The 72,089-nt window shown below is 40.8% G+C and overlaps 1 protein-coding gene across 1 annotated transcript; it reads right to left on the bottom strand.

The window, feature by feature from the left end:
• Window positions 1-13,034: 13,034 nt before the first annotated feature.
• Window positions 13,035-55,532, bottom strand: LOC140365351 (sodium- and chloride-dependent taurine transporter-like). The gene is made up of 15 exons (XM_072451735.1): window positions 55,436-55,532; window positions 47,200-47,429; window positions 46,432-46,566; window positions 37,900-37,988; window positions 33,851-34,002; window positions 32,082-32,214; window positions 29,173-29,307; window positions 28,001-28,104; window positions 27,757-27,881; window positions 25,428-25,540; window positions 19,367-19,504; window positions 15,977-16,079; window positions 14,692-14,792; window positions 14,410-14,580; window positions 13,035-13,316 (listed from the first exon to the last, which is right to left on the bottom strand). The coding sequence occupies exons 2-15, from the start codon at window positions 47,426-47,428 to the stop codon at window positions 13,158-13,160; spliced, it is 1,887 nt and encodes a 628-aa protein (XP_072307836.1). The 5' UTR covers window position 47,429; window positions 55,436-55,532; the 3' UTR covers window positions 13,035-13,157.
• Between the last annotated feature and the right edge of the window lie 16,557 nt (window positions 55,533-72,089).

Raw genomic sequence — 72,089 nt, 5'->3', positions numbered from 1 at the left:
TCATGCGTACAACAAAACATAACCACGTGTCATCATTGTTTTGTTTGCGGCCAAACAGGACACCGGGCCATAGGATGTCTTCAGCGAAAAGTGTCGGGAAACGCGACACGGTCACAGGGGAGGGGCAGCCAGTGACCGAGACAGCCCTAAAGCCCCAAATCTCTAACAGTCAAGATCCAAAATCCAAGTCAACTCGCTCATCACCACAGCCAAAGAAAAGACTTGCTCATCTCATTGGTAAACGATGTATGGTTTCATGTGCTCTCAATGGTGCTCCAATCCAAATGCTACTGGATTCAGGTGCTCAAGTGACCATGGTGGGAAAAACATGGATGCAAAAGACATTACCAGCTGTTTCCATTCAACCACTCACGTCCTTTTTTTCAGACCAACCTTTTGAAATTTCTGCTGCAAACGGCAGTGACGTTCCTTTTGAAGGCTGGGCTGATGTAGCACTTGAGCTCAAGAGCAATAACCATGGACATGTAACTATCCAAGTACCAGTGATCATCTCCCAAAACTGTCTAAGTCATCCCATTTTAGGCACTAATGTTATTGCAGAAGTGATTAAATCCCACAAAGAGACAGATACTAACATCACAGCTCTACTCAAAGAGGCACTAAGCGTAAATGACAGTACAGTTGAGGCTTTAGTGTCAGCACTTGAAGTTTTTACCCCAACTGATGACTGCATAGAATACACAGTAAAAACTGGTAAAAAAGGTGTAATATTGCCTGCCGGTCAAATATCTGAAATCAGGTGCAGGGTCAGAGAGTGGCCAGCCGGAGGCGCAATGTTATTTCAGCCCAGTTTTCAAGATGACTGTCCAGATGGTTTAGAGTTGTTCCCTGCATTAGTAGATGTCCCTAGTGGTTTAACAAAGACTGTAAAAATCCCTATTCAGAACATCACTAAACATGACATTTATCTTTCAAAGAGAACTGTTTTGGGAACATTAGAAGAAGTAACCGAAGTGAGACCTGTAAACTGTGTTTCAGACAACTCAGACCAACCAACCAATGTAAACACATGTTCTGTCAATCCCATTTCTACACAGAAAACCAGTAACCAATGCCAAATAACAAAGGATACTCATGTGAAAAGTGAAAAATGGCATCCACCTGTGGATTTGTCCCATTTGGACGAGAATGAACAAAAGATGGTAAAGGACATGCTGTTTGAGGAGTCTGATGTTTTTGGGAAAAGTGACTCAGACATTGGATGCATCCCGAGTCTACAACTCAAAATCAATCTCACAGACAATGTACCTGTCCAAACGTCCTACAACTCCATTCCAAAACCCTTGTACAAGGAAGTGAAAGACTATGTTCAAAAGCTGCTGGACCATGGCTGGATTAGGAAATCCACTTCTCCCTATTCCTCACCAGTGGTCTGTGTCAGAAAAAAGGACATGTCACTTCGCTTGTGTGTTGATTTTCGGGGGTTAAATCGCAAAACTATCCCCGATCGCCATCCACTCCCACGCATTCAAGACCTGCTGGATAACCTGGGGGGCTACTCATGGTTTTCAATATTAGACCAAGGTAGTGCTTACCACCAAGGCTTTGTGGAAGAGAACTCTAAACACCTGACCGCTTTTAGCACACCTTGGGGGTTATATGAGTGGAACCGCCTCCCATTTGGCCTCACCAACGCCCCAGCAGCCTTTCAAAGATGTATGGAAGGGGTCCTTGAAGGTTTGAGGGATGAGTGTTGTTCACCTTACTTAGATGACGTGTTATGTTATTCTAAGACTTTCACTGACCATGTAAATGACTTAAAACTTGTTCTACACAAACTCAGAGAATTTGGTATAAAGTTACGCCCTAACAAGTGTGAACTTTTTAAACGCCAAATCAGATATGTAGGTCGTCTTGTGACTAGTGAAGGAGTCCAGATAGATCCTAAAGATCTAGAAGCAGTTAACCAGCTTCGAGACAGAGAACCAAAGAATGTTGGAGAAGTTAGAGCTCTCCTTGGCTTCTTAGGTTACTACAGGACATTCGTTCAGGACTTTTCCAGGTTAGCAAGACCACTATTTAAACTTGTTGAGAGTCCCAGTGAGGTAGAGTACAAATCTACAAAAAGAAAATCTAACAAGTCCAAGAAAAGCAGTAATGGTCAGCTTCCGTCCAAAACCCCTGTTAACTGGACACATGAACACAGTGCAGTTGTGTCACATTTTGTAGACATGTTAACTAGTCCACCTATCTTGGCATACCCAAACTTTGACTTGCCTTTCGTCCTCCATACAGACGCTTCTAATGAAGGTCTGGGAGCTGTACTTTATCAACAACAGAACAACAAACTACGTGTCATTGCATATGGTTCTAGGACGCTCACACCTGCTGAAAAAAACTATCACCTTCACTCCGGCAAGCTTGAGTTCCTGGCGCTCAAGTGGGCAATCTGTGACAAATTCAGGGATTATCTTTATTATGCTCCTACTTTTACAGTATTCACGGACAATAATCCCCTCACATATGTTTTGAGTACAGCCAAATTAAACGCAGTTGGGCATCGCTGGGTGGGTGAGTTAGCAGATTTTCACTTTACAATCAAGTATCGTCCTGGCAAATCAAATGCGGATGCAGACACACTGTCCAGATATCCTGTACAACTGACAGATCACTTACCAGAGTACACAGAGACAATGCCACCTGAAGTAATTTCTGCCATTTGGCAGGGTGACAAAGCTATGAGAGACAGTGAAGTGCCATGGGTTGCCGCTTTACAGTTAAACTCAAATACCAGTGACACTAAAACTGAAGGTACTCCAGTAATCTCACCTGAAGATCTTCGAGCTGCTCAAAAAGAGGACAAGTCAATCTGTGAAGTGATACAGTTAAAGAAAAGAGGCTGGAATCCAAATGACAAAGATAAGAAACAAATGACTCGTGAAACAAGGAGATTAGTACATGAGTGGAACAGACTAAAATTAGAAAAAGGACTCATGTACAGATATACTGGGAAAAGAAAACAGTTAGTTCTACCAGACAAACTGAAAAAAACTGTTTTGAGACATTTGCATGATGATATGGGTCACGTAGGCGCAGATAAAGTAATTCATTTGGCTAGAGAACGTTTTTATTGGCCATTTATGCAACGCGATATTGAGGATTATGTCATTCGACAATGCACTTGTCTGAAACAAAAACGTCCGTGTGTTCCAGACAAAGCCCCAATGGGTTCAATCACAACTAGTGCTCCTTTTGAACTCATATCAGTTGACTACCTTCACCTCGAACCGAGTAAAGGCGGTTATGAGTACATATTAGTTCTGGTAGACCACTTCACGCGATTTGCGCAAGCTTATCCAACGAAAAATAAGTCTGGTAAAACCGCAGCAGAGAAAATATTCCATGACTTCATCCCACGGTTCGGATTTCCTGAAAAACTCCACCATGATCAGGGCCGGGAGTTCGAAAATAACCTATTCCAAAGACTCCAACAACTTGCAGGAATAGCTCACTCTCGAACGACCCCTTATCATCCGCAGGGTAATCCTGTTGAGCGTCTAAACAGAACACTACTACAAATGTTACGCACTCTACAAGAAGAAAGGAAAACACAGTGGAAAGACCATTTGCCTCACATTCTCCATGCTTACAATTGTACGAGACATGAAGCAACTGGATATTCACCTTTTTTTCTCCTGTATGGTAGAATGCCTAGACTACCCATAGATTTGCTTTTTGACATCAAACCTGAAAGTGACTGTAAAACAAAGCAAGAGTATGCTGAAAAATGGGCATGTCGTATGCAAGAAGCCTACAGAATTGCTTCAGAAAACAGCCAGAAAAGCTCTGCTAAAGGGAAAAAGTACTATGACAAACACACAAAAGGTATCCCTTTACAACCTGGAGATCGAGTACTAGTCAGGAATCTCTCTGAACGAGGAGGTCCTGGAAAACTAAGAGCTTACTGGGAAAGATGTATCCATAAAGTGATTGAAAAGATTGAAGATGGACCTGTGTATAAAGTTCAAAGTGAGACAGGAAACCGTAATCTGAGAATTCTACACCGAAATCTTCTATTATCAGTCAATGACTTGCCACTAGAACAAGAACAATGTCAAAAAGATAACCGCACAAGACAGAAACAATGTAAAGGAAAAGAACAAAGACAAATTCAGGAAGCTGCTGAGTCTGAACAATCAGATGAGGAAGAGGAATACACGTACAATTGGCATCGTGTGCCTATACGTCAAAGTGAACCTACACCTCAACGGCGTTCTGGACTCAGGGCCACAGCACCTGCATTTCAAACAGAAAGACAAAGTACTCAACCAGTTAGAGTACCACAACCAAGAGTTCCACCACAAGTTGAGGTACAAACTCCAAATATGGCAATCCCGGCTGTTGAACCTGATTCAGGGCCAAGGTCAGTACCTTTGGCTATTGCTCCAGCTGCGGACATACCAGAAATGGAAACTGTGGACAGTGATGAGTTGGAAACAGAAACAAACATGCATGAGGGAACAGTTCGCCGATCGTCCAGAACCATTAAGCCAAGAGAACTATTCACTTACAGTCGGTTTGGACAACCATCATACCAAGAATGGAGACCTGGAGCGAACATGATGTTTGCCTGTATTCCTCAACCATTGCCCTATTACCAACCTGACATGTACTATTACCCTACTCCTGTATGGACATGTTAGACGTTGAAAGACTGAAGTAACCATTCAAATTAACCAAGTAATATGACTCTTTAAGACTGTATGTGACCTAACTTGAAACACTTAGCATAAGATGCCGGAGTCATCTTTTAAAGCAGGGGAGAGTGTAGTAGGTTGAAAACGCTATATTCAAAAGTTTATATAGAAACAGACACCCCCTCTATTTTTTGTATTTTTGGCTACTGTGTCTTTAATCTTTGGGACATCCATCCAGCAGATGGTGCTCTAAGCGCTCCTGTGGGGATTAGAGCGAGACAATGCGCATGTACAGCAGAATTAAACACGCTGTGCATGGAATGACTCGTCTCCCTCATCTGTCCACAGCGATATTCTCCTGGCTACACAGTCTAACTCTTTAGCTGTGTACCATTTGCTACCGCCCAGCTTACCCCTAGGGCTGGCGCCGGTAACAGAAGCATGTATTCATTGTTGCAACTCAATCAGCAGCAAAGTCTTCTGTTTGTCCTTTACAGAATAGGATTTCAAACCCTTTTATAAGAATAACACTGTTTCTGACAACACTCGGCTCCTATTGGACACTCTTGGCACTATTAACTAAGATTTTTGGCAATGTTTTAGAGGGCAAAAAGCTCACATTCAAGTCCATTACTACCTCCAGATTTCGAACTTGATTTGTAGATTTTCTGGTGGCCTGACTTTTGGAAATGTTCCTTTAACTCTAATATTCCACAGTACGGCAGTAAGGTTCTGAAGTGTGGTTTTACCTTTCTATTTCCATGGAATCATACAAGTGACTCCCCACCTCCATAAAGTTATATATAGTACAGTGTAACAGTCTCTTACTTGAGTAAACGTGTTGGTTTCTCTTCACACTGTGCGTAAAAAGCTTTATGTCGACAATATGAAATGATTTGAACAGATATGATGTCGTTTTTCTCATCTTTGCGCCAGATTTTGTGCATTCTTGAAATTACCCGAACCATAAACCAGTTCTTACGTCCAGACAGTCGGAACCTGTATTTGTTTATGTTTTCTTTTCATTTCCCCCCCTCTAAACTTGGCATCTATACTCAGCAAAATCCCCCGTCTGAGAAAGTAATTACCGCATTAAACAGCAGGACTAATGCCCCTGTTGTGAAACCAAATGAGCGGATGTTTGGGTCAAAATCTTCCATAAACCGGGATTTAAGACTCGCTCGGACTTGGACCTGGTTCACAGAGAGAGAAAGGACATCCATTGTGGAGTATACAGATTAAAAGAGACAAGATAAAACCCCTCGTGTTTGTACTGTGTCCGATACTGTACTTAGGGGGATTAAAGTACTTCCTGATTTGTGTTTTGTGTTGGGCTGTTATGGTTAGGTAACAGGATTTGGACTGGCCGACTCATGATGCTGTTTTTTCGACAGTGGAACGGTAAAAATGGTCCATGCAAAAGGGAAACATCCGGATAAAGAATGTTTATTTTTTTCCCACTCGAACCCACGACTAATGACTTGAAGTGCACAAGACGGAGAAAACACCTCAGATAAAACAGATAACATATTTATATTTCAAATCTATTTCCTAGTTTTCCCAAGTTTGAATAAGTCTTAGTGATTTTGGAAAGCGGGACAGGCCCTGGTTAGTACTCGGACGGACCGTTGGAACACCAGGTGCCACAGTGGGGCGCTAGAGGGAATGCGTTTGTGTCCTTGGGCAAGACACTTCAGCCCCGTTGCCTAGTGAAGCGCGTTGAGTGCATTGAACGTGGAAAAGCCCTATATAAACACACTGTAATAATGTGCTGTTGTTTTTTATCAGAATTTTTGTTAGAATTCAGAATTAGTTTGGCCATCACACGTTTCGGAAGTCCTGAAACTAAGAAAGTGTTTTGTGGGAACAACTCTGTCAGCATGAACGCTAACAACAGCAGTTATCATCTTAAAAACGACAAAGTTGCAATGTTTAAAAGGGCATTTGTGGCGCTACAAGGACACAATCTCACTATCAAAAGGATGGATGTCTTTGTGGGGTTACCATAGCAACTTCAGAGCACGTCGGCTGTGCAAGCGGCTGCATTAGCACAACACATTCAGATCGATTAGGGATGTAAATGAAGGAGCGGTGAGGGTTGATGGGAGCTACATCTCCAATACGAGTTTGGTTATGTAATCGTTTCTGTCTCTCGTCATCATCTCTCCTTTATCCTCGTCCGTTTATCCTTGTTACAGTTTGAATGAAGCTGAAGCAATTGAATGTGTTTCGACCTTTAGACACGTGGAATAAACTGACTTTCGGACTTAAGTGCCTCTGACAGGTTGGACCACACATTGAACTAAAATGTAGTTAAGATAAATATATTTTGAATGTCACATTTTTGTACATTTTATTTGAGGAATACAAATCTATGAGAGCGACTTTATTTTGTTTAATTCATGTTTAGAGCGTGTACATTGTGCATAAACTTTCTGTGATGTCAGTTTCTGTCGTTTTTTTCTACAGATTTTTCAACGTTTTCTCCACAAATGTCTACTCGATTGGTGTGAAACTATAATCTATATGTACAACAGGTATAAATACACCAAATAAAGTCAAAATTAGACGTAAAAACCTGTCATACGGCCTTCAAACTTCTATGCGGCGTGATTTAAAAAAAAAAATCTCTTTTGTTGTTCCGTGTGTCCTTTGCTCTCTTTTTTTCTGTAAATTTTTTAAATTGTTGTAAGTAAAATAAAAAAAGAAACTCTCAGACAGCCCTACACGTTAGAATGTTAGTTTTCGCAAAAAGTATATTTGTAGTTGAATATTTAATATATCAGTATATAACATGAAAATCAGGATTTTCCCTTTATATGTGTCAATCATCATCTCCTATTAGATAAACAAATAATGTACAAATACAACAAATACAAGTGTCAATGTGTTAAAACCACACTCAGGCGTCTGAGGCCGACTTGTGATATTCTGAGGCTAATCCTAATTTCTCCTTTGAAATCACATCATGTTCAACTTCACTTTTACCTCCAGTTCTCTCTTTTCACTATTTAAAATGTGTTTGTTTGTCTGTTTTTTTTTTTTTTTAGATGATTTTGATTACAATATTCAAACAATATTTCAACAATGCATCAGGAATGTGCTAAAATGTACCTGTAACTGTCTTGGTTTAAGTTGAAGTATGGCACAAAACACGAATGAACCATAAAATGAACTCCAGGACAGAAATATGGATTTATAACCTCGTTTGGAAGATTAAAATTTCTATCTCTTTTTTAATAGTTTTAATTATAAACAGTGTACAAAATATTCAAATTTCTTCAAAACAAAAATGTTGTGACATTTTTCAATACATCTATTTTTGCAGTAGTATGTCACTGTTAGATTAAATTATCTATTTCATTAATGGTATTTTTGCAGGCTACATTACCATTTAGTAATATACTAAATTATTTACACACTTTTTATGCCTCAAGGATTCATGTACAAGCACTTTTTTTTTTAAATAATTGCTTATGTTAAATACAATGACAGACTTTCACAGGCTACTGTTTTCATCTAAAATGTAAATTCCCAACTAAACCTTTTCATTCAATAACGAGTTTGAACTATTCATAGGGACAATTTCCAAACGAGACAATCTGAAAGCTATAAAAAGTAATATTTTTAACTGTCTGTATGTTATTTTCAGTTTCTATAGACGTCATTTTGTATATTTCGTTTTTTGTGAATCTTTTTCAATCTAATGTACTTATTTCTATATTTATTATACTGTTTGCATTCGTTACCCTTGATGTGATAATTCTGTAATAATATTTTTTTTTTAAATGTCGGACAAAAAAAATAAAAAATACAATCCATAAATAAATGACCAAACATAAACTATTTTCATAAAGACAGTTTTATTATCAAATAAAAAAAGGTTTACGTCTTTGTAAAACCTGTTCAAACACACATTTTCTTTTTTGATTTTTTGTAGCTTACAAGTTGGCCATTAAAATAACATAAAAAAACAAACAGCTTTCAATAAAAAATGTTTTCAACAAGAATTAAAAACATTTTCCCATTTTACATTCTCCAAAAGGGTTGACCGGTAAACAGCTTTTACAAGGAAGGACTTACCATACAAATAACAGCAGGACTCAATTTCCCACAATCCCTAGCAAGGAGAATCTGTAACTATGGTTGTAACTATGGTTCTTTGAGTAACTGATGTTGTTAAATTGATGAAAGATCTATAGAAACGCTTGTACGAATATAATGTTGCTTACACAGTAAAAATGGAAAACATATTAAATATTGTATTACAAGTTTGAAAAAAAATGATCTGCAGTTTATTTTTACTGAAACTCAAGTCTGTGTTGTTTTGATAAAGCTCTAAGGCAGCGGTGTCGTGAATATGAACACATGCAAAGGGAAAAATAATCAAATAAAATCAAAGTGACATAGTTGTATGGCAATGATAATGATATTTTACGAGACATTTTGACCCGATTTAAAATGCCGTAGTTAGCCATTAGGACTTAACTCTGCAAGCAACGGCATATCCATGACGACGAGCAGGAGGTGGACCCATAAGCAGAAATGTTACATCGTGAGTGGTCGTTGTGAAATGTCGACGGCGATTAGATTGATTGCGTAATGGATTTGTAGCGTCATGGTATAAGTGTGTTGATTCTATGCAGCCGTACAGACAGTGGGCTTAGTGGCAGTGTTTTTGCATTTCAAAATAAAAGCCTCGCACTCGTTCGTTTCAATTCAGTTTGAGGCGTTCTAAATGTTTTGCTTTTGTTTCTTTCAGTGCATTTCGAACCGCGATATCTTTGATGCTGCAGTGGTTCGGTTTTGGTTTCTTCGTCACAATTTGTTGCCTACTTCAGCTGGACCCTGATTGTTCAAATTCTTCACAAGCTTATTTATAAAGTACCACTTTGGAATAACCAGTGTAAAAATTAAAGTTTTCTACAAAGTGTTGCACATACACATTGCAGTTTTTTTGTTTTTTTGATTGACAGACCGATGAAAGAGGTACAAATATTTGGAATACAAAAAGGCAAATGCGAAAAAGACACACGGTTATAAATGGCAACACAAAATTACCCGAGTAAAATAATCGACAAATAAAAATAAAACTACCGGTATGCTTTTACCAGGTTAAAAAATATTCAGAAAACCCTTACACCCAGAGGTGACTTTCACATTTCAACATTCATGTGCATGTTTGCTAATGCTTTAAATAAAACATAAATGCTAGGCTAACGGACGGGGAGTGTAGGAAGGCAAAGGTTTATGAAAGACATGTATAAGAACTATAAATGTATTACTTTGACTGCATATGTTACAATATGTGGCTTGTGTTTCATAGTGAGAGATCTTAGCACAAGCTTTCAACCCAATTTCGTTCTTAGTGTTGAGTAACTTATGTTCTCAAGAGTACGCTAGCTAGCAGAATGAGCCAAAGTAGCTAGCTTAGGTATATCACTTAATATTCTATAAAGTATATAAAAAGAGACATGTAAACCATAGCATGAAGTTACTACATTGAAACAAAATGAAATATTATTATATGCTCGCTCCTTTAGCATACCTGAATACGTGCTAACAATGCTAAATGATAATGTAAAATGGTCTTGCTATTGTTAAAAGTTGATGTGTTGTGCAAAGATCTTTTAAGAGAAACGTACAGCCATACTAATAAAAAAATAAACATTTTATGGAATAAGGAAGAATGCAATGGCGTCTGGCTACAACACACACTACCAATCATGGGGTAATTGTAAAAAATATATGTTTGGATTTATATATGATATGAAAAAGCTTCTATGAATTGGTCTCAATAATTTTGTGTGCTCATCAATTGCATTTTTAAAACTTTACATGCGAAGGACCCTGATTTTTAGAAGATGGCAGTGTTATCTGGCCTCTGATATGGATCCCAATTGTACAAATAAGGTGCAGCGATAAAATCAACTCTCCGTACTTATACTTCAAAATGTAGGGCAGTACTTTTTTTCATCCTGGTACAGTAGATACAAAAGCACGAGAGAGGAACTCCTGAGAGATGGGCTGGTGATGCTTAGGCGAATGGAAAAAGCGTTGATTTCAAAGAGATATAAAAAAACGAATGTACATCAAATAGTAGTAATAGGAAGTTATAATGGTAATAATGGTCAGAGTATGAGGGCTCAAGTGCATCTTTTAGCCTATGGGATTTTGGGTTCAACTTATGTTATGACACAGTTTGGACAGCTCCATTCAAATGTCGGCCATGTTGGATTTTTGTTTTTTTGTTAAGCGCGATATAACTTGTCATATGCAACAGATTTCAACATTCAGTGCGTGTTCAGGGCTTTGGACACGAATATATAGCTTACTGTAAGTGCAAGTTTCTGTAAGTGCATCTTTTTTTTTTATTTACTGAAAAAGTTATTTCTGTTCTAAGTGCAGTTACTATTTTCGATCGTCATGACTATCTGCGTCTATATAATATTCTTCATTTAAAACCGTTTAATTGTCTATCAAAGTCTCTAACAACCGTGTCGTCCGACCTGAATCGTCCAAACCGTGTCAAATAAATTGGCAGTTATACTTCGAGCATGTAAATAAGTGTCCTTCAAATGAAAACAGTGAGCATTGGTATATACAGAAAACAAAAGCGTTTAAACCTTTACATTTATAGCCACGGCCGCTGGCACATTTTCAACATCAGTTTGCCGGACTTTTACTTTGAAAAGCTGCCAGTGGTCCGCCGCTAGAAACGCACACGCCGAGAAAATAAAAGACCTTCTTTAAATGCAAAAGTACAGCAATATCATCAATAGTGAATACCAATAACATTATAGTCTTAATACAAAAAAATTAAACATTGAAAGAGGACAAAAGTAGTTGTCATAGTAATAAATGTCCAAAGTTGTAAGCCGCAAAGGAAAAAAGCCTATATTGTAAACTGGTCTAGGGCAGAGAAAGATATAGAGAAAATAGATATATCGACCGATAAGCTACTACGATACAGTACGTCACAAATAGCCTATACTCAAGGGTTGGACCGCCACACTTCAAATCCTTTCAGATAACCATTCCAATTCAGTTTTAGTCATGCCGAAAACCGTAGATGAAGTACAGTGCTATAAGGCTATGGCAGATTTGTGCTAAGGTGCAATCAAGAACCAGCTTCAGCGGCTTCCGATCGGAGGAACTGTGTCTCGGCTAGTAGGGTTTTCATTTCTGAGGAGGAAAGTGAACAGCAGCCTTTATGTGGAACCTCAAAATGTGTTAGCGTCTCAACTATTAGCATTGCACTGGTAGCAATCATGCATTTTGGCGCTTTCCAGGCAAGTTGGAACGCTGTTACTGGTCTGAACCTGCTACCTGTTCATCTTCTGTATCTCAACTAGAGGTCTTTTTAATATATTTTAATTTGACATAATGCAAGTGGCCTATAACAATGTATAGTTATGGGCTTTTCAGTAGGCCTAGTGCCATAAAGGAGATTAACATATATTATTTCGGAGAGTTAGGATGTTTCCAAGGTTTAATGGAGCTACAGCTACGATTTCATTAACGCTATACAATAACATCCTCACTCTCCAAAGAATATTCAACTAAAAACCCTTGTAGTTCAGACACAGACTTCCGTTTAGCCTTTTTGTGGTCCCAAAAGAATGGAATTTTCATGGCTTCATATATCTATGATTATGTGCTCATACATTCGATTCCTACGGCTGCATTTCTTTAGTCTACGCCAGAAGAAAAAACATAGATTTTCCTTCTTTTCTTTAACATACAGCTGTAGCTAAATGTCCAAAGGCAAATTAAACTTTAGTTTGCTGTCTTTGAATGTTTAGTTCAAGAAAAAGACGTTTTTATAATGGATTTGTACGCTTAATTTAGTTGTAAACTCAAAATAAATTAAATGGGAGACGTTATGGTGCAAGTTTGTCAGTCAAGATGTTTTTAAAAATCCATTGACTTTTTCAGCTGGTTTAAATTTGACTCTCAGTTCCTAAAACACAAGTGCTCGATGTAGTCACAAGAAAGTTCAAAAAGAGGGACAACTTCAGTTAGAAATAGATTTGAAATGTGATTGGTACCCTTCATCATCAAGAAAGCCCCAGCCTGACCAGTCATCCAGATTCATTTCCCATGGAATTTGAAACGGATTTTTACAGAATGTAAGATGAACCGTAACCCGTGAGGAGCTGAAAATTGACCAAAGATATCTTTATTGTTTTGATATTGGCATTTGGGCTTGAAATTTGATTCGAAGGTTGTCGCTTTTGGAATTGTTAAGACATGGTTTGGACATTGGTGAGTTCGTCTACAATAAACCACACAAACAGTAGGTCTGACTGGCCAGGCTTCACAGAAACAACTACTTTCCCAACAGTTTCCTAAACAACTTGATCTTTTTTCCCCCCCTAAACCCTTTTGAGTCCACCAGACGAACAGACAGACAGAAAGACAAAGCTAGCTCCGAAAGCGAGGACAGAGGAGGGCTTTTCTCACGGAGAGCGCCCTCTAGCAGTTAGGTTGGTGGGTCTACATCATGGTCTCGACGATGGTGTGGCTGGGGGCCTTGAGCAGCAACTCCTTGTTCATGTTGGGGTCCAGGGGGTAACTGAGCTCCTTCAGGCCGCGGTGACCTGCGGGGCGAGAACTGGCCCCTCCGCGCACCGGGGCCGCCACCGCCTTGATCCTCTGCAAGGAGACAGAGGACAAAGCAGAAGATTGGAAAAAAAGTTGCGGGACATATGCTTGCTTTTTTAATTACAATCCATGACGCAAATGATGATATATTGTATTAATTTAAAATTCTAATAGTGAAAACCAGAATTACTTTAATAGGTTGTGTTTACGTTCTAGAATTCAATACTGTCGAGATTCACAGTGGTTATTTTATTTTAATTTTTTCTTTCTATTCCTTATTAAGAATATGAGGTATTGTATTTAAGAGTTTTGTTTATAAGAGTTTTTCTATTAAGAGTGTTTTTTTAAAGCTTCCTATAAGTTATCTGTTCTCCTACTTCTGTATCTACTTGCGTTGCAACACCGAAATTTCCCCATTGTGTGGACAAATAAAGGCATATCTTATTAAACTGACAATAAAAAAACACAAATTTGTCATATTAATCTTGCGTCTTGAAGCCCTTTCAACAGACAAAAATCCCGTCGTTGGAGTTGCACCACTTCCTGAAGCTATTCTCTTCTCAGTTCATTTACGCTGACTGAGAAGACGCTGAACTTTGTGCTAGTGTTTGTTTCATGAGGACGGGTCCAGTAATTACAGAGAGATGAACCATAAACCGGGTCAACGATCTGCAATCTGACAGTTCAAGCAAATTCTACTTGAGAAGGCAGACCTGTCTCCAGCTCAGTTTGAAATGTACGCAACTTATAGACAGTGGTTTCCATTGAGGTTTGGTTCAAAATGGCAGATGGCTGCGTGCCCCTTTTAGAATTAAAATAATGTCCACGTACAGAAAACACATTACTTTCTAAACTAAAAGCTAAACATTAAGCAATCATTCGGATTTATGGACTTTGACGTCACAATCCAGGGAAAATTGAAACGGAGTGAAGTAAAACCACCTCGTAAACAGAAATAAAGAAACAAGAGCGAATGAAGCTAAATAAAACTCCAGCTATGTTTTTTTAATTTAAGAAAGCCACTCAATTTCTTAGATGATAAAAAAAACATCCCAACGTTTCTGTTAATCCTAGTGGCGAAATCTGATAACAAATAAGTAAATATAAGTTTTATTTATAGCGAGTTACAAAGGTCGATAAAAACCTCGATGAGCGGCCCGTCAGAGCGGATGATCTTGATGACCACCACCATGGGGATGCAGATCATGGAGGACAGAGCCAGAGTCCAGCCCAGACCAACGGCCCAGTCCGGGTACTTGTAGACCTTGTTGTACGTCAATGGCTTGTATTTGACCAAGGAGAAAATGAAGCAGCCCTGCACACAGCATGGCAACGCATGATTATTGTATGAAGGAAGTAGCAGTCAATAAAGAAGAAGTAATCGTGTGGCTGGAGTAAATCTGACCCCAATATTAACGGCACGTACCGCACACAGTAGAGGAGTGAAGACGCTCCAGCTCCATTTCATCCAAGCGTTTGGTCTGTAGCCAATCATGTCCTCAACGGCATCATAGAAATTATCCACGCCTGAAATAAACAACACTTGGTCAAACTACTGAAAAATGTCAACTTAAATAGCACAACTAGAAATAAGAAGAAATGTAAGATATTCTTTGATTTAATATTAGAGTTGCTCCATTCACTGTTGACTTTGGGTCAAAACGTTTTTTAAAATAGAGATTTGGTCGAACTTCATATTATAGAAGGCTTTTGAGTTCATAGGATTACCAGAGCTATCACTTAACCACGTGGGTTGAATACTTATGCAGTTCATGTCATGCTGTGGTGCACATCTGGCACAGCCAAACGGAGTGGATACAAGAGCAGGCTTTCATGCTCTGCAGTTTGGACAGTGGACAGAGCAGCGAGGACGACTACAGTGTTTGTGAGGTGCTACTTTCAAATGCCACTTTGACAAAACCATGATGTGCTTTGCATTTTCAGTTTCCATAAGCAGCCATTTAGTAACAGTACAGCTTCAAAGAGCACATTTTCTCTGCAAAATAAGACAAAACAGCTTTCAAAGGCCCATTGTACTTTTTACATTTAAGGCACGTATGAAATGATCTCTTTTTACAGAGTAAATCACCAGTGCGTGCGTACGAGTAAACGAGGGACACCTGCATTCTGTGGATACAATGGGAAACCATATGGCTCAGTCTGAGCACGTCATACGGCTGATACCTCTATTATGTTTTTAACTAGAAGACTAGCGGGTGACCTCGTAGTTCTGTGCGTGTTTAGACATCAGAGTGCGTTTTAACCAGGAGGAGTTGAAATTACACTACTGCAATAACTTATAGATCAATCTTAACCAAAGCAAGGCATATGTGAGAGCCTTGTAAAGTGTGATCAGTGCGTTGGCTCGGCCCATTTTGCCATCACAGCAAAAATTGCGTGATCGCCCTGATAATATCACTCATTTCTCCATAAAGCGCTCTCTATAACTACTGCATAATGGCTGTTTGTTTCTAAACTGGAGATAGTCTGTTATGTCAATTATAAATGACCTCGTACTCTGATAAGTAGATTATAAATGGACTCAGCTGTCTGTGCAATGCGTTTAATTCTAAACATAGGCAGAGCAATGCATTAGAGTCTACTAGCTTAAGCAGGAAGTTCTCATGATGACAATACAATCTCCTATTCACCTACAGTGTCTCATCTTATATAAATAAAATCAATGCAAATAAAAATGCCTTAAAACTTACCATAAACCCAGGCAACAGCAACGCATTCAAAGAATGCCACCCACAGAAGGCACACACCGCTGGCTGCATAGTAGTCGAACAGCTGGAACACGTACATGCCACCCTAACGGAACAAGAGACGCACACACACATTAGCGTTCTGTACTTTGAACATTTTAGAGCTATACGGCTCGAGGCGGAATGTAGAAGGGCCCAAACTAATGAGGAACGTCTTATGATATGTTCTGGAAGCAGGCACACAGTATCAAATTATATAATATACGCATCAGAGGAAGGATGGGAGGTTGGTTTAAAACGTTTGAACAGACAGGTACAGAAGCTATTTCGGGACTGGTGGTGGAAAAGGTCGTATCAGTCCAGTTCTTTTTTTTCTCTAATGAATAATAATGTGTTAACAGAGTAGAGGAATCTTTTGGAGTTGACCTACTGTATGCAAACAAGGGTGTTGTTTGGAAGAGGGGGCGAAATGTAGACTATATTGCAAAGAAAATCCAAGAAGCCATGCTTAAAACTGACCATAGTCTCTAAGTTCAAGCAAGGTATCACTATTATACGTTGTTGGAGGGGTAAAGAGTGGGGGGGGGGGGGGATATAGAGGTGCCTTGAAGTCTGTATAGCCCTGATAAGGTCCGTTTTGGACTATCGTTTGGTGTATCAGTCTGCGTCAGAAAACAATCTGAAAAACCTTGATGTAATCCGATACCAAGCCGTTAAAATTGCGTTGTGGAGCGACAAAGTCAACCCCGGAGTCTGTTTCGACTGATGGGGAAACGGGTGGCTCTAACCCACTGGGCAAACCTGAAGGGTAATTGAAGTAGTCATTGAAGTAGTGAAAGGAGTGAGTAGTGTGAAGTAGTGCTGCACCCATGTCAAGAGAGAGAGGGAGAAGTATGAGAGTTTTTTAATGGGTCCATAGTAGATCCGTGTCAGAACGGAGAATTGTCTTTAAGTCCCACAATAACACCCTGGGTCACGGGACAAGTACGAGTTGATACTTATTTGCTAGAAGGACGCAGCTGAATAGTGTTACAAGGTACATAGATGATCAAATTCAAGGGTCCTCTAGAATGGGGAATAAGGTCGGGGGAGCTTAGTTACGTTGTCCCAGTCTGATCAACCTCAAGAAGGTTGTACTTGTTCTCCAGTAGCGCTGTTACCGGTTCAAAGTTAAAGGACAATCAAAGTCAAGACGACATGATTGAAATTCTACAGACGCCGTTCGGAATTAAACGGGCAGGAATGAAAGTCAGACTAATTTGGGTCTCAGCTCGCGGTGGTATTGAGGGTAATGAAGTGGCTGACAGATATGCAGAGTGAGCGTGCCTGTGCCGTACGGTCGAGGTTAAAGCTTTGGTCATACGGGTTTAAACGGTCCGTTACATAGAGTAGGCGAGAATCCGACAGGGATTTGTGAGTGTAGCCGAGCGGAAGGGTCGGATCATGTTTTAATCAGTTGCCGTAGATACGAGTCGGAAAGAACGGTACAGTTTGAAACTCAAGAATTTCTTCGGGTTTGTTTGCAAAACTGGATTATTTCAACGAATTTGAGTAGGTAGGACCATCTGGTTCACACTTTTCAGAAGGAGGTGGTAATGCACGGCTTTAACTTCAACCACAGCCTATAAACCCACAAGAAGGAGAGGAACAGTTCAGAGACATGACCTTTGTACTAATGAAACTTCACTATCCATCTTGTATCAACCTTTTTCAGTCGTGACCCCCGAACACAAAAAAAACAGGCTTCAGTTGGATTGAAATATGTCTTAAGTTTGATTTGATGAATATGGCTTAGTTAATTCATTTGGATGGCCAAAAATAACAATCTACTTTTACTCTTGCGTTTGAAGGGTATAAAATACAAAAATTCCGCATCATCATCTGGGGACCCCCTGAAATCATTCTGCGACCCCCAGGTCTACTACTGTTGTATGTTGCACTGAATCATCAAAGCAAGTTCCAGAAGGTTGTTCACTGAAAATGGCAATAGCCCTTTTCTGATTTAGGTTTATTGGATAATTATAGTTCTTATAGTGTCATCAGAAATGTTACAAAATGTTTCGTAACATTATAGTTTCTGACTACACAGTATTTAGTTGTATTCAAATCATTTTTGTTAGGCTTGGATTTGTTTTAAAACACACATATCAGCCCCCAAATTGAATAACCTCGGGCTTACAAGATTGCTAATCTGGCCCTGATTCTGTATCTGTTTTGGAGCAAATTAATTTGACTTTATTACATGAAGTCCCTTTAATGAGATTTTTTTCAAAAGAACTGCATTTTATTTATATATTTTATTTAAGGTTTAATTTTTTCAGACATGGCTTCTGGATTTAGTCTTTTTAGGGTCCTGATGATACTTGTAAAGTTTTGTTGTCTACAAGTTGATTTGTAAAAATGTGGAGGAGTTTTCAGTGACTTCTGTGTCTTGTCAAATAGAAACAACAGGTTAGTTCAATCTGAGAATGTTTCTGCTTTTAGACCAAACATGTCAAACTCTGGGCCTGGATGATGAGAAAAGCCAAAGGCCCTGCTGACTTAATACAGCCGAGGGAAGTTCTCACGACAGCTCCAAAATAGTCCTGTCCCCATGGAGACCAAACAGCCTAAAGATGGTTGTTTTTCCCAAATGTTGAACTCAAGACCACTAGTTCTGCATATTCTTTTAAATAAAGCCTAAAATTAACCCTTAGTCTAAATGCAGCTCGATTTAGAGCTTGCACTTGCACACAGTATGTTACACTTAAAGGCGTAATGGAAGATTTTTTGGCCCAAATCTGAGTCTTATTCCGTCGTGGTGTGGACTGCCGATTAGTCCTGCCACGTATCAATCATAAAACGTACCTACTGCTCACCTGCAGCCGCGTGCGGGCTCGTCCCCAGGAGAGCAGCATGTTTCCATGTCTAAGCGCATTGATCTATCATAATATAGTTCCCTCAGTGTACAGGACAAAATTAAGACAGAAAAAGACAGTTCGAGCTGACTCAGAAGAGACGGAAATCTACGGGAGACGAGAGATGCGATGCGATCCGTCGCGCTAATAAACAAACGCACGTGTGGCTGTTGTGTGCTTCTGCACGGGGGAGTGCGCATGCGCACTTCTGCTTGAGTTCTCAAATCTGCGAAAAATCGTCCATTACGCCTTTAATATGTTTGCACTGGTCATCTCAGCTCCTTACTTAAATCGTTTTACAATAAAACACTGTATAATAGAAAAAGTAATGATAAAATGTCATAATAATTCTACAGTTATGAAGAAAACAATCTTCTGTGTCTTTAGAGATAACGTAGGTGTGGAATATTTGGCATGTGTTCAACTATGAGAATACATGAGTCACTGGGGTTGCCACGGTGATGCTGTTACTATGAAGCAGTTGCTGCGTAGTTACCTTGGTGACCATGGTGAGTCCGAGCAGGTAACTCATGCAGCAGAGTATAGCGATGAAGACCTCTCTGCGATAACCCTTCCTTAGGAAGGACGGATACAGATCGACCAGTGAAGTGATCTGCCCTTCCACCTCCACAAACTGGAACAAAACAAGTTATAGCGTACTTTAATACTTGAAATATAGATTAACTTCAAGATAAATACTTTTCCACCTCTGAAAAAACAATATACACATCACTGTGAAAATGATTGTTAATTTGAAACACATTCTTAACATGATATTTTCCTTTACTTAATGACAACGTGTAACTTTCTGGAAGTGCATGATTCCATGGAAATTGAAAAGTAAAACCACATTTCGGAACAGTCTTTTTGGAGCTGGATAGGTTTTATGCCATACTGTGGAATATTATACACAAAGGACCAACGTCTCCAAAGATACGAGCAGGAGGAGAGTCAGGTTTGTAGAGATGCAAGCCCACTGGGAAAGGTCTTTATAGATGATATACTTATATATTTTAACCATGAAAAACCAGGGCTGTTTTTTTGACACTGAACCACAACAGTTTGACCATTTAATTTGAGTTTTATTTCATCATGCTCCACATTTCCTGCATATACTGGTGAACTAATGAGTATTAGTACAAAAGTTCCTATGTTTGTGAGTTTTCTTCATTGGCAATGGTAATAAACCTTTTCTGAATCTTTGAATTCTCTGATCAATTACAATGCAATTTAATGTTGTATTTTATGATATAGAACACTGTCACATTTTAGAGCCTCTTTGTTTAGCGCGTTGTAAGCTAGCACCATAACTGGTAGTCTATGTCGATGTGACATGTTATAGCCATAGATACAGACAGAAATACTTCAGTATCCAGGCCAAGTAACAGCTGTGAACCCCTTCAGGATCACTTATGTAACAGCTGCTACGTGTTGTTGGCCATTTGTAGAAACTGTATTCGAGGAAGTGCTTTAGAACGGCATTATCAATGTTTAGCCGGCCCAGGCCTAAAAGGTGTATAAGTATTTGCACCCTCCTTTGAGCGTGTAAAATGATGTCTTTGCACCCCTTTGAAACTCGGATGCATGTCAGTTTGGTCTGGACCCGTGCCTGATGTTTAGTCTGAAATGCGATGTCCTTCTGTCGGCTTTCCAGGGATCAAATATTCACAGGTCTAAGGTTATGACTGCTTTTCTAGTACTTTAACTACACTACAGAGTTTGGCAACATCTGCTAAAGGACATGCATCCTTACTGCGCGCCGTGGCTTGCCTCTCCACAGACCTAACTTGGTGGTGTTTTGTATCCATGGAGAAGCTTTGACCGGCAGGTGTCAAATTCTCAGTTTGTGAATGTTGTTCTCCTTTTCTGATTCTTCTTCTTCTTTGGGGTTTTATGGTGGTTGGTATCCAAGTGTTACAGTCATGGATCTATTATATTATCTGGATAGGGTACGCCCCCTCTGCCTCTGGCTCCAAATTGAGAAGTGGCCACTTCGCAGAATGCAGCCTTCTGGTCGGACCATTTCAGGAGTTCGGCCTCTAAAATTACCAAACATGCTAAATTGTTTTTAGTCTAAAAATAAAATAGAAAGAATTTCACTCTTCAACTGTTTCTAAAATACTTTAAAAATACATTTTTAACCTCCCGGTGAACGGTGTACGCGCACCGAGCGCGCACGTAACCCTCATGAACGAGCCTCAGAAGAACATGTGACGGAAACTAAACACAAACAGAAGAAAGAGACGAGACCACAATACACGTAAGTTGTGTTTGTATGTCATTCCTCACGTTTCACACATCGTTCCATGTGAAGTGTAAATCAACGATTACACAGTTAACACAAGTTAACACGAGCTAACACGAGTTAACACGAGCTAACGTAAGCTAAAGTTTAGCTACACAAAGATGCAACAACACGTCATGATGGCTCGTGCTTCTGCAATTAAATAACTAATTATTTCTCTTACTAAATGTTTTAAGAGACAAAAGGTTAAGCACAGATCAAGGAAAACTAGAGAAAGAAGGGAAATAAAGTGATGTTTGTATTATGTGCTATAAAAAACAACCAATAATTCAAATATAACCTGCTGAAATGGGTCATATCTTACATATCAATGTAAACGTATGTAAAAGTGACAGTGTTGTACTCACAGGGCTGAGACGACATTTGAGGTTTTATCACCCATTTAATAATGACGTGTGCTGTGTTTAAACAAAGCACACGCTTGTTTTCTATAGGAATGTCATGGATTTACTTCCATGGAATATGTAGAGATTTAGCAAACATGTCAGTTATGTTCTCACTTCTAAGGTTTAAACTTATGCATAAGGAAATGACTTTTGGTTCTAGCTTTAAAAATTAATGTGAAAAGAGGAACTTTTGTGTTACAGAGCGAAATGTAAATCTGTCAATAACATATTCCAGCTTTTCTCTGTTAAATGTGCATAATATATCAATGTTCTAATGAGTATCTTTCTCATCTTCAGTGCTGACCAGTGAGTTTAGTCTGTCTGTGCTGTCCAGAGCTCTACAGGTCACTGCAGGTCACTACAGGTCACTACAGGTCACTACAGGTCACTACAGGTCACTGCAGACACAGAGTGATCTCAAGTAAACTCCTGACGACTCCAAAGCAAAAGGTATTTTAATAATAACTTGTGCCTCGACTTAAATTAAACAGTGTAGAATCAGTACTTTGAATTTATAAAATGTCTGTTTTGTTATGACCAAAAAAACTAAAAGAGACAATGTGACACTCCTGTGTCACATGTGTCTGTAAAGCAGCTTCAGGACAAACATGTGAAGTGTGTGTTCTATGACTTGTATAATCTAAAGCTGTGACATGTTCTGTTTGTCCCTCAGTCAAACGATGGAGCTGAACGGAGGAGTTTACTGAAGTCCTTTTCACCAGAAGACTGCGTAGCCATGGAAACAAAGTCTTGTTAAATACTGAGATATTCAGTATTTAACGCAATAATGTCACATTCATGTGCATATAACTGATGTAAAAAGAGTGTTTATTTTACCATTATTATTAGTATTATTTTGTCTTACGCTGTTTTTATTTTATCTTTATTTTCCCCCTCCATTCCTTATTAAGGTATGAGAGGTTCTGTCTATAGGAGTTTTTGTTTATAAGAGTTCTTCTATTAAGATCAATCTATTAAGAGTGTTTTTTAAACTTCCTATAAGTTATCTGTCCTTTTCCTCTGTATCTACTGTGTTGCAACAACGAAATTTCCTCATGTGTGGACAATAAAGGGATATCTTATCTTATTCAGTATGTTCTATTTGACTTATACAGGTTGTTTTATCATTGTTAATTTTTTTTATGTTGCACTGAATCACCAAAGCAAGTTCCACTGTTTGTGAATTCTGTTCTTTGACAATGGCAATACATTTTCTGATTCTATTAATGATGATAATAATAATGAACAGTACACAGACTCAAACTCCTTAATAAGGGACTCCCACATTGTAGCTTTAAAACTCATTGTAGCTTTAAACTCAACTAAAACTGGCTAAAATCAATTTATCATTTGTAGTTATAATCAGATTTGCATTTATTGAACAAGTTCATTCATGTTCATTATTCTTATTAAATACATTAATAAACAAATGTGTTTTGTATTTATTAAAGATTGACATGATACAAAAACGACACAAAAGGAAACTGAATATAATTAAATACTGCTTAACTCAATTATGTAACAGAATCGATGATTATATTTTATATTTCTTCTCATCTGATTAAAGAAATGCATATTGGCCAAATTATATTATGTACATTAATAACTGAAAAGTTAATAACAAAATAAATACCCAAACCAAAAACTACAGAAAATGATGAGGACGTTATTAAACCTCTAAATGTAATTTATTGTCATTAAACCAGACTTTTTATCTTAACACTTCTTTATAATTCTCTTAAATATCAGAGCTTTACAACATGATACATGTATATTTATAGATGGATATAACAATTCATCATTATACGTTACGTAAACAGACTATTTCAAGCCGAATTATTCCAAAAGTCCGTGTTGACTGTTCTGAGTCTGTCGCGCTAAGGCTCTAATCTCTAGGCTTCATTCTTAAGGCTCTAATCTCTAGGCTTCATTTTTAAGGCTCTAATCTCTAGGCTTCATTCTTAAGGCTCTAATCTCTAGGCTTCATTCTTACGGCTCTAATCTCTAGGCTTCATTCTTTAGGCTCTAATCTCTAGGCTTCATTCTTACGGCTCTAATCTCTAGGCTTCATTCTTTAGGCTCTAATCTCTAGGCTTCATTCTTAAGGCTCTAATCTCTAGGCTTCATTCTTAAGGCTCTAATCTCTAGGCTTCATTCTTAAGGCTCTAATCTCTAGGCTTCATTATTTAGGCTCTAATCTCTAGGCATCATTCTTTAGGCTTTTTTCTTTCTTCCATCCTTCCTTCTTCTTCTTCCTCTTCCTCCTCTTCTTCTTCTCTTATAGATGCAAAAACATCGGGTAAATGACCTATGTGTCATGGATGGGATGATAAACTCCATGAACTGAATGAACGGCTCTGATGTCAGTGCCAGACGCACAGCCAAATGTGCAAAGTTACATAGTGTTTCATTTTGTTTTAATGTAATAAAGTATGATCAAAACTAATGGGAATATTCCATCTAGGAATCACCCGCACAATCTAAACATGTGTACAAATGACTCCTCTTTGTAAATCTGATATAAAAGAATACACACTGCCACTCTCTGCACCCCTCTTACTCACACAGGCCGCTCGCTCAGCTAAAAACAGCAGGATTCTGGTCAAAGAGTCGTCTTTTATGTTATTTGGGAAATTAAAAAAGTATTTTTAACTCAAATGTAGTGAACACAATTATATTTCAGAATTTACTAAATATTTTTAATGTTTATAATTGTACTTTCAGGTTGGACATGAGCAGCAAATAATTCCACAATTCTTACCTAGCAACCAGACTGTACACGAGCCAAACAACAGCTATAATTTGATAAATGATGATACCATATAATACTTTTATTTCTTTGAATGATTGTTCAAACTGTCAGAAGGATGTGTCAGTTTAAGTGTTATTTGTCTCTGTGTTTTCATTGGCACGTTGCCCTTTGATGACAAGTCTAAACGTGCGTTCACACTGCAGCATCCAGTTCGCGCCCGAGGCAGGAGAGAGGGCATATTATTAAGGCAGACGTTTTGGACGTGCGAAGCATCCTGCGCACATGCGCAGTGGAGGGGATGTTGTGTTTCCCTCTGCAGCTGTGCGATGGCAGAACAAGTGGAGAAAGTGGCTTTGGTTTATTAACTTTACAAAGTCCAAGCGGAGGCGATGGGCTCCGGGGCCCGTCTGGGACCTGCAGATACTCAATATCATTATTTGCATCTTGAGGATTTTTTTTTATTGTTGCAGGGTTTGTTTTGGGTCTTCTTCGGGTCGTGTGTAGCACGTCACTGGTCATCTCTGATTGGCTGCTGCGGCGTGTCTGCCGCAGAAAAGTTTAGGTTTGTTCAACTTTTCTGCGTCGGACGTTTCGGACGCTCATGATGCGCATCCAAAGCGTCCAACGCTTAAAATGCAGGATTTGCGCCACAAAAACACCAAGACGCGCATTCACATAGACTTTGAATGTAAACTGGACGCTTTGAGGCGGCGGTGTGAACAGGGCTTAAGACGTACGACTACAGTAGGTGGCAGTAATGTAACACTTGGATACCAACCGCCATAAAACACCAAAGAAGAAGAAGAAGAATTTTAAAGTTTTATTTTTTCGAAAATTTCTTCAGAAATTTCAATTTAACAGAAGTAAAACTGTGATAAATATTTACTACAAGTTCTATTCTACCAAACTAAGTCATAATCAGAGCCTGTCATACAGACTTTAACCTGGTCTGGAGCAGGTGCTGAGTTCAGGGCCTGTTCTGCCCCAATAGAAAGTGACTTAGCTTCAAAATAACCGCCCCAAACAGGGAGGGATAACCCCGAAGTGAGCTCGCTAACCCTCTAATCCAGCTTCGTAGTAGCTTTAACACACAATCAAGCGTCGCCGTCCTCACCTGACTGTCGAGGCCAAGCAGCAGCAGCATTATAAAAAAAAGGACGGCCCACACAGTTGGGAAAGGCATCATGGTGACTGCCTTGGGGTACGCTATGAACGCCAGCCCGGGACCTGCGGCGGGGGACGGGGGAGAGGGAGGGGACAGACAAAAACAAACAGAGACCACGTTAGCGTCACGTGAAGGCCTCATCTGGTCTGCAGCCACCGCCGGAGCCGCCAAACCCGACCGGCAGACAGGCAGACCAGACCGGAGCAAGTCACTCAACTCACTGACAACGCGCTAACTGTTTAGGCTACAGGGTTAGGGTAGAGCGTGTCCAATTATACTTACCCATTTTGCCCGATAATAATGCCATATATTAACAAGTTACATGTTAAAATATCTTTATAGTATTCTAACGGTATCTCTAAAGTTGGCTACTCAATGTTTTCAGAGAATGTTTAGCTGTGGAAGTAAGTACAAGTAAGTACAATGCACATTGCGGTACATGGTTAAATAAGGTACTTCAGCAATAAACAAATAAACAATATAACAGCCCAATACAGTAATTTGGCAATAGTTCAGAGATTAAGATTATAATATAAAAGAGCTAAAACTTCAAACGCAGAATAGCTATGGATAAACAATTTTCCCAATTGCAACTCCACTAATATTATGTTATAAAAAAGGTCTGTCTCGCTCTCTTTTTTCTTTTTTGAAATGACAGTCTTAACAGCATTATGATGCGCGTGATTCATGTTTCCCATTGTTTGGAAAAAGTAAATCAAGTTAATCACATTTCAAAGTCAAAGTAAGTCACCACCTAAAGACTTCACTCCTACATTTTGCATCGTCCCAGTGTGGTGTAGGAGGAATGCAAAATGCTGTTGGTAAAACAGCAGCCGGAACAACTTGGGTCAAATGACATACGCCTTATTCATATTTTTATTTGATTTTGTACGTTTTCAGTCAGAGGCGTAGTTTAACGTAGAAGTGAACCAAAGACGTGATGGAACAAGAAGCTGAAACAGCAGACAGTAGTGTTGTAGTTCACTTTTAGAGGCATCCATCCAACCAAACACCGCTGACTCACAGCACACTCTGACAGGGCTGTGCAAGCAACACCAGCGCTCTTTACACTTGACATGGTTTATGGTTATTCACATACAAAGCCAATCCGTCATTATTTCATACTAAATTAACTGACTTAATAATACCTAAATTACTTTAAGGCCCAATCTATTTTACATATCTAAATACTATGATTGGCTTGACTAATGGGGACAGCTTTTGTGATCAATGCTATGACTACAATGTATGCTGTTCATTGTTGTCTTTGTACCTGAAAAAGTAATACAAACTTTACAGCATTACAGTTTACAAGCTTCAAAGAGAAGAGTACAGTCTGAGGAACGATGTGCTGTTGATATGTAATATCTGATCTTCTGATATCTGACAGCTATTGTGACTGCGGCCCTGAAATAAAACTAAATACTGCATCATTAAATGTATCATGAACTAAGGTTTTGTACTTCACTCATAGACCTACAGTAAGTTACTAGCCTTTATGCTGAATAGCCTTCATTTTAATCCTAAACTAGTATATGGACACTAGTCTGACTTAACATACTTTGTCCTTTGGGTAAAATCTACACATGAACTGCTTTTGCAGAGGATGTGAATTACTGGATTAATATCCCACTATGGCTGATACATGATGTAACGTATCTATAACTATATGTAGTCTTGTTCAGTAATCTTCACCTAAACTGTATAAACATTTCCAAAGGGCTACAAATGTAAGGTGCAGTGGTATTATAGTACAAAAAACAATTACAATTGTCATTTTATAATCACAAAGCAAAGCATGGATTGTACTTTTAATCGAGGAACCACAGCAATGGTAACACCAGTCCAAACCAAGCTTTAGGAGGCATCTGGCACAAGATGCACTTCACCTACTCCACTCAAGATTAGCCTACATGCTATGCTAACGCCAACAAACAGCTTGCTTCTTCTAAATCACTGTCAGTGGGCAAACGGCTATGCACCAGAAAGAAAAACATTCTCTCTCTGGGAAACTTGCTTTTCCAACTTGTAGTCTCTTGCTGCTGAATTATCGTAGCTAACATGCGCTCTTAAACTCAAGGAGGTGTTTGATTGCGGAAAACTTCCATATTCCGATGCCGTCGTTTTTAAATAGAATCCATTCTTTTCCAATGACCAAATGGTTTGTGTTTTGTCTTTTCGTTGCTGTTTTCTTTAACGTGGTATTCACTTGTTATTTCATTAGTTGAACCAGGAAGCAGCGCCCACCATCACTGCCGCCTTTTACAGACCCGCGTACCTGACTCTGCCACATCAGCAATGTCCACCCCTTGCTCTTGTGCCATGAAGCCCAGGACGGAAAATATTGCGAATCCAGACACAAAACTGGTACCACTGTTGAGGGCTCCCAGCAGCAAACAGTCCCTAAGTCACACATATGTCATGGAGGAGGATTTGTTAATGAACACAACAGTCACCCCCCTCACGCTAATGCTAAAAGCTAACAGCCCGCTAAAAAAGCCCCCGCCCGAGCGCCGCCTCACCTGTAGCAGTTGTATTTGTACTTGTTGTAGCTCCCCAGAGAGGTCATGGCACCCAAGCAAATGGCGTAGGAGAAGAAAATCTGGGTGCCTGCGTCAATCCATACCTGTTCGGGGTAAGGGGAGAGAACGGGAACAAAAAGGCTGAGGCCTGCTGGTGTTGGGACCAAAGAAACCAGTGCAAAATACAAAAGCAACAACAGGCTACTAGACTATTAAACTAGCAACCAATGCTTTAGAAGCGTGTATCTATTACAATATCTGGATAGGGTATTACTATCTTAAACCTGGTGTGAGCCGGACTAGTGGCCAGTCTATTGGTACTGCAGCGAAAAACAGGGATCTACAGCTTCACACGGCTCTTTTTTCAGGTCATGAACTTTTTCCTTCAGTTTTTTAATACAGATTTTTTATATTTAGCTCTGGCTCGCTCTCCTCCGCACTAGCAGCTCTTGCTCTCCTGCGCAAGGCCAGGGCTTGTCTAGAACTGTTGGAAGCTCTTCAGGAAATTCAACATCCATAGAAAATCATCCTACAGCTTGGCCAGATAGCTCAATGAGAATGTATCCTGGTCATGATTGTTTTTTTTTTAAGGTGCTGTAACTTTTTGCAGCAATCCAAAGTTATTGCTCATTTACCCAATATATTCTGAGCATCCTAATTAATCACTGCAATGAGTGTAGAGCACTTTTCACTACTTTCAGAGCCCAAAATGGAGTTTACGTCAACACATCAGCATGCTAACAGCACATTTACGGCTTAGGTAAGAATAAAATGCTTTATAATTAGATGCAGACAGCACACAGCAGTCACATTTTCACCCCAAGCTGCTTTTACGGTCTGTACTGGGGCAAAAACAGATATAACTTTATTTCATGAAAAATAAAAACGTGCACAGCCCCCTCTACTACCTTTAATATACAGAGTCCCTCAACTGTTGTTGAGGGACTCTGTATATTTCCACTGTTCATAACAACTTTTGATGAAGCTGCGGCTGCATTTAAAGTCTAAAGTGCTTATTTAAATACATGTGGCGCACTCGCTCTCCGTGCTTGGAGTGCATAATTAGTAAGTCTGCATGGTGGCGTGTAGAATGAAAATAAATTCATGGCACCAGTCTTAACCTAGCGATCACTTTAGCTTGTTAGCATGGCAGACAGCAGAAGGAGTCTTACCTCTGGATCCATGAGGCGGTTGAGGTCCGGGTACAGGTAAAACTTGATTCCGGCGGAAGCTCCGGGCAGAGTCACTCCACGGATCAACAGCACGATTAGCATCACGAAGGGGAATGTGGCAGTGATGTAGACCACCTGAGCGCAAAGGTCCAATCGTTATTATTACAACTATCATTAAAGACAATCAGAAATTACAGTTTAAATGGTCGCATTAGCAAATCACAAAAGTGGAATTTTTTGTTCAGCTAATGTCATGTTACTTTGTCCAAGCCAATTCTACTCGGAATACTTTTACATTATAGGGTAAATACACAACATCATATTAATACTGCTGTCTTTTTGTGTTTGTTATACATTTATTTATAAGATCACTCCCACACTCAGTATAAGAGTAATGTTTTTTCTCTTTTTCCTCAATAAATCAGTGCAGTTCGAGGCCTAAATTTCATGATCAAAAACCACAATGATTTCGAGGTTATGGAGAGGCAAGGAATTATTTTACTTTATCACGTTGCAAACATTGCTCGTATTTCTTTAGCACTGAATAAAGTTTTTTCTCAAATTCCGACAGTGTTCCTGGATCCACGCTGTGAACTGGATCTTGGCTAGTTTAGTTTTTGGTTTATTTTATTTGCCATTCATAGTTTGGAAACCACATTGGACATGATGTGCCAAAAGCTCAAAGTGCACATTAAAATATTTTTTAAAAAAACACTTAAACAAACAAATGGACAAAGGTTACAACAAGAAATATGGGCTAATAATTCTGAAAAAAATAGTTAATTCTAAGCCAGCCATAGACAAAACTTGTACATCTTTCCATTTCTAAACTGTGTTATATGCTAAATATAGTAAATCAGAATTATTTTTTTATTTTATTTATTTTGTTTATTTTATTTATTTATTTTATTTATTTTATTTATTTTATTTATTTTATTTATTTTATTTATTTTATTTATTTTATTTATTTTATTTATTTTATTTATTTTTTAAAGATGCATTGATTATTTATGGATGCGTTCACATCTTGTCCTTGTTCGGTCCTGGTTTGAGCCCTGACGTCGACTTGGTTTGGTCCAGTTCTAGTTCAGGTTAAGTTCAGGTGTTTAGTCTCAGTTTAGAACTCATTTCGATGTGTGAACCCTGGCGTTTATCAGCCACAAACCACTGCATCCCCCCAAAGACCTCCCTCTCTCCAAACCCATCCCAGTATCGATCAGTGTGGCTGGATGGTTTTACCGCCGCGCAGCAGTAAAGTGTGGTCATTGCTCTGCCAACAAAGGAAGCGGACACTGACGGCCCGCGGTTTGTTTCAATCATGTTGGACTTAAGGGAAGGTGCACTTAATCGTGTCTGCAGGGAAATGTGACACTGTAGCTGGAGGATTTCACCCATTGTGCATGTTTTTGGGGTTGATTGGGGGCAAAACTCCACACAGAAACACACTGAGAGTCGAACTTAGAACCTTCTTCCTGTAGGTGCGACAAAACTGGAAAGGACTTCAAACTTAAAGGCGCAATGGACGATTTTTCGGCGATTTGAGAACGCAGGCGGAAGTGCGCATGCCACTCCCCCTTGCGGACAGATACAACACACACGTGCGTTTGTTTATTAGCGCGACGGATTGCATCGCATCTCTCTTGTCTCCCATAGATTTCCGTCCACTTCTGAGTCAGCTCGAACTGTCTTTCTCTGTCTTCATTTTTCCCCGTACACTGAGGGAACTATATTATGATAGATCCATGCGCTCAGGCACGCGGAAACGTGGGGACGAGCCACACACGGCTGCAGGTGAGCGATAGTTGCGTTTTATGATTGATACATGGCAGGACTAATCGGCAGTCCACGCCACGAGGAAATAAGATTTAGATTTGTGCCAAAAAAATCGTCCATTCAACCTTTAACCTAATTTATCTTTTAGAATATTCATCATCATGAAAACAGAATTTGATAGCGCAGTGATCTTCTTTTTTTAGGGGCAGAAATAACTTTAAAATGTCTGCCCCTAATTAACTTTTTTTACTTTTAAAGTGCCTGGTTTTTACTATCTTAAAACATGTGAAAAATAGAGATTGTTCATTTTAATCTCTTTGCAACAGTGCACATGTATCACTCACTTACACAATGCATTTCCAGCATGAGTTTAAAAGTGCTTTTCACAACTGAGCTAATAAATATACAGCCCCTTTAACACTCTTAATTTGTATTCTTACAATAACCTTCAAAAGCTTTATGTTTCCTTTTATATTCATTAACCATATGCTAACAAAGGAACAATGTGCTCCATTTTAAATGTATGGAAAGTGTTGTACAAAGGATGTTTGTTTGATTGATTGTTTGAAAAATTAATCACTTCTAATTTAAATCATGACTATTTACAATAATTACTTCAAATGTCAAAATCAACATGTAGCAAAATCAAAGTGTAGACATTCATATTTTGAGACACTTTTAAAGTCCATGTGGATTAGAAAAGAGGCTTTGAGGAGCAGAACACGATTGGTGTTGAGTGCTGCAATATTGATATTATTGCAAAAAATTAATATACTTTTTGATACAGTCATTTTTGTTACATTGAAAACAAAAATGTACACACCTAAATGTATTTCACAGACCAAACTAAGATTAAATCAAGACTAATTTGAGGAAAATAATAAATACAACGTGCCATTTTCATTTAAAAATGCAATTTCATTATAAAGTAACTTTCAATCAGATTGAGAACCTGGGTGTTATTGCAATGTTTGTTTTAGTTGTTTTTTTTACAATATCGATGATTTTGTGAGTCAGTTTTTGTGACATCAATACTTTTGCGATACATTGCAAAGTCACTCCCATTCTAGAATTTTCCCAGTTAATTGAATACTTGAAATCACAACAGCCGTACGTGAGTGTGTCAGAGTGGGTACCTTTCCGGTGGACTTGACCCCTTTCCAGATGCAGAAGAAGCAGATGACCCAGACCAGCAGCAGGCACAGGGCCAGGTCCCATTTGATCTCACCAATATCCTCAATCCCATTGGTGATTCCCAGTACATTGTGTCTGCAAAGTCACAAGGTTTTTGGTAAGAATGGTGTCGAGACGCAGCCAAACGGTCATTATCTTGGATTCCCTGATAGGCTTTATCACCTTTTTGAACCTTTTTGTAGTTACATTTGAGCTGTAGATGGTTGACAAATTTACATATTTGACTCATAGATAGTGATTGACCAGTGTTGGGAATTAATTACACACTGCAGGGAATCATCTAAAAATAAAAAAAACACACACACAACAACGATATGATCTTGAGAACAACAATTCTACTAGATTTTAGGGCTGTAGATGACTAAAAATACTGATTAGTCAACTAAAAAGTGGGCGTGGCCAAAGCTCTGAAAACAATACTGTATCTCAAAGTACAGTATCTGACTCAGACTGCACTGAAAACACTACTGCACTGGAGCTTACGTCAAAAATGTAATTATGATGTAAGCTCGTGAATTAAGAGTTAAACTGCCTTTTTAAATATAAAGTAATACCAAATGTTGAGCTAACTCACGCCATAGCTTCTTCTTTCTGCTGCTGTCTCATTTTAAGCCTTATAATCGAAATAAAAGGATTTGTCGACTAATACGCAGCCCTATCAAATATGTAAAAAAATAAATGGGAAAAGAAAGAAATAGTCTTATAACTGATGAAGAATGGGAACATGAATATACAGCTCAGTACAAGTACAAAATCACATTGGACATTCATATTTATATATATTTTTTTGTGAATTTGAAAATGAACCTTGGGGCAAATGGGACTTTATACACACTACTCTTGTTCTGTTTGTTTTTATGTATTTACGTTTAAAACAATGATTATTTATTATTTGGTGATGTTCGGAATACATTTTCTTTCCTAAAATCAAAAGAATACATTGCAGCATTTGGTTACAGCTTATACAGAAGTCTTTAGGCCTCAAACAGCACGAGTTAGTGACAAAAATAAAAAAAACACATGAAAACGGACATGAAACCGTTTTAATCTGATATTACATTCCTACGTTATAAAACAATTTAACCCTGCGTGATTGTAGTGTACGACGGAGTATCAGGTCCAACCAAAATAAAAAAAATTTGAGGCACTAAAGTCATAACATTTCATTTTATGAGGTTAAAGTCGAAGCCAGAAAAAAGTTCACAAAAAGCTCATATGAACGTGACTTTGTACGAAGTTAAGAAGGGTGAAGAGACAGAAGTCGAGGGAGCAGATTATTGGTGAAAATGAGCCACGCGCAGGTCCTTACCCAGAAGGACATGTGGGAACTGCACGTAACTGCATTAGTCTTTGTGATGTTTAAAAGGCATTATAAAGTTTGACATCTATTGTGGGCTTTTGTGTTAACTTTAAACTCATCCAACCCAAGCGCCATCTGCGTCCTGGCCGAGGTGCTGAAAGTGAAACGCTTTCTGTATCACTTAACATTTTGACTTTATTCTCATAATATTACGATTTTATTCTAGCAAAATTATGACTTTAATTCTTGAGTTTCTTCTCGTGTTGCCTGCAATTTTTTTAAATCGGGCACAACATCCAAATGACTCGTTGTGACTTTTCTCAGTTACTAATAGTTAATAGTAGAAACAGGTCTCAGGAGCTAAATTCTGCCTGATCTTCAATGGTTCTTGGAAAGTAAAGGTAAACTCACTCCCAGAACTCTGTGACGGGGGAGGTGAAGTTGGAAAGACTAATGTTGGCAGCAATCCACAGGCTTTTGTTCTTTCGATACGTGTCCTCGATGCAGCGCTCCGTGTTCCAGGGGTGATGACAGCGAGCCCAGGGCAACTCCGGCTGGAAACACTGCGAGATACACCACATACGGATCAGCCATTTTGAACAAAGAACAACGACACTGTGAGAAGAACCATCAAATCTGAAATAAAACCACAGCCACGTTTGGACTGGTTCACTTTGGAGCGGATTGGGACGGTCTGAAAGTCTCAATACTCGTAAGTGAACTGCACCGTTCGAGTTAAGGGATTCAAAGTAGACCAGGAAGAAGTACTAGCTAGGCTCAGGTTTGGTGTGAGATGATTTGACAAGAGAGAACACAGACTCAGACAAAAACAAAACAGATGACTTGATCACCAAACACTGACTTGATCTTGAGATAAACTCCACATTTCCAGCCCACACGCTTAGCCAAATAAAGCTAGCGCACGTTAGCATCAGCTGTTTACTGTTTATCGACGCACGGCACTAGCATCAAGAAGTATTGTTTATCCAGTCTATAATGCATCTAACATTATCCAAACACAGCACATTTAATAAAGAGACATTAGACCGCCTTGTCTGCTAGTGCCCCAAAAAATAAAGGGAGTGTCTACAGAGCCGCGGCGCGCGGCCAAAACTGCCATGTTATTTTGTGCCGCGGCTCCTGAAACTGCTGCGCTATTTGACCGCGCCGTTTTAGACCGTCCCGGGTTAAGGTTAGGGTTAGGGTTAGGGTTAAGGTTAAGGTTAAGGTTAAGGTTAAGGTTAGGGTCAGGGTCAGGGTCAGGGTCAGGGTTAAGGTTAAGGTTAGGGTTAGGGTTAGGGTTAGCCATGAGGCTATATGGCAGTGCCACGGTTCCTGAAACTGCTGGGCTATTTGACCGCGCCGCGGCTCTGCAGCCACAGCCAAAAATAAACTGGAATTATTGAACATTTTTGTAAAGTATGCAGCAGACCCTGCGAGCGAGGACCTGAGCTTGGAGACACGTTCTGTCATAAACAGAACGCTCTAAAGTGAACCTGTCTGAGAGCCTGGGCCAGTACAAACATGGCTTCCTTCATCACAAATATCTGTCAATTTGTTCACATCAATCACGTTTGGAGTGTCAACACAATGCCCCAGGGTCTTGATTATTGAAAAAGTACTCTTGTTTAGGAATTTGTCTTTCTTTTGAAGGCTTAGAATATATCTGATGCCCTCTGTTGGCAAGTGTCAGCAGTGGGAAGTGACGAATGGACTAATTAGCCACATTTATTTTGTTCAATTTTGAAGGTCTAATAAAACATGTATGATTGCAATAGAGATGGGATATGTACCAAAAATCTAAATATTGAGTATATTATAATTAAAACTATTTAAGAAGTCTAAAAAAAAAGAAAGAAACGACTGGTGTGATCTTCCAAACAAGACCATGAAGTGATATTTCTGACAATTTGGTCCATTCACATTTTGTGCAATATTTGAACCTCAACAACTACATTTTACAGGCACTCTTAAAAGACATAAAATATATAATCAAAAAAATACATGTATAATAATAATAATAATAATATATATTTTTTTTCTTACAGTGCAAATGTAAATTTTCATACACCTTGAAATGTACATCCTTGTGTGAACTAGCTCTTTGTACCCTGATCGTACTGAAAGTGCTTGTGTATATAAAGCACTTTAATCAAAGCCTGGCTCTTGTAAATAATATGTTTTAAATCCTTTTATTCTGAGCTTACGGGCGGATCACAGCCGCCTTTGTGCTCCGTGAGTCTTCAGAGCGGCTCATCACATTTCATTTGGATTAGTGAATCTCCATCAAAGACAAGACGGGGACATAATGTAAACCAGCAGATACTTTCCACATGAAAGACACGCTTAATTAAACAAATAAGAGACTGGCTACAGTTTATAGCACTTTACAAAATGCTTACGTATTAGTAGCATCATATTAGCATATTATGTGTATATTTTCAACATACACTTAATTCTTTTACAAGTCATAAAATGATTTATGTTGTATATTGAGTCTTTTTAAATACATTTTCAACAAAATAAATTGGATGTCTAGTCCAGATAACCATTCCGATAATCAAAGCTGAAAAAACATTTTGATGAATTCATTTACTTAAAACAAAACTTTTAAAAGGCTGAATTTAGGAAAATAAAACAAAATAAACTGAAAAACCTTATCATTTCCTGTGACACCATGACGATAGTGAGTTAAACACTACAGACAGTATTTGGAACAAACAGTCATGCAGCCAGGGGGAAGACGGACAGTATTTGGAACAAACAATGCCTTGAGATTGGAAATGTATTCGATGGCATGGGCTGTTTTTTATTGCGCGTAATGAAACGATAATGATAAGCACGGACAATCGACATCTAATCTTATGAAATAGGGCCACTGCGGTTAGAAATGATACTTTTGCATAATGTGTTGTTGTTAGTGTGTAAGTGTAAGTGTTGTAAGTGATGTTTCCACACCGTCTGGAGACACCTGGAGCTCATGGATCCTCTGGGACGTGTGCTACATTTAGCTTCACTATTAGCGCGGCTACACCGGTGCCTTACGGTCGCCGCAATATCAACGAGTTGAAACATTTACAGATAATGAATTACAAAAATAATAGATAAAAAGATAAAACATTTAGCGTTGGTCATTTTTTTTATCTTTAAATGTTACTGTACCGTATTTTTCCGGACTATAAGTCGCACAGGAGTATAAGTCGCGCCAGCCAAAAAATGCATAATAGAGAAGAAAAAATAACATATATAAGTCACACTGGAGTATGAAATGCGGTTGAAAGTGTGAAAATAACAAATAATATCACATATAAGTCGCTCCGGAGTATAATTATATACGTTTAAATATAAGTATAAGTTGCACCCCGGCCAAAATGACTTATAGTCCGGAAAATACGGTATATTGAACTAACATGGTAGTTGTATGTATCTGTACTAGGACTATATAAAATGTATCTATTATGACCGGTTAACAGATTGTTAACAGATTGGCGGTGGAAACAAATTGTGTATTTTGTTTTGCTCCAAAATACACGAACACAATATTGATACTGGCCATGGACGGAGAAGTTGGTAAATATTTTAATAATTAATTCCTGATATCCAATTGGGAGGAAGTGACATATGACCGGAGACATCTATAAGACGCAACTTTAATTTATTCTTCTACTGACCCCTTGTGGTTGGACTTTGTACAAATGACTATCTCGCAATGGATTTCCACCGATAACCACCGCCTTTTCTACACGGTGCGTTTCCTTCTGTGTAGCTAACATTAGGCTACATAAACATGGGCAAAAGAAGGTCAAACTCAAACTACTACAACCTGTACTAATTGTCACGTTCGGACTTGGACCCCGTGTTATCTTATCGCCACGAATAACTTCCGAATGAGGAACGTGTTTTTATTGACTCACTTTGAAGGACACTTTTGTACTGCATGACCTACATTGTTAAGGTTTTCAGTTTGTTTTAAGGAAAAAAAGAAAAACATGCTATTTTATTATATTTTTTTTGTTTAGTGTTTTTTGTTTTTTAGTAAAATCCTGTACTGATATATTGTAAAAGCAGCTGTTACGGTGAAAGTCTAATCATAAAGTGTTGTAATGTTGAAGAAGCAGTTAGTGTGCTGTTAGCATGCTAGTCAGCTCTGGCCCCTGAAAGTAGTGAAACACGCTCATAAACTAATCTTTAGAACTCAATTAGAATAGAAGCAAGACATGTGGACTAAAAGAGTTTATAATGTACTAGTTCTGTTTTTCACGTTTCGAAGTCTTTAATAATCAAGTAGCCGACAGCAACAGCACCTTTATCTAAATCAGTAATTAGTCATCAGTAGTCAGTGTCGTTGCTTGAGTACTACTGTCATAAATACTGTGAAAATGAAGTGCTGCGATGTGTGTTCCGTGTGTTTTGGCTAGTTTTTGAGACACTGTTGACTGGAAACCCTGGTAAAGACTTACCTGGAACAGATAGTAGACGCCCCAGGCCAAGATGACAATGTAGTAGATGTTGAGCAGAGACACGATCACAATGGAGGCATAACCGATTCCTGTTGACACAGAAAGTTACCGTTAGCTTAGCATTGACATATAAGGATTATTTAAAACTAAATGAAGGATTTTGGTTTCTCGAAAGAGTTCAAGGTCCAAAATAATCTACCACTATCCTTTTGTGAAGAGTATTACTAACTTACGCTTTCGGTCTGCAATGTGAAAATACATTTATACTAATGCTATTTTTGAGCCAGTCTTAATGTTTCTAGCGCAAAGTTGGTCCTTTTATTTTTTTTAATAAATAATGCTGCGTTCAAGTGGTCCTCGGGATAAATGCACACGAACGCTCGCACAAATCAGGAAAACAAGTCGGGAACTTGGGTCAAAAAGCTACTGCGCGACTTCAGCAATAGCTTAAATTTAGCCATCTTAAACATTAAGCTCTTTGACTAAGCGTTACTACATTTATGGGTTCACGGTCAGTTGTCCATAGCTAAGAGCAATATACTTGTGCAAAAATACCCGACACCACTGTTTACTTAAAGATTGGCATAAATGTTTAGCTTTGGGAAACGCTAGCAACAAAACTTAATGATTAGCTCTATTAAATGATGTTAAAGAATAGACTTATTATTGATCACAACAAAATCCTGACTTTCCGAGATACCGAGCACATGAAAGCAGAATAAACAAATTGGGCAATAGGACTAACAGGAACCGTACCAATATTCCCTGGTACCTATGTTTCCCCTTTTTCTTTGAACAGGGGAACTACGGTACATCATATTTTAAAAGGTTCCCGGTGCATCCATTCAGTGCCTGTTGTCTTAATGTTCTTCAAATTATAGAATAGGCTACAGCTTCAACCACATATACAGTTCCACATCCCCAATAGTTGTGCTCAAATGTATGTTTTTAACAGCATAACATATAGCAGCATATCCAGCCACGGTGTACGTCCAAGGGAATATAAGTACCAGGGAACATAGGGCTGACCCTGGATTAACCATAAGATTACATTTTTGTATAACTAGCCTAAATCAATGTCACATCTTCTATGATTGTCAGCAAAAGGCCTGTTGTTATTATTGAAAACTTCCAACTACTAACAATGATCATCTATTAAAAAGAAATGAAGTGAAGTACATATATTTAGTAGAAAAAATATTCTGTTCTCTGTACACTGTTTTATCTACAGCTGAATCTTTTTTTCTGCAATGGAAACTCCAGGAACAATAAGGGATTACACCGACATATTTTCTGCACTGTCAGATCATTTTGTCTTTGTCACATGTTTTAACGTTGTTCTGAAAACTTCCTGTTTCAAAACAGCTTTTTTTTTATACATCCTGTTTTTAAAAAAAAACATCTTTTTGACTATGACTTATGTGATAACGGACTTCAAAACAAGAAAAAACACTTCTTTCATTGACTAGATAAACATTAGGAGTTTTTGACGCACAGCCAGAAGATGTATTTGTCATGTTTTAGAATGATTACAGAGGGCAGATTGACTTTTAAATAAGTTTAAATAAGGCTATAACAATATATACTGGTTATTAGTTAAATATTCTTCATAATTAAGGCAATTTGACCTCTGTGAATGCGTCTATACTTACAGAAAAACAAGAGCGAGTTAGTATTCACGTGATAGAGCGATCAGCTTTAGCCATTTGTGTACTTCGAAGTTCGTTGCACAGTGTTTTCCTATATTCTCGAGAGACTGGCTGTTAAAAACGTTGAAAAACAACATAGTGGTTTTGGCCTTGACATGAAGATAAGAACAAGGCTGGAGCTGTTGTGGTTCAAACCGACATGAGAACTGATAACTCAAAGGGAATACATACAGTATCAAAAGAGATAAATGACTTGACGGGATCACTATGTAAAAACACATTTTGATTATATATTTTACTTTTCTGTACATTATTATACCTATTTTATGTTCAATTAATGTCCAACAAGACACATTTTAGTGGCAGAGTAAATAGGTAAGACAGGGTTTAAATATAATGCGAGTCGGGTGTGCGAAATGCGCTGTGAGCATGCTAATGTTTGTTAGCTTTACCGCGATGCTAAACTCTGCTCTGGCTATGAAAGTTGGAGGAATGCATTGTGACTGCTGCACACTCTTAAGAATGAACAGTTTTTCAGGTTTTTAAGACAACTTTTGATGTAAAAGAACATACATTCTTCTTCATCAAGTGTATTGTAAAAGCAGAATCTGTATTATCCCGCAACAACAACAAAATGTCTGTTTTCCCCTAGCCCCTATCCATGTCCCTGTTCTAATATTCTAATTTCCGTTAATACTTTTATTTTTTTGACTCCAGTTCAGGAATGCTCTGTAGCCTTTTTCAACAATAAAACCAAGTAAATGAAAATATGCAGTGAAATGGCGATTTGAAACGACGAGGCTTAGCAATTCTGCATTTTTGAACAGGAAGTCAAAGTTATATTTCTCTTACTAAGCCATTTTAGATCAGTTCTGCACTTCACAAAGAACAAAATGTTAAACAATTGTCCACATATGGTTTAATTGTAAGTACTCGAAAAGAAACCTAATATGTCTCCTTTAAATTTGGACATCGCGCTACATTCCTGTTACATTGCTCTTTTTGAAGTACAGTAGGTACATTGTTAAGCATGAAAAAAGGTATGTTCTTTATTGATACTTACAAAAATGATTTAATTTTATGTGTGCAAAAATGTGGGACTATGTTCCACCCCACAAGTAACAGTTTTGCTCCTTGATTTTTCCTATTTGCAGTAGTTCTACTGAGCGTTTCAGTGCCCTGTGTAGCTCTTTTCATATCTGCTGTAGGTGTGTGTGTGAGTGTGTGTGCGCGCGTGCGCGTGTGTGTGTGTGTGTGTTTGGGTGTGTGTGTGTTTGGGTGTGTGTGTGTGTTTGGGTGGGTCATGTGACTGCAGCGAGTGGAATGATTGGAGCTAGTCAAACAAACAGAGCAATGTCCTCCATGATGTCACTGCGCTGACCCCAGATGACCCCCACACTATTTACATCTCACTATAATACTGGACTATAATCAACTGTCCTGCCCACTTCAAAATTCCCCGTGGGTCTTGAAGTAAAGTTCTCATTCATTTTTGCCATTCTTGTTTAGAAAGGGGATTCTGTGGGGATTCATAAACATACCTGGAGTTGTGTTTTATTTCATTCCCGCATGTTTTAATAAATCAAGATTTGACCAACCTTGATTTTCCATATGATTTTTCTTCCAGCATGTTGAAAACATTGAGAATCAGTATCTCTGTTGGACTGTGTTTACGTTCACTATATTAGGCTTAACTGCATACGTTTTACCTTTGTAACAATTATTTTCTGGTCAGACAGGAGTGTGTGTTTACTTCACCAAACAAACATGTTTCCACCATTGGCAGAAACACAGATAATGTCTGTTCACTAATTACAACTCAAGATTTCAAAATAGTCTCCTCTGTTAGATTGTAATGCTAAGAATCACAAGAAGAGACAAAGAGTAGAAGAGTGTGGTGCTATCCTTATCGTCAAGGGCAACCGACGTTTTGATCGCTCTCAATCAATCTTTGCATTCACGGCAATCCTGACTAAAGGCATGTCTACAAGCTAATGTCTCATTTGAACTGCTTCATGCCAGTCAATGCACCCTCTGCTGACAACAAACAGGAGTAAAGGCTCATGCACATTTTTGAGTGCTTCATTTTAACAATAAAATGTATTATTATTAATAGGCCCGAGCACCACAATCTGGCAAGAGGCCTATTAGTTCCATGAGGCCATGCAAAGCGCTCGCCTGCGAAGCATCAGCCCGCGAAGCATCAGCCCGCGAAGCATCAGCCTGCGAAGCATCAGCCCGCTTCCAAACACTCACAAATGCACTTGTCCACTCATGCATGTCCCGTGCATACTATTTAGTGGGGGTGAAATTAAACATTATTGATGTAAACGGGCAAAGCCTGTGCGAAACGAGCGGTTTACATGGGGATCTTATTGGTCATTTGATTATTTGAACTAATTCCAGCAGCTCTGTGGAAACTGTTCTTTGTTTATAAAAGGTTTCTGTGTAAATAAAGGAAGTAGACTGTTGCACATTTTTGCAGTATGTTTTTATTTCCCCTATTTCATCATCTCAGTCAATTTCTCAATTAGTTCTGCATTTCGTTTTGTTGGTTTGTTTTTTCTCTTCCCATTTCCATCGCAGCTGCACTCTTAGCACTGTCCTCCCATTATAAGGCTCGGTTATTCCTTATAAGGCCGTGTTCTCTGACAGGAAAACTTCATTTTGACTGTTGCTAGGCGACCAAATCAACCTTCTCCTCCTGCCTCAGCAACAAAGACACAAAAAAAAGGCACGGAAACGCACTCTAAAAAGGTCATAGGAGTTAGCAGTCCTTATTGGATTTTCTCATTACATTCAAACCAAGCTCGCTGTTTAACTATGCAGGCCTCTTCTATTCCCTGTCCTTACAACGCCTTCATTTACAATCTGATTTTGCTAGCTTGTTCTCCACCGTGTGTGAGGTGTTGCTCTGCTGTTGCCAATGGCGACGGTGATCTGGTCGGGACATCGTGTTCACGTTCAGAGTGAGTACAAAGTCTTTGAGGCAGCAGTTTGTTTTGGTTTAGTGGTTAAGCCCTAATGTAGACTTGGTTTTTGGTTCGACTCCTGGCTTAGTCTAGATCCAGTTTAGATGTGGTGTGTGCAAGTGTGATCGCAGCATCAAATGTCTCCAAAAGATCAGGCATTTTTGAATAGAAAGTAGAGCTTTAAGCCATTAGATATTTTGCTGAAATTGTTTAGCCCTAATAGAATTAAAGTTTTGAATCTAGTATAATATATAAGTATAATTCTTATTCTCTGTCATTTCTGATAATATTTTTTGGCCAATATGTAGGGCAGGTTTTGATCACTTTCCCCAAAAGAAATAAGTCTTGTAATCATTTACTATCTACCATACTTTTCGGGCTGTGCAGCGCTCCTGAATAAAAGCTGTGCACAGAAAATTTACAAAAAAAATAGAACGTGTCCATATTTGGGCCGCACCTGTCATTAAACCGCAGGTGCCCACGTTGTAACATGATATATTTACACATAAATAAACACGGTAGTGATGCGTTTTTTGAACCCAGGTTCTTGCGGCGCACCTGCGGTCCGCTGCACTGCGGGACTAATTAGACTAATTTTTCAGTGAACATGAATTGGATTGTAATAAAACAGCATTTTGAAGTTTAACAAACAGAAAACACAGCTGCTACTACTGTCCCCTCTGTCCTTGGTTACTCTGTGTGAGCTGATGTGTTTGTGTCTTCACATCTGGTTCATCTGCTCCTGAGCTCATACTTATCGAGTGAGTGTTACGTTGTAACATAAGATATTTATACAGAAATATGTTCCATGGTAGTGATGTACATGTTGTCTTTTGACACGTCAGTCAGGTCTGGCCAAGAATGTCTCATTTCAATGCGGCAGGTTCTATACTGCAGACACGTATATCGCATGTCTGCGCTCTGTGTCTTTGGGTTATGCCGTGTCTAGATTCACTTCATAATTAGACTAATTTCTCTGTGAATATGAGTTTGATCTTAATAAAACACACAGTGTTTTGAAGCTTAAAACATGGAAAACACAACGTGTCCCCTGGACAGTGCTTTCACTGATGTCTTCTTCTACAGTTTGTCAAAAGCTTGCGCTTCCTGCTAGATTGTCGGTGTAATCCCTCATTCGTCCAGGCGTGTTCCATAGTAGAAAAAGCTTCAGTTGTAGTCATCTGGACTCAGTTAGAAAAAATAGACGTTTCGACTCTCATCCAAGAGTCATTGTCAATAAAAGAATTTAGGTCGAGAACTCCGATATTTATACTCTTCTGTGGTAAGTCCAGCCCATTGGGCGTAGCCTTCCTGAAGTAGAAAGAGTTGTTTGTTTCAACAGAAACTCCCCCCTTGTATCTACCGAGCTAGCCTATTCAGAATTTTAATGGGCTATTAGAATCCTCTTTGTCTTTGTGAGACCCTGGCTCAACCACCCTGAGTACCTGATTAGCATCTAAATGTCCTGGTCCTGGTCCTCTACCTTTCCAGGGGTTCAGTATACCATTATAGATACCTGGAAGATTGAATCTTAGCCCTCCATTCCTGTTTAAAGAAGGTATTTCTTTTTTAACAAAAATAGCTTCCTTAACTCCTCTTTCAAACCATCCTTTCTCCCTGCTTAAAATCTTCACCTGACCATCTTCAAACGAGTGATTAGAGGCTTCAAGATGGAGATGCACAGCGCTTCCTGCTAGATTGCCCCCTGGTGGCCGTTAGCCAGTAAAATCTATAATGACATGTAATGACAGCAGGGTTCAAAGCGTGGGGCTTAAAGTACGGTATACTTTTTTTTCTTTCTATTTTGTACTAATTCATTCCCATTAACTTTTCATTAATTTCTTGATGTCAATTTAGCATTTTTAAGGCAAGCCTGAGCAGGACACATTTTATGTTTTTTGCACCTTTGCTTTAACATCCCATCTCTGTGGGAGAAAACAGCTTTTGAGGTTACAAAATCCTATACAAATCCACAGATGCAATAACTCAACAAAATAAGAAAGCGTCTTTAGGTTCAGACTGGACAATGCGTTCTTTTTTTTTCTGTGGAAAAAAACACAAACTGACCAGAAAACACAAACAAAAAATAACTATTATTTACTGTCTCGCCTTAATAGTGTGACATTGTCCTGCGTCTGGCTTTGTGCAGGTGTAAATGTGTAGCTAATTATGTAAACCGCCACATTATAATTTACAACAGGTCTATAATTATTGTTGAATGGCGCTAAATTGCCTTGCGTTTCGGCGCAAGCAACTCCTCCCGAGCACAACTCTAAATAAGGTCAATGCATCCACTATACCGTGTCTCCAGTCTAGTTCCATCATGCAACATTCATAAACCAACATGCACATCCAGCTAATGCATAGGTTTCTGTTACGGCACACATGCTGTTCTCCATGTTGTCAATGGAAAATGTCCCTGAATCCTTTGCAGTGGATTCTTACTGGCAGAAATAGTAATTTACAAGTTAAATAGACTGATATGTGTATTTTAAAAGGGCAGCTCAAGATGTAATGTTAAAGGACACATTTAACGCATTGTTTGTTTTGTTATTGGCCATTAAACATGCTCTTGCGTAACTTCACTTTGGCATTGCTGCAAAAAGCACACGTGACTTCAGATCATTCGGGCGTTTCTCATGTCACGACTTGAGTTACAGCTCCGTCCGCTGGCAGCTGAGGGAATTACAAAGGAGATAAACAAACCTAGCTTGCGCGATATGCTAAGGTTTGAGTCCATAATTCATCGTCAGGCTCATTCTACAAAAAACTTTCATTATGACTGTAGTCTGATGTATAGATGTATACATGAGTGAGTGAGTGAGTAAGAAAAGGGCGTTATGACACATCAAAAAAGCTTGAGATATTTAAACCCAATTAAAAGACGGGGAGGAGACAGTGAATGATTGACTGGAAATGTGCCCTTTTGTGCCCTTTTAATAACATGGATCTATGTTCATAGACTTGATAGTCTTGGTATAGTACGTATTTAAACCTTTTTAAAACCTACTTTAGCCTGGTTAGATCTGTTCCAGGTAGGTTTGTTTTGTCCTGGGTTCGTATAAACTTACCTTTTTTTAGTCAGTCTAGTTTTTGCACTGGTCTTGGACAAATCTTGGACTTTGACTGGTTTGACCTTGTTCCTGTTGCAAATTATGATTGAACTGGTATTACACTGGGCTCGAACCAGGACAAAAACAGGTTTGTTCACACCCTTGGTCTTAAGTGTAGCATAGACCGTTTGCTTAATTTGATCTGCTTCAGGTCCAGTCTTGGTTTGGTTCAGTTCTGATTTAGTTCTGGATTTGTCCAAGTTTATCTTTCATTTTTGCATTGGTAGTAGATTTAGGCTGCGTTCACACTCATCATTATGAAATGTTTTGAACTGAGCCTATTTTAGTCCTGATCTGGTCCAAGTTTAGTTTCAGTTCTGATCTGGTCCAGGTTTAGTTTCAGTCCTGATCTGGTCCAGGTTTAGTTTTAGTCCTGATCTGGTCCAGGTTTAGTTTCAGTCCTGATCTGGTCCAGGTTTAGTTTTAGTCCTGATCTGGTCCAGGTTTAGTTTTAGTCCTGATCTGGTCCAGGTTTAGTTTCAGTCCTGATCTGGTCCAGGTTTAGTTTTAGTCCTGATCTGGTCCAGGTTTAGTTTTAGTCCTGATCTGGTCCAGGTTTAGTTTCAGCTTCACAATATTTGGTTCAGTCACAATTTTGATGAACATACTGTATGTGAACGCACCCTTTACTCTTTGTTTGGGCCTAGCTCTTTTTTGCCTGGTTTAGTCCTGCTTTTGACTGTTTGCACCCAGTTACTAAAAGGTCCGTCCAATGCTCTCATGATGGAACTAAATTGTGTGTCGAACTTGCACAAGCTCTTCAGAAAGCCCACTAGAATGACATTTCTGGAGACGTACCGGTGAAGATGGGGCAGAGCTTCTCCCAGCAGGTGATGCCCCCCTCGGAGGTGAACTGTCCAAGGGCCACCTCCAGGAAGAAGACCGGCAGCCCTCCACCAAACAGGAAGATGAAGTAGGGGATGAGGAATGCACCTGTGAGGAGGGCAGGAGCCAAAGTTTAGACTGCGTGACCATCGGTAAATGAGTAAATGAGTAGTTAATCTTGATGTGCTGGTGTCACGGGTGTTACAGGGGCTTTCGCTGCTTGAAAATACCATCTCTCTACAGATCTGACCTCATCTCCATAGCGACAGATAGGTTTAATGCCTTACTGTGGAAGATGCCAGACAAAGCAACTAGTTTATGATGGAAACTCCATCAGAAAAGTTACATAGTGCATATTTAATGGAATAATTACTGAATATTGACCTATATGTACAATTATGTAACATTTTAACAGTTTTATTATTTAACAATGTTTGAAAACTTGTATTCATTTATTTATACAGTTTTTGTTCTTGTTCTGTTTTTGGTATGTTTCTTGAACTTCTTTTTCCTGTTGGTTATTCATTTTTGTCTGTCTATTCTTATTTTGTGTCTTTACCTTTATGCCCATATTCATATTGAAACATGTCTATTAACAATGTTGTTGTAACCTGAAAATAATAATTAAAAATGCATCTAAAAGAAAATAAATACAAATGCTGTCAACACTGGCCTCTTCTCACTTTGAGACATCATCTGCTCCACAATCCACAAAAAGACAGTAACAGACGTATTTCTTACCTCCGCCGTTCTTGTAGCAGAGGTAGGGGAAGCGCCACACGTTGCCTAAGCCCACAAAACCTCCAGCAACAGACAGGACAAAGTCCAGTTTGCTGGCCCACTTCTCCCTCTGAGGGTGCTTTCCCTCGGCCTCATCCTCTGGCCTGGTCCCTGGACTCTTTCCTGGGGACGGCTTCAGCGTGTCCTTGTGGAAGTCTTTCAGGCACTGCAGCTTCTCCTTTTGAGACATTCTGCAAGGGACAGAGGGATACATGTTTCAATGAATCAAGTACAAAATAAAGTTTGACTTTTATGCATTCATACATCGGTATTCCACTTTCAGAATCTTAAAATCAAGATTAGCAAAGAAGAACGTTGGCTAGCCTTTTTAGTCCTGTTTCAGTCTTGGCAGAGCTCGAGGCTAGTCTTCTTAATAGACCTTTATTTAGTCCTGGTCAGTCCCAGTTTTGTCTTGGTTTAGTGCTGTTTTTTTCTGCAAAAATGTCTCCCATCTTCCTCCATCTGCTCCACTCTGCCCCGAGGCTCAAGCATTCTCTCAATCCCCTTTTTATATATATTTTATTCATTTTGCAGTGTACAATCACAAAAGGACTTCCACTAAAAGACTCAATAGGCTCAAAACTCAATATGTATTATGTGTAATTCGACTAAATAATTGTTGATTGACATTATTTGTTTAAGCATCCATTCCCTATTTTGTCTGATGAAATGTAAGTAGACAATAGGACCAAAAAACACTCACTTGTGATATTCTTCTGTATAGAAATAAATTAAAATCCTAGTATTCATCTGTATTGTGTGGTCAATGGTCCATACATTTCCATAAAGAAAGTACAATCTTCACCATTAGAACTAGTTCAGACAATGCAGTTAATCATTGACTTTTACAATATGTGTGTGGAGCTTCGAACTTGAAAAACGGATTTGCTTTGTCTTTTACTGTACATTGCAGTGTGCACGTTTCCTGTTTCGCACCAACGGATATAATTGGTGATAAGAGCCCTGAGTGACTGAGATACACTAAGAGGGCCGACGCTGACTCATTCACAGGCCGACCTGGTTAAAAATGCATTAGTGAAGAACATTTTCAGATCCAAAAATACAAAAACATAAAATTGCCACGCACATACTTCCGCTCTACATTGCAAAATATCTAGATGAGTTTCAGTTATTTGAATTTAGAAATGTTCATTTGGACAGTTCAATAGTTTCAATATATTTCTGTGTATCTGTTTATTTTAAGGCTGAATAATTTGCCTGTGGAATAAGAAAATAGATTGAAATCTTGAATCTTGATTGAAAGTATATCTAAAATGTAAAGGGTGTAGGCATTGATGAAGTGAAGTGTCTTGCCCAAGGACACAACAGCAGTATGTGCACAGAGGAGATTCGAACACGCAATCCTCTAGTTCTCTGGGCCATCACATACTCACAACACCACTGTAAACTATTCATAGATCAGGCATATTGACTTCACTTTACTTTACATTATATATTTCTACAATGTGTATGAGGAATAATAGGGGTGCAACAACAGATCCCTGTGGTACACCATGCTTTTCATCTTCAAACCTGCAAATTTTTGTGTTCTATGCAACAAAGTGGAACGTTAATTTGGGAACTTTACTTCAACTTAAGATTACTTTGGACCTGGCTATGTTTTTTTTTTACAGCAGGCAATTATCGGATGTAATTTACTGGAGGAAAAGAATAAATAATTATAATCCATATCAGACTATCCCTACAAACGATGTATGACATTTCAAAATAATTCAGCCCTGTGTGTATACGTAGGCTCTCTCTGCAGTGTGAAGCGAAGCAGTGCCGCTTAAATGACTGTAACTGCTTGTGCCAAAGTTGATCATCAGCAACAGATTCCTTGCAGTGAGTGATGTTGACTGCTGAATCGTGATATCATGATCTCTAGATGACCTGTGCTTCCAAAACACACATTTATATCAGATGTGTATGAACTTCAACTGTATCATGCCCTAACATCTACGCTGCTGCAAAACTTTATGCGTCACTGGAAATGCTGCTCTGGCCGGAATGCAAACCTTACAAAGATGCCTCCATAAAGTTTGCCTGCCCGTGGACTCAAGTTTCACGTGTTGTAAGGCGATGTGAGTAAATCCTTCTTCCGAGTCGTGGCTAAAGTTACAAGCAGAGCATTCCCCCCTGACAGCTGAGAGCAATGTGGTAAGCAGGATAGGGCCGTACAGTTGCCCACCCCAGCATCAAGAGCAACAGCTGAGACTCTTACAGAGATGATTTAGAAGGAGGAGTAGTGGGTGCATGTTACAACTGTGTTTACTACTTGTAATTAAAAAGCTATGTTGGTGATTTATTGTAAAAAGCACAACTCCTCAAGGCTAAGGGCCGAACGTTAAGAAGACTGAAATAAACTGCTAAGAATTCTTTTCATTTCAGAAGACTTTTGTAGAGGTCTTATACCAATGGCCTCGTAGTATGTCTTGGGTTTTTATTGCCAAAAAACACAAAGCGCCTAAGTCATCTGCCATAGAAACACATTACAGTGTTTATCTTCAATTAGTCTGGTGAAGTTAGTTGAGATTACTTCTACCTTCTAAGCTCTCTCTGAACATTGTCTACTACTTTAATTTTGACTTTGTTTTGCAATTTTGCATCAAATTAAGAATATGGAACCAATTTAACACACGTTATGCTTACGTATGATCGGTTGGTTTGGTCGGGAAATTATGTCATGAAATGATTTGATTCTTTACATTTTGCTAATTATGACTGTACACATTGCAACTTTGATTTAATTGCAATATAGCTTGCTACTTTATGGCTACCCGACTTATTAGCAGCATGCAATGTAATAACTTTCAACTATTGGTGTGAATTTCTCTCGCCACCATTTCTTCCTAGATACCGACTATTTTAGACTGGGACAACCTCACAAGACCTGATCTAACCCAGGACTAAATCAAGTCTGGAGAACCTGGGATGGATACTGACCGCTTCAGGCCATTAGTGCTGGTGTTCTGGAGATGCTTTGACCTAAAATGTCCAAACATGTGTGGACAACAGCTGATCATAGAAGAGGTGGACCGGAAAATGTCCTAAGATTGTTTTTCATTCGTCCATCTGCTAGCATATTTGCTAACTATGTTTCTTCTCTATTCAATTTCAGCTTTCTGGTTCACTTAACTACCTCTGATGAAAATGTAAACATGTCTGTTAAATTTGAATTTTCTGTACCAATTTTTCTTATTTGAACAAAACATCAGTCAATATTAAAAAAATAAGACAAAGTGTAAATATAAGGACTACTGTTGATAGAGGATTTTGCCAATCGAATCATGATCCTTGTGTCAATTTGCTTTTTGGTTATTCAGGGCTTGTCTGTAATGCACCTACTCCTAATGGTTAGTCTGTCAGGTTAATTTAACCAATCACAGTGAAGTGCGAGCCCCTGCCCTTACCTTCTGGCATAAACACACAAACATGATTTGTACTAAAATTCTAACTGAGATCTTGACTCTAGGAAATTGAGGTATTGCATATCTCTCACCCCCACTATTATGCATGTTTCAGGTTGATGGGAGAAGCAGGTAACCTCTGAATTGAGTTCATGAATCAATATCACTGATATACTTTTACACTGATCCTGGAACAACTCCTTCACGTTCTTCCTGGAGAAGTGAGAACCTGGGTGAAGGAGCACGAGCCATCAGGTGGGCTGGCAGCAGCTAAGTTGGCCCTCCAGTACAATCAATGCACGGACGGGAGGAGTGACATCTTTGATGGACAGTGAAAGCGTCATGTCTCTAGTAAGACAGGAATTGGAAATGTATGTGTCCATGGTGACAAGCACCTTCATCCAACTACATACTTGACAGTGGACATTGAAGGGCAGACCTACTTGTTAACTATGGGGATGTCAAGAAGCAGCCTGTTCTTGTCCTGCTTGGCTGGGGCTTGCCTAAACCTTTGGACTTGCTGTCATGGACAGGAGGAAAGTGACTCAGGGGAAAAGGGGAATGTTATTCTTTCCTGCCCGGTAATGATGCGGTCCCACGTTAGGGGCCAGGGTGATTTTTTGGACATTTGAGGACAGTATTTTTGAAGGGGGTTGAAAGGGCCCAAGCAAGTCCCAGTGACAGCGCTGCTTTGGGAAGCAGCTGATGGGTGAGATGCCAGCCAGGGTATCCGGGACAGAAGACTGTTGGGAAGTGCCCGGGAACATTTCCCTGCTACAAAGGGAGGACCAATCTCTGAAACCATTGTTTTCAAAGGTGGTGGATAAAGTGGCTTAAAGTTGTGTGTTTATTGTTGAACGTGATGTCAAATGCCTTGTTATACCTGTTGTTCTGCACCTTGCACACACCCTTCTGTAGGCTGGGTACCTAATAAAAATGTACTTGTGATTTGTAAAGGTATTTCAGTGATTTGAGAGACTGTAAAAATTAACCCACGAGTTTGAGCATGTGCCAAAAGCTTTCAGCGAGAGACTGAGAAACCTTTACAACCACAAGTCTGTAAAGAAAAATAATAAAGTTCTGGAAGCCAGGTCATGGATGTTATCTACAGCTTTACTGTTGTTGAAAGCTTTACTGGCGAGCAAGGATTAGGCTCTCGGCAAGACCAAGTGTGCACCCCTTGGTCCCAACAAATTGTAACTGTACGGAATGACATGGGGAAAGTGAAATGTGCCTGTTTAGTGGTATACGCACATTTCCCGGCCGGTTCAACATTCACGCGGTAAGAAAAACACATGGTGTGCGTGGGCTCCGCGCAAAAAAGTTTCGGGAGCACACGGTGCGATGCCCTCAGTTTCGGGGTTGACTAGGCAGCTCCGTCACAACTAACAAGTCGATTTTTTATGAAAGCTAGGACATGGATGTTTACATTACTATCTACAGCTTTATTGAGGCTTATCAGTATCTATGTTTACACTGTAGAAAGACAGACCCAGGCTCAATCCAAATTTGGGAAAAAACTCCAGGAGGTGTGAGGAGCAGTGAGGAGAAGGAGCTTTTCGCTGCTTTTGGTTGGCTGCTTTTTGGTTGGCTGCGTTTCGCTTGCTTTTGCACATTGTGATCGCTGAAAAAAGATTACGCACCTTGAGATACAACCAAGGCAAATTTTAACACAACTTTTCCAGACAGAAAGAGCAAATATTCCATTAATTCTATCCTTTAGTATGACCTCTCTTCTAGCTTGAACACAATATGCAAATTGGCCATGTGCCAATTAGCTGTATGGTTTAAGTTTTGTTTCTATAAAAACATTTCCTAGTGAGATGTCATAATTAACAAACAGCACTTTAATGTCAATCTCTTATTCTTGAAAAGCTAAGCCATAGTTATACATAATGTTACACTATCGTTAGCTCCAAACTTTCCATGTAACTCTATCTTCCCTCCACAGTGGGGCGCAGGTTGCATCACTGGACTCTTGGACCATCAGCCAGTGTGAATGCTTTCTATTAAAGTTCAGATAATACTTCCCACAAGTCTCATTCACAAAAGCCTGCATGCTTTTCCCGTATAACCGCAGCAAACTGCTCCTGTTTTGTATGAACCACATAATTACAGTGAATTAAAGTTAAATGGCCCCATAACAAGATCCCACAGAACTGCAGACTCTAGAGGAAAGGCTCAATGCCGATTTCGATACCACATTGTGGACTTGCTGACCACATGTGTGAGATCACAGGTGCCTGGTCCATAGGCAAAGACCAAATACTAGAACATGCTATTGGCTCCTGCAGTCCATAAATTAAATAAAGGAATTTCAGTAGGATATTACAACAGATATTCAACAGTCTTGTGATTGTACTTTTACTTGAGTAGTGAACTTCAAGTACTTTTGCCATACCAGCTCTGCCAGATGGTCAGAGCAGCAGCTAGGATCCTTTGGGTTTGCGGGCGAACCACTAGGCCACTGCGACCCCACCTCCAGTACACCAGCAGTCCAGAGTCCTAGCGCCCTCTGCTTGATACATTTTGTTTGCACGGACAGGAAGGCATTTGTTTTTTGTTTGTTTTCCATGCAGCCTATTTACATGGGCTGTATTTACTTACATGGGCAGTATTTACAGTTACTGTCGTACTCACACGGAATAATGTCACATTCATGTGCATATAACTGATGAAAATAGAGTGTTTATTTCACCATTATTATTAGTATATTATTAGTTTTTATTTTATTTTATCTTTATTTTTCCCCTCCATTCCTTATTAAGAAATGAGAGGTTTTGTCTATAGGAGTTTTTGTTTATAAGAGTTTTGTTTATAAGAGTTCTTCTATTAAGAGTGTTTTTTTTTTAACTTTCTATAAGGTATCTGTCCTTTTCCTCTGTATCTACATGTGTTGCAACAATGAAATTTCCCCATGTGTGGACAATAAAGGATTATCTTATCTTATTTACATGCTTTAAACCAACAATACAGTTCAAGCGCTGTGAACTTTTTAGCATGTCCCAAATCAGGATATCATTTTTTTCAGCCATAAGCCGGAGGAATTAAATTTTGGGAAGGTTTTTTTAAATTTGACTTTTTAATGAACAGCCCTTTACGCGCACACAAAGACGCACACACAGACGCACACACAGATGCACACATGAGCACTCTCCAAATGGGAAAATACTGTTTCCACACACTTGGCGATGGTCAACAGAGCAGTGATTCTCAACCCTTTTCAGTCAAAAACCCGAAAATAACAAGCGTGAGCATTTACAACCCTTAAACACAAATAGTATTATATCTTCAAAATAACGTTGGCTTATTTCTACTGTTAGACTGTATTTTGAAGGCAAATGGTTGGCCAACAAAAAGGAATCTACATTTGTCACTGCGTTTGAGGCACTTCTGTTTCACAGTAATAGATTCAAAGACTGAAATACAGTCTTTTAAATGTTTTAAAGATGTTCACAATGATGAATATGCTATCAGAAATATGTGCCTCACTACAACACACATTCAAGTAGTTGATTTTAGGACAACTTGTGCAAATATGCCTAATTTCAATGCAAATAAACCAGACCCAAAACAGCAAATTAACCAAACCATTTAAGATTGAATGCACTTCTTTACAGCAAAGCTGAGGTGTTTCAAATCTACGAGTTCTCACAAGCAACGATTATATTCCTTTAAAAATATTTATATATATATATATATATATATATATATATATATATATATATATATGGTTTTCTTTATGTTTGGTTTTGCGGAAGAGTCTCGGAGGAGACGTTTTATGCTTTTGTCAGGTACTTGGTATCAAACATCCTTTTACATTCTGTTCATTGTAAACTGCAACCTAGATGGGAAAAGACGTATTAATAGAAACAAATCCATAGTGACATTTCACGCATAACAAGCCGTTTCCATTTTTGAAAAGAGGCTTCGTGACGTTTTAGACCCCTACCCCTATGTATCCAGTCTGAATCTTAATTTTTTTTTGGGTGGGGATAGGTGAAAACACTCGGGCCTCAGTTCCAATACAGAAATAACTCCAACCTGCGGTTCAATCAATCAAAAACACAACTTTGAGTAATCTAATGAGGAAACAACGATGTAACATGGTTCAAAGCTCAATAAGACATTTTGCATAATGTCTCCTTTAAGATTTTTTTTTTACACACGATTTTTATTTATTTAATTATTTATTCATTTTTGGCTCGTTTTGCCTGGGCCTCAAAACAAGCTGCAACAAAAGAACTCCACACATTTCAAAACGTAGCCGACACCAAACTGCTAAACAAATAAATAAATGTAACGTTCTTTGGCTGTAACGTCAAGGTGGAGCGGACACAACGTGCGACGCCCCGAGGCTCGCGCAGCATCGCCACAACCGCCCAACAAAGCCGCGCCAGAACTGCCCCGTTACAACCCAAAAAAACCCAACGGATCGAAGGAGCACGCACACGGCAGGGGCCAAAACTTGTCACCGAAAAACGTGTCGGAAAGAACGGATATATTCGTGTCCATCGTGACGTAGAGATGCTCCAACGCGCACCGAATGAGGAAGAGGAAGAGACAGGAGGAGATGTCACTCACTGGCGCACAAAAGAACGACGCGCAGACAAACCGCTGTCAATAAAGACGCGCGAATACAAATAAATAGTGACATATGCAAACATTAGAATATATATAAAAAATAATGCAATGGATAGCTTTGTGAATGACCGCTGAAAACTACTGATGAAGTCCTTGGAGGAGAAAAAAATAAATAAACGAGCGTAAAAAAACGTGTTTCTTACCTGAGTGGATGCGCTTTCTATTGTCCTTTTATCGTCCTTAAATAGTGGAGTCCCTTGTGTTGTGTTTTATTTGTCAAAGAGTGTGATAACTGGCGTGTTCGCGTCCGTCCCGTTCCGTCTCCGCGCGACAGACTGTGAGATCCGCACGCGTCGCTCGCCTATTATACGCTCGTTTTGACCTTTGTAGCGAGGCATCAGCGGCAGTGGAAAATCACCGGCCTGCCTCTCCTCTCCTCTCCTCGCCGCGCGCGCACTCCCCCTTTCTCTCTCTCTCTCTCTTTCTCTACTCTCTCTCTATCTCGCTTTCTCTCTCTATCTCGCTCTCTCTCTCTCTCTATCTCGGCCCCCTCCGTCTTGCTCTCTCTCTCTCTCTCTTCTCTTCTCTTCTCTTCTCCTCCCTCAAAGCAACAGGCGAGGCGCGTTCAGGGACACAAACGCGCGGTGGGGAAACGGAAACGCAAAGCCGCGTGTGTCGTTTCGAGTGTATTGTTGTTTTATTTGTTTTATGTATTATTATTATTTTTTATATTCAGTCAAGTTGCAGTTTGTGGATGAAAAAAGTGGACGGTTGAATTGAAATTCATTACTGGAAGTCGTGATGATTTTTTTAAATGAATGGATCATCCCGGCTGCCTAAGGCCCGAAGTCACTGGGATAGGCTCCAGTCACCCGCGACCCCGAAAGGGAACAAGCGGTAGAAAATAGATGGATGGATGGATCATCCCGGCAGTTAACCGGAAGTGCAGAAACAATTTCATCGCAACGGATGCAGTTTTAAAAGTGTTATTTGTTATTGTCGAAGGGGAACCAACTGGATACAGATCCTCAAATGATGTAGACTCCTCTGCTTTTATTTTATGACCAATGTATTTCTGATCATCTCCCTGCAGCACCGCTCTCTCTCTCACCTGGAAAAGCCTGGCAGCTCTGTGAGGATTCTGTTCTTCGATCTCTCCAGCACCTTCAACACCATCCAGCCGCTGCTCCTGAGGGACAAGCTGGAGACGGCTGGTGTGGAGTATGACCTGGCAGAGTGGATCCTGCACTACCTCACAGACCGACCCCAGTTTGTGAGAGCCCGGAACTGTGTGTCTGACACTCAGACCTGCAGTGTGGGGGCGCCCCAGGGCACTGTCCTCGCGCCCTTTCTCTTCACCCTTTACACTGCAGACTTCAGACATGACACGGACAGCTGTGTCCTGCAGAAGTTCTCTGACGACTCTGCCATCATCGGACTCATCACGGACGACGATGACGCGGAGTACAGAGGACTGGCGCAGGACTTTGTGGACTGGTGTCAGCGGAACCACCTCCTCATCAACGCGGGGAAGACCAAGGAGATGGTGGTGGATTTCCGCAGACGCCACCCCACTGCCCCCTCACCAGTGAACATCCAGGGACGGGACATTGAGAGAGTGGACTCATACAAATACCTGGGTGTTCATCTGAACCACAAACTGGACTGGACTCACAACACAGACGCACTGTACAGGAAGAGCCAGAGTCGGCTCTACCTCCTGAGGAGACTCAGGTCTTTTGGAGTGACAGGGCCACTCCTGAAGACCTTCTACGACTCTGGTGGCATCGGCCCTCCTGTACGGTGTGGCCTGCTGGAGCAGCAGCATCACAGAGAGGGAGAGGCTGGACAGAGTCATCAAGAAGTCCAGCTCCGTCCTGGGCTGTGCTCTGGACTCGGTGCAGGAGGTGGGGGACAGGAGGGTCCTGGCTAAATCCACATCTATGCTGGACCATGAGTGTCACCCCATGCAGGACACTCTCTCCGCTCTGGAGAGCAGCTTCAGTGAGAGACTGATCCACCCTCGCTGTGTGAAGGAAAGGTTTCACAGGTCTTTCCTTCCTGCTGCTGTCAGACTTTATAACAAACACTGTTAGGACTGAACACTCGCAATACTGACCTAACCATGTGCAATTCTGTCATATGTGCAATTGCTGTTGGAATTCATGTGCAATTCATGTGCTGTCGTGACACATATTCATGTGCAATTACTGTCGTGATCACATGCAATGGTATTTATGTATTTATTTATTTATTTGTCTATGGGAGTTTTTATTTATTTATAGGAGATCTTCTACTGAAAGTGTTTTTCAGACTTCCTATAAGTGATCTGTTCTTCTGTATCTACCTCTGTATCTACCTGCGTTGCACCAATGAAATTTCCCCATGTGGGACAATAAAGGAATATCTTATCTTATTATTGTTCATTGTGTACTATTGCCCCTGCTATATAATATTATATATCAATATTTATTTATATATTTTTTTTATGTATATTTTCTTTTTTCACATGTTTTTCATAGCATGAACATAAGTAGACGTCAGTCAATCATCAACAAAAAAGAAAGAAAAATCATGGCACATTTGACTGAAATAAAAGTCCCATTTAGTCCAAAGGCTGTCAAATGTGTCAATTTCCAACCGCGGTGAAGTTAGTTTCACGTTGGACGTTGGACATTCGCCTCCGCAACTAGAGCGGGAGCTTCCTCTGAGTGTGCCCCGCCTGCAGTAACTCGACGCGGTGAGCTGCGCGCTGAAGTGCCGCTTGGTACGCCAGTTAGGGACCGACTCTAAAGTACCGTTTGTTTAAAAATGTGTTATCTTAAAAAATATCAAACGTATTTATATTTTAAAAAAAAACAACAATATTGAGCACGAATCTAAGTTGCTAATATTAGATGCAATAGAACTTTTGGGCTGAAAAATTAACCTTTTGTAGATTTTTAAAGAATATTTTTCGTCAAAAATCAAGGATTCTTATCAATAGCTCCTAAGTCAGCAAGCCTAGATAGTAAACGCTAAGTGATTATAGTAGTTGTGGTCTCCAGGTATCACGCACACCTTTTACTTTTTCAATTTAACCCTTTGTTGATTTTTAAGGAATATTTTTCGTCAAAAAACAAGGATTCTTTTCAATAGCTCCTAAGTTGGCAAACCTAGATAGTAAACGCTAAGTGATTATAGTAGTTGTGGTCTCCAGGTATCACGCACACCTTTTACTTTTTCAATTTTCCCCTTTGTTGATTTTTAAGGAATATTTTTCGTCAAAAAACTAGGATTCTTTTCAATAGCTCCTAAGTCAGCAAACCTAGAAAGTCAAACCCAAGTGATTATAGTAGTTGTGGTCTCCAGGTATCACGCACACCTTTTACTTTTTCAATTTAACCCTTTGTAGATTTGTAAGGAATATTTTTCGTCAAAAAACAAGGATTCTTTTCAATAGCTCCTAAGTTAGCAAACATAGAAAGTCAAACCCAAGTGATTATAGTAGTTGTGGTCTCCAGGTATCACGCACACCTTTTACTTTTTCAATTTAACCCTTTATAGATTTTTAAGGAATATTTTTCGTCAAAAAACAAGGATTCTTTGCAATAGCTCCTAAGTTAGCAAACCTAGATAGTAAAAGCTAAGTGATTATAGTAGTTGTGGTCTCCAGGTTTCACGCACACCTTTTACTTTTTCAAATTAACCCTTTGTAGATTTTTAAGGAATATTTTTCGTCAAAAAACAAGGATTCTTTTCAATAGCTCCTAAGTTAGCAAACCTAGATAGTAAATGCTAAGTGATTATAGTAGTTTGAATTTCCAGGTATCACGCACACCTTTTACTTTTTCAAATTAACCCTTTGTAGATTTTTAAGGAATATTTTTCGTCAAAAAACAAGGATTCTTTTAAATAGCTCCTAAATCAGCTGACCTAGAAAGTCAAACCCAAGTTATTATAATAGTAGGTGAAATAAGAACAAAATAGGGACAAAACAGGAACAAAACGGGACGGCAAAATAGGCACAATACAGGATCAGAACAGAGCAGGAACAAAACAAAAAGAAGCCAAGAAGGAACTAAACAGCAGAGGGGGGCGTGCCCAAGCCGCTGCGGACCACCACAGGAGACCTGCAATATTACCAGTGGAATTACTACATTCAATCGAAACTGATCTAAATAAATTCTCGGCACATACCGGGCATGGTTGACGGAGTAGCACACGATACTTCCTTAGCTGCTCAATGGGATCGCTCCACACAACAGGCTGCATCAAAACTGAGTGGACCAGCGCACGCAACGTTGGCCAGCTGTTGCCGCACAACAGCGCCTTCGCCGCAATCTGCGGCGCGTGGTCATGGACAAGGCGTTAAAAGCCAAACGGGTGTACTTGACCGTTGTATCTGGGGCAAACCGGGATTTAAGAGCGTTGAAACTGAATGACTGAGGAGAATTGGGAGTTCATTACCTGCTAGGTGATTTGCCAGAGCCCCGGACTGGATTATGGGTGCCTGTGGCACTGCAGCGGCACTACCGGAAGAATTTAACTCATGAATTTGTGAAATGAATGAATCGAAGCCGCAGGATTGTCATTACCTGGAATTGAGGACGGAGTGGCCAACAACCAAGGCCCGGAAGAGCGTGTGGGCAAAACGAGAGGCGGATGAGGAGGGCGCGCTTAAATTGTCTGCCAGCTGAGCGCCACGGAGCGGCAGGTAAGTGTACCCTCAGCACAGGCCTCTACAGCCCATATTGCCACATTCCACCCCCCCCGAAATGCATCGTCGCCCCTACGATGAAACACAACTTAACACCAAGGCCTAAAAACTGCTTGTGTCAGCCTGGAGGATGACACAGGAGCACCTTGGCCGGATGGTTGTTCAACTAGGGACCTTGGAATACGGTGGGGATTTAGGTATTGGCCAGCGGTCGTCCGAGTGGACCGGCGTACAGATGCCTCGCTGAAGCCAGGATTGGCCACAGGGTCAATTGCTGGCGGAGCCTGGTCAGTGACCACGGTGGGGAGAGCAACTAATGGTTCTTGAGCACTCGGCACGTGTAATGGGGAGGAGTTTTGGGGCACAACTGTTGGCTGCCGCACCGGCGGCTGTAAAAACAAATCATCCTCAAATGACTGTTCATCTTCTACGATTGGTGCTACAGGTGCATCCGGAGGATTCACACCAGGGACAGTGGCAGGGGAGTCACTGCAAAGCAGGGCCTTCAACAGGGATCGGTGGACCCTTTTTACCTTGGTTTGTTGATCCACAGGAGCCACCGTGTACACCACACCATCTTCCCTTGGGGCTTGCAGGACAACATAGGTTGAGGACCCCACAGGTCTTGGGTCTTCCGACAACCCCTAGCACTGTAATCGCGAAGTAGCACCAGCTGGCCTTCCTTAAATGGCACATCTCTGACCCGTTGGTCATGATTTGCCTTTCTGCGTGAGGCCGCCAGACGCAATCTTTCTCTTGCCCCGTTGAAAGCCACCTGAAGACGCATCTGGTGCTCTTTTCACCCACTGTTACGAACCTAGGGATTCTGTAGGGGTGTCAGCTCCCTGGGCAGTGGGAGTCAGCACCCTCTCCTGGTTGCCAGGTGATTCTCTCCACTGCAGGTCCCTCCTAACACACCTTAGGATCGTTTGGCTTGAGTGGAGCCAGCCTGGATATAAGGGAGGCTGGTGGGAGCAGTCTCTCTCTCTCTCGCCACGCCCCAAGACTGGTTGCTGGACTGTGTGGCAGCACAGTTTAATTCTGTTTATTTTTGCACATTTTCATTGCAACGATACATATCACACTATACTTAGTTAGTTGCCATCTACACAGATACATTAATTTCTTTTGTCAGGGCCTGATTATTTATAATAAAAATATACTATTAATTATTGTGAGTGCCATGTGGACTCCCCTCTTTGTTTGGCTGCTGTTGAGCCAGGTGGTCGTAACACCCACTCATGCACACTTCCCCCCCCCACGGGGTCTTGCACCCTACCCAACAAGAAATCAATAGGCAGACGTGGTTCTTGCCCAAACATCAGGAAGAATGGAGACTCACCAGTGGACTGGTTGAGAGTGGTGTTATATGCGTAGAGCACCTGGGGTAAGCAACCACTCCAGTCCCTCTTACGGGATGCAGGAAGAGCACGCAACATTATTGTGAAGTGTTCGATTGAACCGCTCACACTGCCCATTTCCTGCTGGGTGGTACGGAGTAAGATAAGACAAGATAAGATATTCCTTTATTGTCCCACATGGGGAAATTTCATTGATGCAACGCAGGTAGATATAGAGGTAGATACAGAAGAACAGAACAGATCACTTATAGGAAGTTTGAAAAACACTTTCAGTAGAAGATCTCTTATAAACAAAAACTCCCATTACCCAACAAGGGATGGAGGGGAAAAATAATAAAGATAAAAATAAATAAATAAATACATAAATACATAAATACCATTGCATGTGATCACAACAGTAACTGCACATGAATATGTGTCACGACGGCACATATTGCACATATGACGGAATTGCACATTGTTAAGTCAGTATTGCGAGTGTTCAGGACTAACAGTGTTTGTTATAAAGTCTGATAGCAGCAGGAAGGAAAGACCTGCGAAACCTTTCCTTCACACAGCGAGGGTGGATCAGTCTCTCACTGAAGCTGCTCTCCAGAGCGGACTGCAGGGGGTGGCACTCATGGTCAAGCATAGATGTGAATCCAGCCAGGACCCTTCTGTCCCCCACCTCCTGCACCGAGTCCAGAGCGCAGCCCAGGACGGAGCTGGACTTCAAATCAAATCAAATCAAATCAATTTATTTTTGTAAGGCCCAAAATCACAACAACAGTTGCCTCTGAGGGCCACAGGGAGAAATGAATCAACAATGTCTGTGGTGGCGATGGAGTCAGACAATGTCTGTGGTGGCGAGGGACGATGTCCCAGGGTCCTCTGTCCTTAGACTCTCCTTCTCGGCCAGGAAAAACTACAAAAAAAACCTCTTTGGGAAAAAAGCGTAGAAACCTGGAGGAGTTCCAGTGAAGGAGAGATCCGACTCTCACAGACGGACAGATGGACACGAGGGAGACTGGAGCTGGACCCACTCTTCAGGCAGATGAGGGACCGTCTGAGTCGAGCTGGACCCACTCTTCAGGCAGATGAGGGACCGTCGGAGGCGAGCTGGACCCACTCCTCAGGCAGATGAGGGACCGTCCACACAGGGCAGGGACCACTTCACCAGGAGAGGGACATCTGGGTCCACAGGTCCTCAGGAGTGAGAGAAAGAAAAAGAAGGCGGTGAACAGTTTGCAAGTGGAATTAAAAATAAATATTGTTTGATAGCATAAGTAGTCAGAAGAAGAGGATAGTGCTCAAGCTGCCATACTTCCCCCAGCATAGTTACTCCTAGGGCAGCGTAGCTAAAGCTGTGGGTTTCTGTTTCTGTTCCTAACTAGTCTGACCATAAGCGATTTCGAAGAGGAACGTTTTAAGCCTGGACTTAAATGAAGAGACTGTGTCAGCATATTTAACATGGGTCGGGAGCTGATTCCATAACACAGGAGCTTGGTAGCTAAACGCTCTACCTCCTACAGTACTTTTAGAGACTCTTGGGACCACCAGAAGGCCGGCATTCTGAGAGCGAAGAGCTCTGTTTGGATGGTTCTATAGCATCTTTGAGGTAGGATGGGGCCATTTCATTTATAGCTTTGTAGGTCAAGAGTAGAATTTTGAATTTGATTCTAGACTCGACGGGGAGCCAGTGAAGAGACTTCAGCACTGGCGCAATGTGCCCTCTTCTTTTTGTTCCTGATAGTAATCTTGCTGCTGCATTTTGAACTAGTTGAAAGCTTTTTATGGAGCTTTTAGGACACGCTACAAGCAGGGAGTTACAGTAGTCTAATCTAGTCGTTACAAATGCATGTATAAGTTTTTCAGCATCGCTTTTAGGCAGGATTCTTCTGATTTTGGCTATGTTGCGGAAATGGAAATAGGCTGTTTTACAGACTTGATTTATATGAGCTTTAAATGAGAGCTCCCGGTCAAATAGGACTCCAAGATTTCTTACAGTAGAACTAGAGGCTACACTAACATTGTCCAGTGTGGCTATCTGCTCAGATAGATCGTCTCGTAGATGCTTAGGGCCAAGCACAATGACCTCGGTTTTTTCAGGGTTAAGAAGCAGGTAAGTGTCATCCAGGTTTTTATCTCCTTCACACAAGCACTAAGTCTGTCTACTTGATCGCTCTGATCAGGTTTCATTGATAAATACAGCTGAGTGTCATCTGCATAGCAGTGGAAGTTAATGCCATGCTTTCTGATAGTGTTGCCTAATAGCAGCATATAAAGAGTAAACAGAGTTGGACCGAGTACCGAACCCTGTGGCACACCGTAAATTACTTTAGAGCATGGTGAGGAGCTCTTGTTTACATTAACAAATTGGTACCTATCAGATAAATAGGATTTAAACCAGCTGAGGGCTGTTCCTCCATCACCTACATCACATTCTAACCTCTGCTGTAGAATGTTGTAGTCAATGGTGTCAAACGCTGCGCTGAGGTCCAACAGAACCAGGATTGAGACCAGTCCATTGTCAGCGGCTAATAACAAATCATTTGTGACTTTAACTAGTGCAGTTTCAGTGCTGTGGTGGGCTCTGAACCCTGACTGGAAAACTTCAAATACGTTATTGTCCTGCAGGTGGCGACAAAGCTGTTTTACTACAACTTTTTCAAGGATTTTAGAGACGAAGGGAAGATTTGAAATAGGTCTGTAGTTTACCAATAGGTCGGGATCTAGATTAGGCTTTTTCAGAAGAGGTTTAATGACTGCATGTTTGAAGGACTGTGGAACATAGCCACTTTCGAGTGAAGTATTTATTATATTAAGAATAGGGTCTATAATTAGGGGAAGAATGTCTTTGAGGAGTCTGCTTGGAATGGGGTCTAGGACACAAGTTGAGCTTTTAGAGGACATAATGGCTGAAGTTATCTCTGCTTGATCAACAGCTGTGAACCTTTCTAAGTTTACAGGTGGATTTATATGGGACGTTAGATTTACAGCTTGGGCTAGTTCAGGGCTAATAGCGGGGGTAATTTCATCTAATTTATCTCTGATTCTTTTTATTTAATTGTTAAAAAATAGGAGGAAATCATCAGAGCTGAGTGTAGCTGGGATTGAGGGCTCTACTGCACTGTGACAGTTTGTTAGCCTAGCTACAGTGCTGAAAAGGAATTTAGTGTTACTTTTGTTGACTTCTATTAGATTTGAATAATATCTGATTTGGGCCTTACGCAGAGCCTGCTTATAAGACAGCAGGCAACTTTTCCATGCTTTTAGGGATTCTTCTGTGTGAGAGCGACGAAATAATCCCTCTAACTTTCTAACTCTTTGTTTATGTGAACGCATTTCTTGGTTGTACCATGGGGAGGCGCGCTTTGGCCTAATGACCTTATGTTTTAACGGCGCTACAACGTCAAGAGCAGACTTCAGAGAATTCATGGTCAAGTCGACAAATTGATCACTTATACTGGGACTAAAACTATTCTCAGCAGGATCACATGACATGTCACTGAATATTGGCTCTATTATTTCTTTGAATTTTGAGATAGATTTTTCAGATATTGTCCTTTTCATTATAACTTTATTTTGTGGGACTGGATGATCTTTAAGAATAAACTGAAAGGTAATTAGGAAATGATCTGACAATATAGGGTTTTGAGGGAGGACAATGAGGTCACGAATCTCTGTTCCATACGTTAGGACAAGATCCAGAGTGTTCTTGTGAGTGTGAGTCGGTTTATTTACATTCTGAGTGAAACCAATGCTGTCTAACAAGGCGCTGAAGGCATTACTGAGAGCGTCATCACTCATGTTCACGTGGATATTAAAGTCTCCAGCTATAACTATTTTATCCCAGGCTAACACTAAGTTTGATATAAAGTCAGAAAACTCTGTTAAAAACTCTGAGTAGGGACCAGGAGGTCGGTAGATAACTATGAACAAAACTCCTTTTTGGTTTTTCACATTTGGACATGTGATTGACAGCATAAGGCTTTCAAATGAGTGAAATGCATTGTTAGTTTTAGGGCTCATGAGTAGGCTTGAGTGTGAGATCACTGCCACACCACCACCTCGGCCTGTGCTCCTGGCGGTCTGAAAGTTAACATGGGTGGGTGGGGTGGACTCATTTAGTCTGACGTAGTCGTCTTGTTGAAGCCACGTTTCAGTTAGAGCTAGAAGATCTATGTTATAGTCACTAATTAATTCATTAACTAAGAGCGATTTGGAGGAAATTGCTCTAATGTTTAGCAGTCCACATTTTACGTGTTTATTCATTTGTATATTTGTGTCATTTGTGATTGTTATTTTCCTTAAGTTATTTGGTCTGACGCCTGAAATATTTTTTCTGAGATGTGACTTTTTGGCATTATTTGTACGAGGGACACGAGGGACACACACAGTCTCTATCTGTCTTGAATCTGAACACTTCACATGTAACAGAACGGGCGAGAGTTCAGCGACAGAGGAGCGTCTTGAACTGCTGCTCTGCACCTGGGGCTCATCCCTAGATGGTCACTTAACACGACTAAGACTATCGGTCAAATTCCGAACTAATAGGGATGTACCCTCCGAAGTCGGATGGATGCCATCCCTGCGTATGAGCCCGGGCTTTCCCCAAAACGCACTCCAGTTATCAATAAAGACTATGTTGTTTTGAGGGCACCATCTAGATAACCAGCTGTTGAATGCTGAAAGACGGCTGGACAATTCAGCATTGATCCGATTGGGCAGGGGACCAGAAAATATTACAGTGTCTGACATCGACTTCGCTAGGTCACACACCGCGGCTACTTGAACTTTGAGCACCTCTGATTGTCTCCGCCGGGCGTCGTCACGGCCTGCGTGAATCACGACTCACCGGAAACGGGTCCTACTCTGCTTTAAGATCCTAAGGTTTCCTTCGATGTCACCCATTCTGGCCCCCGGGTAACACCTAACGCTAGCAGCTGGCAGCTTCACGTCTCTAACAATAGAACTCCCGATTAAAAGAGTTTCTCTAGTGTGTTCAGCGGGCGTGTGATCGCTGAGGGGAGAAAACCTATTATAGACGTGAAGCTCACGGTGCTCTAAGGTTCGGCTTTTAGCGCCTTGTCCCCTCCGAACTGTCACAAATTGGTCCCTATTCTGTTCCTGGTCTAGTCCCGGCTGCACGGGAGACACTGAGGGGCTGAGCTCGGCCTTACTGCTACTGCTAATGCTAATGCTACGCCCTGGAGCGCGGTCCGGTAGCCCTCGCGCTAAAACCGAACTATAACTGGACTTTAGCTCCTCTAAACAGCGGATCCGCGCTTCTAACTCCGTAACCCTGGCCTCCAAAACTACCACTACACTGCACTTCACGCACCTATCATCAGAGAAGGAGCCAGGGTTCTGACTCGACATATGACAGCTCAAACAGGTAAAGGTAGATCCAGCCATGACGCTAGCGGCTAGGCTGCGCTAGGCTAGTTCAGGCTGGAGCTAGAGAGTGAGGAGGGCTTTTAATCCACGAAATACTGAAAAGTGAGCGGTTTGAGGCTCCGGATTGTTTGCGGAGAAATCAAACGCTCACCTTTGTGTATATGATGCGTAAATAGTGTGTATAATTCGTGGATTAATTGGTAAAAGGCTCTAAGAACGAACAACTCTGAAAACGCGACACACTCACCGGAAATGACGTCCTCCACCGGAAAAAAGACTTCTTGATGACTTTGTCCAGCCTCCTCCTCTCCCTCTCTGCGATGCTGCTGCTCCAGCAGGCCACACCGTACAGGAGGGCTGATGCCACCACAGAGTCATAGAAGGTCTTCAGGAGTGGCCCTGTCACTCCAAAAGACCTGAGTCTCCTCAGGAGGTAGAGCCGACTCTGGCTCTTCCTGTACAGTGCGTCCGTGTTATGAGTCCAGTCCAGTTTGTGGTTCAGATGAACACCCAGGTACTTGTATGAGTCCACTCTCTCAATGTCCCGTCCCTGGATGTTCACTGGTGAGGGGGCAGTGGGGTGGCGTCTGCGGAAATCCACCACCATCTCCTTGGTCTTCCCCGCTTTGATGAGGAGGTGGTTCCACTGACACCAGTCCACAAAGTACTGCGCCAGTCCCCTTTACTCTGCATCATCGTCGTCCGTGATGAGTCCGATGATGGCAGAGTCATCAGAGAACTTCTGCAGTATCGTGTCTGACGTCTGCAGTGTAAAGGGTGAAGAGAAAGGGCGCGAGGACAGTGCCCTGGGGCGCCCCCACACTGCAGGTCCGAGTGTCAGACACACAGTTCCGGGCTCTCACAAACTGGGGTCGGTCTGTGAGGTAGTCCAGGATCCACTCTGCCAGGTCATACTCCACACCAGCCGTCTCCAGCTTGTCCCTCAGGAGCAGCGGCTGGATGGTGTTGAAGGTGCTGGAAAGATCGAAGAACAGAATCCTCACAGAGCTGCCAGGCTTTTCCAGGTGAGAGAGAGAGCGGTGCAGCAGGGAGATGATGGCGTCCTCCACTCCAATGCCAGGCCGGTATGCAAACTGCAGCGGGTCCATGACTGCGCTCACGGTGGAGCGGAGGTGGTCCAGGACCAGCCGCTCCAGTGTCTTCATCAGATGGGACGTGAGAGCCACCGGCCTGAAGCTGTTGAGGTCTTTGGCGCGCGGTGTCTTGGGCACAGGTACCAGACAGGAGGTCTTCCAGACCTGTGTTACCACCCTCAGCTTCAGGCTCATGTTGAAGACATGCTCCATAACTCCACACAGTTCATCTGCGCAGGACTTAAGGAGCCTGGGGCTGATGCCGTCAGGTCCTGCTGCCTTCCTCACTTTAATCCTCTTCAGCTCACTCCTCACCTGTGCTGCTGTGACAGTCAGTGGTTGGCAGGGGGACTGTGTGCTGGGGGGATGGGTGAGTCCAGGCGAAGTGGGGAGCTGATGGTCCGGGGCGGAGAAATGAAGAGGAACGGATGCAGGGCATTGTCCAGCTGTGGAAGAGGGAGCATGCAGCTGTGCAGGGGGAGGGGCGGGTGACCAATCAAATCTCAAGAAGTGACTATTTAAATCATTCACCCACTGTAGATCCCCCTCTGTCTGGGCAGGGGGGATTTTGAAGCCCGAGATGGTTTTCAGGCTTCTCCACACTCCCTGAATGTTCTTCTGCTGCAGCTGCTCCTCCATCCTCCTCTTGTAGCCGGCTTCAGCCTGCCTGATTTTCCCCCTCAGCTTTTTCTGCACAGTCCTCAGCTCCTCCTTGTTCCCTGACCTGAAGGCTCTCTTCTTCTCCTTCAGCAGAGCCTTCAGTTCAAGGGTAATCACTGGCTTGTTGTTTGGAAAACACCGCACCTTCCGGGAGGGAACAATGTTCTCAAAACAGAAGTTGATGTAGTCCGTGATGCACTCTCTGATGGTGTTGATGTCCTCCCCATGGCCATAAAGCTCAGTCCAGACAGTGGTGCTGAAGCAGTCCCTCAGAGCCTCCTCGCTCTCAGCAGACCACATCCTCACCACACGGGACACCACAGGCTGCCTGCGCATGATGGGTTCATACACAGGCCTCAGATGTACAAGGTTGTGGTCTGAGCTGCCCAGGGGAGGGAGGGGGGAAGAAGAATAAGCCTCTTTGGTGTTGGCAAAAAACAAGTCCAATGTTCTATTGTTTCTGGTGGGGCAGGTGACATACTGGGTGTATGTTGGTAGAACAGAAGAGGGAGAAGCGTGGTTAAAGTCACCAGAGATGAGGAAGAGAGCCTGTGGATGCTGTGTTTGCAGCCTACAAGTGCAGGAGAGCAGTGCTTCACAAGCATATTCAGCATTGGCAGACGGGGCCACATAGACTACGATCAAAATCACATGCAAGAACTCCCGGGGCAGATAATATGGCCTCATGCCAACAGCCAATAGTTCAATATCCGAAACTTTGTAATCTCATACAGCTTACACAACTGCTGGATGAGAGTGATCTCAAAGTTTCGTCCCTGGTCCGAATGTATGCGTGCCGACACACCAAACATTTCAAACCACTCTGTGACCAGGACTTGCGCCACAGTGGAAGCGTGCTTGTTGCGGGTTGGAACTACAAGTGTGTATTTGCTAAAAACGTCAGTCATGACCAGCACGTTTTCGAGACCAGTGGAGGTCTGCTCTAACAGTGTAAAGTCGATAGCAAGGATCTCGTTTGGCTGTGAAGCCAGTAAGTGGCCCATAAAGGCGTGAGGAACCGATTGGTTGTCCTTTGCATGCTGACATCTGTCGCAAGCCTGGCACCATTGGGCTACCTCCCGTGACATACCTGGCCAATAGCACCGGGAACACAGCAAGGCCAGAGTCCTCTCTATTCCTTGGTGTTCATGCTCCTGATGGACCTGGGTGAGGACATTCTGGACCAAGGCTTTAGGCAGAAGGAGTTGATACACAGCCCCACCACCGTCAGGACGAAACACCTGCCGATACAGCAGCCCCTCTAACTCTACCAGGCGGTCCCACTAGGCCAGCACTAAGAGGGCAGTCGAAGAGAGGGCTCGTTGCTCTTCACGAGTGGGCTGTCGATTTTGTTGCCAAAAGGTCAGGATCTCCTGTATGGCGGGGTCAGACTGCTGAAGCTCGCAGAGGTCAGCAGGGGCAACTTGCGGTAGAAAAGTCACAAGGGACTGTGTTGCCTGTGTAACCATTCCTTGTAGGGCTGGTTTTAACTACCCAGGCAGACATGTGCCCCAAGTTCCCGGTGCCACTTCCTGTAAGGAAGTGCCAGGCTGGCGAGACAGTGTCAGCATTTTGGTTACACTTACCTGAACGATATTTTAATTCAAAATCAAAAGAGGCCAGCTGGGCGGCCCAGCGCTGCTCAACAGCTCCCAGTGTGTCTGAGGAGGGATGACTCAGGGGATTGTTGTCCATATAGATCACGCATTTGTGTCCTAGCAGTTACTCCCTGAATTTCTCAGTCAGGGCCCACTTAAGGGCCAACAACTCTAGCTTCATGGAACTGTAGTTGGACATGTTGCGCTCAGTCGGGCGCAGGCCTCGACTGGCGTACGCAAGAGGTCGCACCTTCCCTTCCTGGTCCTGGGAGAGCACTGCCCCCAATCCAGCATGACTTGCACCAACCTCCAGAATGAATGGGAGGGTGAAGTCAGCGTAGGCAAAGTACCGGGGCCGTGGTAAGCTTGGCTTTTAAGGCCTCAAAGCTCTAATGACATTCTGTGGTCCAGGGTCCAGTAGCACAGGCCGTTTCCTTGACCGTTTATCAGTCAGTTCAGCAACTCTACGGTGTTTGCTAACTGCTAAAATAATCCTAGATTTTTGGCGGAAAACATTCCTTAAAATTCAAAAAGGGTTAAATTGAAAAAGTAAAAGGTGTGCGTGTTACCTGGAGACTCAATCTACTATAATCACTTGGGTTTGACTTTCTAGGTCAGCTGACTTAGGAGCTATTGAAAATAATCCTTGATTTTTGACGAAAAATATTCCTTAAAAATCTATAAAGGGTTAAATTGAAAAAGTAAAAGGTGTGCGTGATACCTGGAGACCACAACTACTATAATCACTTAGCATTTACTATCTAGGTTTGCTAACTTAGGAGCTATTGAAAAGAATCCTTGTTTTTTGACGAAAAATATTCCTTAAAAATCTACAAAGGGTTAATTTGAAAAAGTAAAAGGTGTGTGTGATACCTGGAGACTCAAACTACTATAATCACTTAGCGTTTACTATCTAGGTTCGCTCATTCAGGAGCTATTGAAAATAATCCTCGATCTATCCTCGAGAATAGATCTAATGTAGGTTGAACACGAAGATTCTGATCGCTACCCAGTGGCGGCTGGTGTTGCAAAATATAGGGGGGATTTGACATTCCGTGTTTTTGTTTTATTTAAATGTCCAAAAATGAATATTTTACATACAATACGACATTTATAACTGAACAAATTAAATAAACACACTTTATTTCCACTTTTGGTAATGATAATACTATGACATGACATGATTATATATATATATATATGGCGCTCCATATATATATATGTATATATGGAGCGCCATAACCCGGTGGCTGGCATAGTGAACAGAAAGATCTGTGCAGAGTACAGGCTGGAGACCCCAAGGACAAAGTGGGAAACACCTCCAAAGGAGGTGGAGAACGACAGAGCCAAGGTCCTCTGGGACTTCCAGATACAGACAGACCAAATGGTAATGGCGAACCAACCGGACATAGTGGTGGTCGACAAGGGTCAGAGGAAAGTCGTGGTGGTGGACATTGCAGTACCATGAAACTAGAGAAATACCAAGGCCTCAGAGAGGAGCTGGAGAAGACACCTGTGGTATCGGTGCTGGAGGAATGGCTTGAGCAGATCCCAGGAAAAACATCGGACATCTCGGTCCAGAAAAGTGCAGTGCAGGAACAGCAAAGATACTGTGCAGAACCCTCAAGCTCCCAGGCCTCTGTTTAAGGACATGAGCTTGAAAGGGGACCGACCGCGGATATTTAGAAAATATTTAACATATTTAAACTAATAATAATATAACATAATTCTGAACAAACTGATATTACTCCCTGTTGGAGCGTATTCATTTATTAAAGTAAAAACCTTTCCATTTATAGTGCATATCTGGCCATATTTCTCTTTACATTCAAAAATGTGTTTAAAAGCTGTTTGGTTTGAGATCAATATTGCAACTCTCCTTGTGTCTTTGCTTCTGTATAATGAACAGTATAGTATTGTTGGTCAGTTTTTGTTCTATCGCTTAAATGTGTTTCGTGTTTCATGTCTATTTTTTCCTTTCTCATTTCTGTTCATATTTTCGATCGTTTGTGGGTTCAGTGTGCTGTTTACATTAAAGAATGCTACTCGTAACTTTTCCGATGCCA

This window comes from Eucyclogobius newberryi, unplaced genomic scaffold (genome assembly GCF_026437365.1).
Source record: "Eucyclogobius newberryi isolate DKJ021-1_F unplaced genomic scaffold, fEucNew1.0.hap1 SCAF_19, whole genome shotgun sequence".
In the NCBI taxonomy this organism is placed as follows: domain Eukaryota; kingdom Metazoa; phylum Chordata; class Actinopteri; order Gobiiformes; family Gobiidae; genus Eucyclogobius; species Eucyclogobius newberryi.
This window is presented reverse-complemented; position numbering and strand designations above follow the sequence as displayed.

Coding starts and splice junctions, on each gene's coding strand:
- LOC140365351 (XM_072451735.1), bottom strand. CDS start 47,428: ATGTCTCAAAAGGAGAAGCTGCAGTGCCTGAAAGACTTCCACAAGGAC. Junction 32,215..33,850: donor CCCGTCACAGAGTTCTGGGA/GTGAGTTTACCT, acceptor GTGACTTTGCAG/ACACAATGTACTGGGAATCA. Junction 29,308..32,081: donor GGGTCAAGTCCACCGGAAAG/GTACCCACTCTG, acceptor CTTTGCGCTCAG/GTGGTCTACATCACTGCCAC.